This window comes from Prosopis cineraria, unplaced genomic scaffold, assembly GCF_029017545.1.
Source record: "Prosopis cineraria cultivar Desert tree isolate PC_DT_omini unplaced genomic scaffold, ASM2901754v1 PC4, whole genome shotgun sequence".
In the NCBI taxonomy this organism is placed as follows: domain Eukaryota; kingdom Viridiplantae; phylum Streptophyta; class Magnoliopsida; order Fabales; family Fabaceae; genus Prosopis; species Prosopis cineraria.
Genome location: NW_026555335.1, coordinates 393,086 through 465,174, shown reverse-complemented (window position 1 = coordinate 465,174; position 72,089 = coordinate 393,086). Strand labels below are relative to the sequence as shown.

The following is a 72,089-nucleotide window of genomic DNA, read 5'->3' as shown; positions in this document are numbered from 1 at the left end:
GCGGAGGGTTTGATGAATCCCTCTTCAACTCCTTTGTCGAACAATCCAAGCAGGCAATCGTAGTAGCCATCCACGTTTAAAATCCCAACCTATCGTCGCCACATTATCATGTTTCATTCGGCAGCAGCAGCTGCACTCTTATTCTTGTTTATTTTATATTCTTTCCATTTTAAAATATAAGCATTTTCTCTTAGTTAATATTGATTTAAAGTATGAGCAATGTAGTACACGTAAAAAGGTTTTTTTTTTTTTTTGCATTTTATCCCTTATATTTATTAATTTAAATCTTCATATAAATGTACCTTTCATTTTTCATAGAATGTAGTGGTATTTAGGATTAGAGTTAAAAGAGAAAAATAATATAATTTTTATGGAAGTGAGGATTTTATTGGAATGTAGATTAAAAAAAAAAACTCTTCACATTTTGAATTGGAGGGAGTATTTGTTTGTTTGTTTGTTTGTTTTTTCTTTTTTCCTTTTTTGTACCGGTGAGTGTTACTTAATTTCAAATCAGTTTTGTAGTCTGCGCTCCCAAATCGGATACTTGAACCTCAAGATTAGCCTAAACAATGGTTGTTACGTCATAATCATGACTGTTCCCATCACACTTTAGAATGGATAGCCACTTGCAGCCTTGGAGATGGGAGAGAACCAATTTGGGTGGTGTGATTTGATCTTTGAAACACAAGCACTAAATCAAATGCATTTTTACTCACCACAAGAAAGCTCGATATGATGGATATTAAAGCATTAAGAAAAAAATTTTGAATAAATTTGATGTACCATATTATTTATGTTTTATTCAATAAAAATACGTCATGTTATAGCAGTTTAATCAAATAAAAATTTATATGTTATTATTTTTAATGACTTTACTTTTAGAATAGAAAAGTAGAGTGTCTTTTTAATTTTTTGTCTTATCCCTTTCTATTATCATCAATGATAGAATTAATTTATTTTTACAACTATTTGATATGACATATTTTTGTTAGATAGAGTATCAATGATATGGTGCATTAGATCCATGCAATTCCAAATCTAAACCAAAAATACACACATTGAAGTCATTGTGCATAAACGCGTGAATGAATGCTTCTCTCAAAAATTCAAGTTCTGTGCAATTGAAGGGCGAATGAATGGCTTTATGCGCTCTTCTATCTTGTGACTTTAAACGACTGTTGAACTCAGCCTATTCTTTCGAACATTGTTCACGTGCATGGTACATTATTTTCTAGTTAATAACAATAATAATATAAAGACAGCCAACAGTAACACTACTCTCTCCCTCTCTCTCTCTGTTTTTTTTTTTTGGTAGAGAGTAATGCTACTCTTTGTTTTCAAACAATTCACGGTAGGAGGTGAGAAATCTGATGTGTGAAGTTGATAAATCTATTATTTGCGTAGCAGATACTTTACATAGGGATGGAACTCTGACTGTTAGTATGTTCCTGTGAACCCTCATCCCTATTTTTCGATGCAACTTCTGGGTTTTTGGAGTTTTCATGGCAATAATAAATTTTCTTACTGGTTCTATTTTAGGAATTGGGATGGTCCTTGTTGGTGTCATTTTTTTTTTCTTTCTTTGTATCATTTTGTTTTGGGTTTAGGGTTTTTTGCTGTGTTTTTTTTTTTTCTTGTTCGTGATTTGTTCGTTGTGCTTGGTTTGCTTTTGTGAACCCTTCAATTTTTAATGATATTTTATGTTTATAGCCAGAAAAAAAAAATTCAACGTAGGTTAATAAAGAAGAAGATTTGGATACTTAAACTCATAATTAATATACTTTTATCAAATCAAATCAGAATAAATTATAAAACAGTTATAAAATAAATAATGTATGGAAAAATTTACTTGCTTTGATTTGATTGGAATTTGAGTATATAAATTTAACTATCTAATTTTTTCCGCTAAAAAATAGTTATGCACACTTTTTTACAGAAATAAAAAGTCGTCAAATAAAAATCTCAACAAATATATGGTATTTAATTAAAGCAAATAATCATGTGTCACGAGGGCGTGGAGCTAACCAAGAGTAACAATTTTATAGTCCTAAAAAAATATAATATCTCTCAACTTGGTTGTTGTTTTATTTTTGGTCAGCTCGTGGCTGTATATTATAATAATAACGCGGTCTCTTTTACTAATCTTCATACTATAACATTCCGATGCAGCGTGGATAAAATTTAGAAAAATTTGGAGTAGTGGCTGTAAAATATATTGGCTTTAAAAATTCTGGACAGAGTTTAAAAAAATCTGGAGCAGGGCCCTTCACAAATTTAGTTAGAATGTGATATTCATCCTTTGCCCAACAAAAACTCCCCTCAACAAATATAAAATTTTTGGCACCATACATCTAAAATAGAGAAAAAAAAAATACCTACATAACTTGTCCATGATTCAAAATTTCATATTATATTCACCTAACAATTTAAAATATAATATTTTTTTAGATAACAATAACAAATCAGAGAAAATTTTTAGAATTCCACATTGCTGAAAATTGTTGTTTATTATTTGGTTAAAACTGGCTTGGCTTCTCATTTTTAAAAGTAGAAGACTAGGCTGGGATCTATTATTCCTCATTAGATTTTCATCATCTTTACATCTCTCGGTAATATCAAATTTTTTGCCAATTATGTTTGATCCATTTTGGGCAAGTGATTATGTGTTTTTTGTATTATTGATTTGCGATACTACATCAACGATAAATAAGTTGGTAAATTTTCAATAATATGGCTTATATATTAGTGATATATAATAGTACATTATTGATATACTATCATAGATCAAAATAACTAGGCAATCAGACATAAACTTATTTATTATTGATATATTATTGTATATCAATGATCTAGTATTGCAGATTAGTAACATAAAAAATACATAATCATTTACCAAAAATGGACCAAACATAGTTCACAAAAAAATTTGAACTCTTAACTTATCATAAAAAATGAAATACCTAAACTAATAAAATAAAAAATTATGAATTTGTACCTCCACTTCCCCACCAACGTGCTCCTTTGTCGAGTACCATTGATGTCTCTCGCATCACATTTGTCTTTCGTCATCATGATTGTAGCTCGCTCACACTGTTCTGCTTTCTTTCCTCTTCGAGTTGTTTCTTCCATTGTGACTATAGATCACGTTTGTCTATCTCATTTGCTTGATTTCTTGCGTTTTGAGTTTCTTTTGGTATTTGCAAAAAGCAAAGTGTGTTATAATTTTGAAAGGGCAATTTCATAATTTAAGAAATGATAGGCTATTTCTTTTATTTGGTCTTATGATATGAGCTATGTGTGCAAAAGCCTCTAAAATTTATTCTAGATGTATATTGATATATAATACTAGTTCATTTATTTGAGGCATTGATTGAAATATGCACACATTACCACAAAATCATCTTAATAAGACATCCTATATTTAATGATTATTTAAAAAGAGGGACAAGTAAAAAGGGTATAACAAACTTGATAGTTGTTTTAAAACAACTGTCAAGTCTATAAACATATTTGATGGTTATTTACAAACAACCATCAAGCAAATAATATATACATATTTGACGCTTGTTCTAGAATCACCATCAAGTATATATTTTTCATACTTGACAGTTATTTCTAAACAAGTGTCAACTATATAATATTAAAATAATTTTTTAAAAAATATATCTATATGACACTTGTTCTGTAATAACCGTCAAGTATGTCAGGCATATACTTGACGATTATTTTAACACAAGAGTCAAATAAGTAATACTTGACCCTGATTATGTAATAACCATTAAGTATTGTATTTTAAAATCACTTTCATACTCTATTTCTGTTATGCATTTTGCAACATCCAAATTGCCTGAAAACTCTCTCAGCCCCTCTAATTTTTTTTGGCAATCCAATGGCCAAAAACCATCATTTCTCACTCCAATTTTCTTGGGCTTTGGATTCTCAATGTTATTGTACTCATGGGTTGATCTGCCATTGTCATTTGCCAGTGGGTGCTCGTGGTCATACTTATGTTTTCTTTTTTGAAGTTGGTTACTTCATTAAACCTTTTTTTGAATTCGTGGAGTTGAAGATTTTAATTTAGGGATGAAAATGGGTGGTTTGGATGATTTTTGTTGGCTTGGAGTTGGCTATTTGTGCTTTGATTGAAAATGGATGCTTTCGCTGGATGTTTTTTTTTTGTGGCTCATGATCTTATTCTAGATTGAAAATGGTTGCTCATTCTCTAATTCTATGTTAATGAATTGTGAATATGAGATTGGATTGGGTGTGTCGGTAGATATATTTCAGTTGAATTAAGCTTGAACTTAATTATGTTGTTGATGCCCATGAGGTGTTTGTTAAAATGTATAAAGAACTTGAATGCTTGATTCATGGGAATTATATGTGCATCTTTCTTTTTTATTAAAATTTGTACAATTCATACTTGAATGCTTGATTACTTGAATGTTGTGATAAGTATACTATAATTTAATTTGCAAAATTTGATTGATTGAATGCTTGATTACTTGACTGTTGTGTTGAGAGGGCATTAAGCCCAAGTAACTTTTGTTTTTAAGCCGTTATGGTGCCAATTTTTTTTCAATGGTTAGCATTTAAAATAATAGCAATGAAAAGAACTTTCTAGATTAATTTAGTTATTAGTTTAATTAGTATGTGCATCTTTCTTTTTAATTAAAATTTGCACAATTCACACTTGAATGCTTGATTACTTGAATGTTGTGTTAAGTATACTATAATTTGCAAAAATTGATTGATTGAGTGTTTGATTACTTGAATGTTATGTTGAGAGGGCATTAAGCATAGGTAACTCTTGTTTTTAAGTTGTTATGCTACCAAATTTGTTTTTCAATGGCTAGCATTTAAAGTAATAGCAATGAAAAGAACTTTCTAGATTAATTTAGTTATTAGTTTAATTAGTTACAAGTTCTTAACAAGATTAAAGAGGGAAAATATGTGCATCTTTATGCATGTGATCTAGTGACTCATTAATTGATTCCCTATCTTTCTTTGACTCTCCCAATCAATTTATGTAAGTCACTAATCACATTTTCTTTTTAATCTTTCATAGTATATTAGAATTATGGATAAGGAATGAATGTCTGCCAATCGCCTATCCAAAGAATATTGAGATGGGGTGGCAAACTTTGTTAAGTTTGCAGTTAGGCATGCGAATGATCCTAATTAGAATTGTTTGTATGTGTTTAAAGTGTGGGTTTATGAAGTGGGTTAGTCTAAATACTTGTAAAGAACACTTAGTAATTAATGAGATAGATCACAGTTACAAGTATTGGACAATGTATAGTGAGACAAAGGATGATATTGGTTGTAGTTAGAAGCATAGTGAAAGTTGTGCATAATTTCCTGAAGATTTCAACACATGTACACCTGAGGAAGATTGTCTCGAATAAATGTATAAAGAAATTGAAGAGGACCTTGATGATTGTTTAGGAATGTTTGAGAAGTTAAAAAGTGATGCAAGGATGTTGGTGCACACTGGTTGTAGTGCATTAAAGTTGTCAACAGTGTTAAAATTATACAACATAAAAGCATAACATGTATAGAGTAATGCAAGCTTCACTAAGTTGCTTGGGTATTTGAAAGCAGAATTGATTCCTAAAGAAAATGAGCTTCCTTATCACACATATGACACAAAAATAAGTGCTGCGATCAATTGGCATGAGTTGGAAAAGATACATGCATGCCATAAGATTTCCTTCTATTTTAGAATGAATATGTATCATTAACTAAGTATCTAAAGTGTAATGCCTAAATTTAGATGAGTATAGCAATATAGAATGGATTGAGTCCAGCAAGGGCACTATAGTTTTTCAATTGTACCTAAATTTATATGCATGTATAGTAGTGCGGAAGTTACGAAAAACTTAACATAGCATGTGGATAAAAAGATTAAAGATGGCATGCTTCATCATCTTGCTGATTCTCTACAATGGAAGAAGATTGATTATGAGTACCTTAAATTTAGGGAAGAAAGTAAGAACCTACAGCTTGCCTTATCTATTAACGGGATGAATCTATATGGGCTTCAAAGCAGTAGTCATAGCACATGGCCAGTCATTTTGATTATTTATGACCTTCTTCCATGTCTTTGTATAAAGCACAAGTATATGATATTGTCTATACTAATTACGAGACCCAAGCAACTTGGGAATAATATAGACATATATTTAACTCCTCTAATTAATGACTTGAAGATCATATGGGATTTAATTGTAGGGGTGTATGATAGGTATATGGAAGAAAGATTCAAATTGAGAGTTATAATCTTCAGTACAATCAATAACTTCTTACTTATCATAATTTGTTAGGGTATAATATTAAAGGATAACTTGGATGTCATTTTTCTCAAAGAAGGCACACATTCCATGACACTGCAACAAGGGATAAAGAATGTTTACCTCGGATGTCGTAGGTTTTTACACAAAGAAAATTATTATCAACAGTTAAGAAAGACCTTTAATGGAAATTTAAAAGAAGGCAAGCCACCTTCATCGTTAACAAGCAATGAGCTGTTTGAGAAGATAAAGGATTTGGATATTAAATTTGGTAAAACTTTTTACGAGGTACCTTAGGATAAGTGGATGAAAGAAAAAATCTATTTTCTTTGAACTCTCTTATTAGACTACTTTAGATGTTAGGCATTTTTTTGATGATATGCATATTAAGAAAAATGTCTACGAGAGTTTTATTATACTTTACTCCAAGTATCAGGAAAAATAAAAGATAGTATAAAGGCAAGGTTGGACATGTTTTTTTTAAGAATAAGAAAAGAATTAGACCTCAAGATAAAGGGAGCTGTACCTTTCTCTCTCCAGCAACTCATACGTTATCTAAGAAAAAAAATTAAATTTTATAAGTTCTTTGATGCAGTTAAAATTCTTGAAGGTTACTTTTTAAACATAAGAAATCTTGTATCAATAAAAGATGTGAAGTTGAAGGGCTTAAGGTCTTATGATTGTCATGTTTTAAAAGAAGATTTCATTCCAGTGGCTATATATGCAATTTTACCCTTAAGGTAAGAGGGATGATTGCCAAGTTATATTTATTTTTTAAGTCCATCTATAGTAAAGTGATTAACCCCCATAAATTATTGAGGTTGCAAGTCTAAATTATATTAACACTGTGTGAGTGTAAAATATATTTTTCGTCTCTGATATTATGAACTACCTAACCCACTAATGCAAAATGGTATAGTTAACCCCCTATATCTACACCAATTATGGCATATACGGTGTAGAAATAAGAGGTGATGACATTTTTATAAATAAGATTGTAGTTGTGATAATATCTATACCAGTTATTCTAGTAATTGGTGTAGATATATTTTATAATATTTATTTTAACATATCTACACCAGTTAGTAACTATATCTAGTGTAGATATGTCTTCTAATTTTTTTTTAATTTTTGACATATCTACATTAGTTATACTATATAACCTGTGTAGAAATATTTTATAATTTTATTTCTATTTTAACATATCTACACTGATTATACTATATAACTGAGGTAGCTATGAATTATTTTTTTTAGAAATTTTTTATTCTAAGATATCTACACTGGGTATTCCTCATAACTAGTGTAGATATTAGATTCATCAGTCTCTTTGCTTCGCCTTCATACTTGCTCACTAGTTCTTTGTTCTCAAACTCTCAATCTCAACCCCTCTAAGTTTCAAACTCATTGTTCTCATCTCAATCTTTGCCCCTCTAAGACTTAGCCTGCAGCATCAAATAAAAGAAAATTCAGTTAAAGTACTTACCGAAACTTATCGAAAAAACCCCCTCCATCCTTGAAACTTCAGTTGTGGGAACTTATCAAGGTCCTCTTCCTCTTCTCCTTCTAATAATTTTCCCAAAGAAGCCATGAAGGAGCTTCTATCCTTATCTTCTTCCACTTCTCCCAAAATTAATTCGAGCCCTTCTACTTCTTTTCTCAATTTGAAGATTCAATTTGAAGAAGAGTATCGCCTCTCATAAAGTCTAGCTAAAAATTGAATATACATTATATGTTTTTCTTGAATAAAATGCAACGTTTAGGTTTTTTTGTGGTTCTAAATGCAACCATAACAAATGAGTGAGAATGTAGAATGATGCCATGAGAATTTGGATTTTAGCTTATTTATAAAGGAGGCTTGCGGTAATGTAGTTTGATCATTGATGTATAAATGTTTTATTTTGTTTTTTCTTCAAATTAAAAAATGCTCATTTAGCTATAATTTTATATGAGAAACTTATATATTTAACTTTAAAATGCTTGTGGTGATATAGTTTGATGTATAAATTCAAGGATTAAGTTTTGCATTACTAAAAAAAATTATATAACTATGCTTTTTCAATCTAAGAGTTTGTAAATGAATTGTGTGCAATGTTTTAAATGCAAAAGTAGCCTTATATGCTTTTGTTTTAAATTGACTAATTTTTTGTGAATTAAATTTTTGTGACTGCAAGTTTAGTTTCCATATGTTGGTGGAGTCCTGATAGAGGTTTAAGGACATTAGATATTACATGCCACTTTGTTTTGTTGAAATAATATTATTTTGTCCTTGTATTTTCAATTGCAAATTTATTGAAAAGTCTAAATTTTAAGAGAGATTCTGTGAATTTTTTTTTAAAACTTATCATTTGGCCCATTCTTTTATATGAAAATGCAAAAGAATATAGAGTTGACTTCAAGTAGGAGAGATGCTTGGCCTTATTTCCATGCTAAATTTTTAATGTAGAACTTACTGTTGGAATTGTCAAATTCTATGTTTAGCCTAATTTTTAATATATAACTTGTTGTTTGGCCTTATCCTAATGAACTCTATTGCGTTTTAGGAAGTCAAATTAAACATGAATCATAGTTGGATATATGCCATATGAACAAGTACAGAGTATATTAATGGGGCTAAGGGGTTTTTATAATTAGCTCAATGTAATGGTAAAGATGATAGTAGGAGGTTTTATTATCCTTGTAAGAATTGTTTGAATGAGAGATGGTTAAGTACATATGTGATATATGAATACTTAATTTGTGAAGGGTTTCTCAAAAGTTATAGAGTATGGATATGACATAGTGAAAGATTGAACATATCAATACCGAGTACATCTTAATCGCGGGATGTTGATGATGGTATGGTTGATTGGTTACAGGACAAGATCTGTGATATAGGTAAAAAGGTTGTTGAGTAATCCCTGACATATAATAATATGTATAGTAATGTAAAGACACCCTTGTACTCATGGTGTGAGGAATATAGTTTTTAAAAGCAATATTGGAATTGGTGAGCTTGAAGGCTAGATCCAGGTAGAGTAATAAAAGTTTCATAGAAATACTTAAGCTGTTGAAAATGTGTTGCCGGTTTGTTACTATTATGTAAAGAGAATTCTATGCTTATTGAGCATGGAGATTAAGAAAATACATGTAACATCCTAGAAAACTAATAAGAATTAAGTCAAGTAAAAGAGAGTAATTAAGTGAATTAATGTGGTGTCTAGTTAGAGAGGTCTAAAAAGTATATTTGGGTGTGATTTTAGCCCTAAATACAGATTTATAGTCTTTTAGATATTTCATCACACATAAATATTTGAAAGATCCTGATGCTAAATTCATAGCTCGAGTTCCTCTCCTATTACAACCTTTGATAAAACAAGAAGATTATGATGCTTTTATTGCTTATAGTGTGAGAATGAATTCAAAGTATTAGCTTAAATTTCAATTTTAGTGCCTTTTATTGATTGTACATATATGTGCTAAATGAATTTTTTTTTATTTGTCAACCAACTAAGTGCTCAAAATAAAAAGAGAGTATCTAAGAATGAATGTTCTTAAAGAGCAGGGAGGTTAGGATATATAGGCATTGAGTAGAAACAAGTAGAGGAGGAGGGATCAAATGTTACCATATTCAGCCATAAGCTTTGAGCATTGGCACAAGCTAACAAAGAAGGAATTATTGACAACCTCCATGTGAAGGAGGTTACTAAAAAAATGCAAGTATTATGCTTATCTATCAATTACAATTAATTATGATAATGCAAACTAATTATATTTACTTTGCACGAGATTTCATCTCTCAGGAAGTCTCACAGGGCAAGCTTCTGGAGCATGAGAATATCTTGGCCAAAGCATTAAGGAATGTTGACCACCTTGGTCATGTCTAGGGTGTCAGCTTCAGCATCATGAAAAAGCATTATTATGGCAAGATAAAAAAGTGAACATTGGTTTCTTCATTTGAGATCCAAGAGCTAAGAGAAGAGAAAAAAGTTATGAAGTAGTGGCTGCATGCTCAAGCAGCTATAATTGACATGTTATTGAAGGACAAATCCTTAGGAGGATTTTAGGTGAGATTAGCCTTAGCGAAAAATATAGCAACATAGTCCCTTCAGAAAAATTACTCGAAGTAATATGTTTTATCTTCTAAATTTATTTATTTATTTTATCTTAGAAATTGGTTGTTATTCTTTGTTTAAGGTGAGAACAATTGCAATTATCTGGTAGACAATAATGAATGCAAAGTGGTTGTAATGAGGCATGTGTACAATATTCCTAGGGGTATGATTTATAACCATCCCCTCCCACTAGACTGCTTGTCTCTACTTGTTGCAATTGACCTTAAGTATCCAATGCCTATTCTTATCAATGAGGCACAAATAGTAGGAGACATAGTGGGGAGTTTTGTTGTATGACCTAGCCACCTTGTAATTATGGTAATGCCAAAGCTAGTATAAGGACCCATAATCACTAAAGAAAAAGATATGTTTTAAATAATTGTTTAGAATTTTGTAATATAATTATACATATCTAACTTTTTTATTGTACAGTCAAGGGAGAAGAGCAACTTGGAAGGCAAGGCATCAGGTCATATTAAAGAGTTAGCCACGGTTTCATAGCATCCAGAATTGGTGCTTGTTATAAAACACAAATACCGTAGCTTTCTTGAGACTAATGTAATTACTATAAGGATGGCTCGTCACGTAACAACTAGGAATATCATTAATTTTGATGATGAGTTATATGGCAGACCGGGCTTATTTGAAGTCATTCGAAATGAAATTTTAAATGAAATCCTCAAGCACTAAATGGTAAGCACTAGTTTGATGAGTTTCTACCTAAGGTAATTCTTCAATATTGCCCAATTAATTACTTGAATTATATATGCACACATGTGTGTATTAACTTGTTTTTTTTTTCACTCAAATCACCTTTATATCTCATTCGTTGTTCCTGATAGCCTTAAGTTGAAGTTCAATCTGGTTATTCCCCACACTGTTTCTCCCCATAATGATATTACTAAGGAAGCTTTTGAAGATCAAGCAAGGAAGCTTTTGGATCAATTCAAGGATAAGGGAGCAGATAATAATACTTTATTTCTTACTATTTATTGCTAGGGATTAGCTACTTTCTAGCTATTTTTAGTACGAGTAAATATTTTTCATATTTACTTATTTGATAATACTCATTATCTCTTATTAGGGGATATTAGATACTTATTAACCACAATAATGCTTACTGTGGTTAATTTTATTGCTCTAAAAATATTGTATCTCGATTCTCTTAATGGAGAATCAAGCAACAGGCCAAATATAGTAGAACTTTTTAATAAGTAAGTTAAATTTTTTTTTCACTTGTTATTTTTCTTATTAGTTTAATTTCCAAACACACACACACACACACAGAGAGAGAATTTCTCACATTTATTCTTTATTTCCTTTGTAGAGCTGTGATATTGTATCACACTGTGACCAATAAGACCTTATCCCCCAACTTGTGCAAAATTACTCTTATTACCTTGACACTTAGCCAAAACCTTAAAGGTAATCATGAGACTAATCTAAGTAGATTATCATATCTTATTTAGAAACAAGTTAACCACCACTATCACGAGCCCATAGGCTACCATGTATTATCACAACCATCACTAACACAATAATAATAACTATGTGACAAATCTCAATAATATGCAGAGTACACCTTTGCTACATTCTTATCAATCATGTGACAATTAATAACAATATATATGATTAACACCTCCCGTATATTCTCATGATATCTCCAATTGAAATCACGGGCTATTAAATCAGATAAGGCTCTATTCGTGTGAATGGACTACCTAAGTTCACTAATTGTAAGGAGTAAGTTGGCTAAAGGTCGCTATACTCGCACTTAGGCCATAGTGTTTTGCATTCTTGAATCCTTGGAGTGTCATTATCCTTAAGCTAGTCTCCTTGATGAATAAGTGGAGACTAACTAGGTTCAAGTTTCTTAATAAATAGTAGGACAATCTCTTAACAAACAATGAGATAAAGGCTTGCTTTGGTTACCGAAAGGCAAGCATACCATGTGGATTTATATCTACTCATTTTCTTTAGCAAACTCCCACAAAAAATGATCATGCAATGAATATGCTTACACATAAGGCATGTTAACCTTTATATTATCAAGCTTAAGGAATCTTTTCACATCATACCTCAATTATTTCCATCACAACCATATTATGCAATCATAGCCATATCATTCATCATTCTCACAATCACATATCTTGTATTTCTATAAATAACATAATTACACATATGATCTTCACATTATTATGGCCTATTTTTAATGTTAAAGCTCCTTATTTGCATTTTCCTCATCAAATCATGCTTTAATCTAAGTCACATTCACAATTAACTTCAATACCACATTTGTACTTACTCATTTCAAAACATGCGCCATATCATAACAATTAAACAATTAACTTCACAAGTTCAAAATACATTTTAAAAACTTTGCAATCAATTAACAAACAAATGCATAAACTAGATTTCTCCCAATTACCTCAAACTTTTGAGAGATTAAAAGTTTTTTCCTCAAACACAATTTGCTTTCAAGGCTAATCTCAAGCCCAAATAGTGCATAAGACGATTAATTTATAGTTAATCATATCAATGGTTATTAATATAAACATGATCACACTTCTAGCTCTAATATTTAACATTTTAAAAACCAAAAACTCCCAGCTCTTGAGTTTAGCCTAATTTATTAGCTCCCATTACGCTTAATTAACTTCATTAAATTCTTTAACCACCATTAATGGTGCTTAACAGCCTCAACCACTACCATTAATGGTACTTTAGGGTATAAATTCATCCATTAATGAGAAACCACTCTCATGGACTCACAAAATTACTAATACTAAGTTTAGATAGCTTAAATAACTTTCATTAACTTCATTTAAGTCAACGGGTTTAGACACGAAGCTCTCAAGGTTGAAAAAATCATTTTTCACACAAATTTTAACTTAAAAATAGTGTAGAGAGAAAGAAGAGAGGTTAACGGAGGCTTACTTTAGTGAAATCAAATGCAAACCACTCAAGAAACCTCAAAATCTTTAAGCCCTAGTAGAGAATAAAGCCTCTTGTCACCCTTCTTATGTTTCTCCAACCCTTCCTTATATTTTTCTACATTTTTTAGCTATTTAAAACACAACTCTGCAATTTCAACCATAGATGGTTGTCCCTATTGCAAAACATATACATCTACAATCAAAGCTACTTACCCCAGATTTTTCCTCACTGTCTTCAACTACAATCGATTATCTTCAATGTCAATCTCAATTATAGACTATTCTAATTAGAGAACATACTCCTCTTTTAAGGGTGCTCAACCATGACCAGTCATCTCTTATGAAGGACACAATTGTGGACGGTTGCAAACAGAGAGTATACTCCTCTCCCATAAGTATTCATCCACCCACAGTGATCTCTTTTTAGGTTACAATCATAAATAACTATGGACAAAAGCCCTACTTCTTCCTCTAGTTTGCTCTTAAACCACAAATCTTACTCCAAATTACTTCTAACTAAATCCTTCTTTGTTTAATACTTCTAATTGAAATTCTAGGATATTACAGCTTGAGCACATTGGATTCTTATGAGAAATGAGTCATAGCTAAGGTATTTGTTTAATTAGCTAACTTTTTAATCAAGAAGCCATGTCCTGTTATACCATTATATTTCATCGATATGTGATTTTTTTTATAGTGTCCACTATATTCAAATCAAAGCAATGATTATAGTTATTGCTTGATGAGGTTCATAAAGGACATTATTACCCATGCTCCTACCATATTACCTAACAAGGTATATAGGAAAAATTATGAATAGGTCCCGTACAGTATAGTTATTTACAAATAAGTTGGGTGAAATTACAAAACTATAGCCAAGTCCCTTAGGGCTTGAGTGTAATTTATGATTGGGGTATAAAGATAATATTGTCCCTGTTAATTTGGTTTTTACTTATGACCACAAATTCACAATTTACAAGTAAAATTTCATAATTTACAAGGCAAATTTTTTATTTCACACTTGATATAATATAAAGTCTTTATATAGTTATTTATGTTTTCTTAAGCTATAATTACATGGTAAATTATGAATTTTACATCTCAATTAAACCAATTATAGCCTTAAGTAGATATAATTAACTCCATATAGACTCCATATTATATGAAGTGTTAAATAAGAAATTTGATTTGTAAATGATGAAATTTTATTTGTAAATTGTGAAGTTGCAATTGTAAATAAAAGCAAAATTAACAAGGGTAGTATTATCCTTGTACCCCAACTACAAATTACAACTAAGTCCCATTAGACTTGGCAATAATTTTTTTATTTTACGAGACTTATTTATAAACAAGTATACTATACGAGACTCATTCATAATTTTTTTTTAAATTTAATTACACTTAAATTATAAATTTTAATCAACTTTAATTAACTAGTTTTTAACTTAAATTTGTTGTGATTCCACTTACAATACTTTAAGGACATCTATTGTGTTTAGTATGCAGTTTGCATATAAAAAAAGTACTTGAAGAGGTAGCCCAAGTGGTGTCCAACATCTCTTCCACGAGCAGTGCAATGAAAGCATCGGCTCGACCAGCCATCTCCACCTTCCTTTCGTGCATGCTTGAAACCATCAACACTTGTCCCACCTTCTGCCCTCGTATCTGCTGCCTCGCACCCCAATTCATTCCTCTCTTTTATATATATATATATATATATATCTCTCTCTCTAATTATATCATCACGTTTAAATATAGATAATTCTCATTCAATTCATACCTCAACAGGAACCGGTGCTGTTGGGATGATTCTGTTCTAAGAATGAATTAGAAATGGAATGACTTTATTAAGGTTAAGGTCATCGATCGGCGACAGTTAATCTTACCCTAGCACGGAACAGCCTCCTTCATGCGCTGTCCGGGAAACCACACCCATTAATCCACTACTCCCTCCTCCATACACCAGATCCATGTGTCCACAGCAATTATAAATTCATATGCACAGAGAGAGAGAGAGGGAGGGGGGGAAGGAGAAGATTATATTTATATATAGATATATGGCAGAGAGTACCGACCAGTTGGGTGGTGAGATCGAGGGCATCGCTGAATATCTTTCTGTTGCCAGACTTGCTTCCGGGGAAGACGCGCACCCTCTCGAATCTACCCCTCTCTCCATCACTGACAAGGAAAACGGCCGCGTCTTATATAATATTCAATCAGAGGGTGATATTGAAGGAATTACTAATGCGAGTCAAAGCAGATTCTCACTTGCCTTCGTCCTCATTGGTTTAATTTGGTAATCCTGTTACATTTCATTTCCAGAAAGGGGCAACATCCTTGTTTTCTCTCTTTCAATTTCCCTCCTCCACGTGCCTCCCCTTCTCTCTTATTATTTTGGCTTTTATCATGCTACTATTCTCAATTTCTTACACACCAGAATCGGACCTGCAAAGCCAACACTTCACTTGACTCTCTATAGGTATGGCGGCATGCATGCATGTATAATTTCATGATCGCTTTCGCATACAACGATGAATGGACCTGACGGGAGGGAAGTGGTTAATTTTAGCATGTTCATTCTTGAAATAGTAAACCTACGGAACTGCACATGATCGATGTGCATGGCCCGATATTGATACGGCTCCATTACCCAAGTGTTTGTCATTATCTCTCATCCTTTAATTCTGTGCTTTCCGCAGAATTTTTTTCCTCATCTCATTTGTTTATCTAATAAATATCTATGCCAGTGTGAATTTTTTTCTTCAAAAAAGTGAATCTCTTTATCTTAGTAATAAAAGGTCTTATAATAAATTCGCATTGTGTATGAGCGGCGAATTATTCCCCTAATCGCAAAATTGTAACAGACAACCTTGTAGATATACAAACAAATACAAATCATTAGAAATAATATTAACCCCCTTCAATTTCCCTTGCAAAAGTGTAACGTGCACAATGATCGGCCAGTTTTGAGTACGACATTGGGCTACTGGTGGCCTATCATTTTCGTGCTAGCTTATAGTTCGCTTCATATATATCCTGGAGTCATAATTGGCATCATTATGATTGTGAGAAAAGCAAGGACTTTTTTACATGAAGAAGAATTTACAGCGTAATCATTGCAACAAATGATGAGAAATCCTTGACAAGAAATGTGGCGAAACACTTTATAATTAATTTCTTGGGCATTATTACCAATAACATACTAAAGAAAGAATCAGCATGATGGTGACTTGCCTGCAACTGGGGATTCCCTTGAGCAGCTCATCTCTCTCTCTGTCTCTCTCTCTCTAACCTAATCAAGATGCCTCACTCTCACTCACTGAAGCGCACGGGAACACTTATTCGCAAGGCAAAAGTATACTTCTCATATTATTATACAGCCAGAACAGGAATTCACTTATTCCCTATTTTCATTCAACATCTCCTTGCTTGCAAACATGAATTATTCTTTCCTCCCACTTTGTGAATTCAAGAGAGGCACAGGGGGTTGGAAAGTTCCCAAGACACTTGGGCTCGCATTATGTGCCACATGAGCCAAAGCTCTTGAGTACCCTTGTGTTAGTTGGAGCTACACCGCCCATCACTTGGCAGGAACCCATATCCCTAACTCTCCCAATCAACTTCTTTGATGACTACAAAAGGGAACCATAAGAAGACACCAAGGATCCATATATTAAAGGCTAAAAGTCTCTAATGAGACATTCTCTAATATCTCTTGTAATGTCCTAACTTTTTAATTTCGTTTTTCTCTTTTCTTAGAATCATTGACTTTGTATGAAATAAAAGACATTTTGATATTTTGAAATTTCAAAACAGTGAAAATTTGTAATTTTTATAATCATTGGCATGGAGATAAATTTTTCACGTTTACCATGGATATGCCACGCAAATAAGTGTGTAATGCTTCAATATATACAAGAAAAATAATAAATAAACTAATTCTCGACAGCTGCAATTTCAATTTGAGAAACATTCACTCCTCCAGTGCATTAAGCAGCATCAACCAACTCACAGCAAAATCCAATCAACTAACTGTTGAGGGTTCAGCATGCTTTGCCACAAATGACTCGATAAGCGGGTTCACAAGATGAGGCGCTTCATCCTTCATGCCATCATTTAATAATCAATGACATCATGACCAAATACACAATAAAGTCAGAAAAACCGATTGTGATGGAACTCTACTGCTAAACAGATAAATATGCAGAGATAATAGAGATTAATGACCAACAAATCAGGAGAAATACTGGGGTTTGATAATAATAATCCCAAAAGGCTGAATCAATGTTACAAAAGACACTTCAGCGATTCAAACAAACCCTATTCCCAAGTTACAGTCGGAACTCACAACACTACTATGGAACCCAAACACATGCAATGCTATCTAAGCATGCCCTCTGGTTTTTGAGAGCCAGTCTCTCCCTTGAACAAAACCCAAAAGTAATGACTACTCCCCCCCAAATGAAACTAACGGCTACTATAACCCAAAAGCAAAGTGCACAGTCTCCCACACCAAGTTCTGCTAAAGCAGACCTAAAACCACTATGAGTCAATACTAGGTTTGACTAGCTTTCTCCTTAAGAGTAAGGAGAGCAAGGTCAACGTTCTGCCCCTTAGAAAGATGCTTTCCCTTTTCTTGTATTTTTTTGAATCTCCTCTTATAGGTTTTTCCAGCAAAACAGAGTCTATCATTACCCTCCCCTAAAAGCTTCACCTTGTCCTCAAGGGGAAAATGTGGAAATTGCCTAGCAAAAGCAGCCGCATCCTCCCATGAATTCTCAAAGTCTGGCAGATCTTTCCACTTGACTAAAACTTCCAGCTGGCCGTTCATGAGTTTGCGAGCTTTACAAATGTCTTGAGGCTGAACTTGCAACTCCCATTCAGCAGAAAGAGCAGGCGGAATAGTTGGGATCACAACAGTAGAGGAAATTGATTTTTTAAGTTGAGAAATGTGAAAGACAGGGTGGATTCTAGCTGTAGGAGGGAGTTCCAGCTTGTAGGCCACCTGACCAACCCTCTTGATAACTCTAAATGGGCCATAAAAGCGTGGGCTGAGCTTTTCATTGATCCTTTTAGCCAAGGACTTCAACCTGTAAGGTCTAATTCGCACATATACCATGTCACCCACCTCCAACTGTACATCACGCCTATGCTTATCAGCTTGCTCCTTCATTTTTTGTTGAGCCAAGTTCAGGTTTTCCTTCAAAACAGCAATTATGTGATTGCGGGCTTGAAGTTGGTCATTAACAGCCTCAATTGGTGAAGGTTCATCACTGAGCTTGCAGAAAACGGGTGGATCTCGTCCATATACAGCCCTAAAAGGTGTCATTCTGGATGCACTATGGTATGTGGTGTTGTACCAATATTCAGCCCAAGATAACCATTGAACCCATTAAGTGGGTTTTTCAGTTGTGAAGCAACGTAAATAAGTTTCCAGCCCCCTATTCAGTACCTCAGTTTGGCCGTCTGTTTCCGGGTGATAAGCGGAACTAAGGCGTAACTGAGTTCCAGCCCGGTTAAATATCTCTTGCCAAAATTGACTGATAAAAATTCGATCTCTATCAGACACAATGGTTTTTGGAAAACCATGCAATTTGACAATCTCATTCACAAATTTGACAGCAACATCTTGGGCAGTAAACGGGTGCGAAAGAGCGAGAAAATGAGCATATTTAGTGAGACGATCCACCACAACCATGATTGTATCGTACCTCTTGGCTCTAGGAAGCCCGGTAATGAAATCCATGCTAATATCTTCCCATACTTGTTGAGGAATGGGTAGAGGTTGTAACAGCCCAGCTGGGGATAAGGCTTGATATTTATTTTTTTGACACGTATCACATTGAGCTACATATTGCTGAATATCCTTCTTCATGCCCTCCCAATATACCACCTGAATCAGCCTTTTATAAGTGCGTAAGTAGCCCGAATGTCCTCCTACCGGTGAGTCATGAAATTCTTTGAGTAATAATGGAATTCTACAAGACCCTCTTGGTAGGACCAACCTCTCCTTATAGTGTAAGCACCCCTTTTTAATGCTATACCCCTCGACACTGTTGGGCTTTGTGATAAGTTGCTGCATCACAGCCTTGAATTTAGGGTCCGCCATCACCTCTTTTTCCCAATCTTCAATTTCATCATACTGCCATAAGGAAAACCCATTTATTTCTAGGTTCTCCTCTTGTCTTGAGAGCGCATCAGCAGCCCTATTTTCCTTGCCCGGCTTGTACACTATCTCAAATTTATACCCCATTAATTTGGATACCCAGTGTTGTTGATTTTCCTCAACAATTCTCTGTTCCAACAAGAATTTAAGCGCCTTTTGATCAGTTCGGATGATAAATTTGTGGCCCCATAGGTAGTGAAGCCACTTCTTAACCGCCATAACAATCGCCATCAACTCTCTTTCATAAATGGAACACTGTTGAGCCCTGTTAGATAGCTTTTGGCTATAATAAGCTATTGGCTTGCCCCCTTGCATCAACACTGCCCCCACACTCGTCCCAGAAGCATCAGTTTCGAGTTCAAAAGGAACAGAGAAATCGGGTAAAGTCAACACAGGAACAGTTGTCATGGCTGTTTTGAGCTTCTCAAATGCCTCTTCAGCCACGTTGGTCCATTTGAATGCATCCTTTTTGAGCATATCAGTGAGTGGACATGCTATCTTCCCATAATTTTTCACAAACCTTCTATAATAACCGGTCAGCCCTAAAAAACCTCTCAACGATTTCACATTCTGAGGTTTGGGCCATTTGATCATGCTCTCAATCTTAGCCGGATCAGCTTGTACCCCTTCTTGAGATATGATGTGCCCAAGATATTCAATCTTCGGTTGGGCAAACATGCACTTCTTCAAGTTAATCACCAGTTGGTTCCCTTTTAAAATAAAAAAGACATCCTCCAAGTGCTTGAGGTGAGTAGTTAAATCACTACTATAAACAAGTATATCATCAAAAAATACAAGCACAAATTTGCATAAGTATTCATGAAATACCTCATTCATTAGTGATTGAAAAGTTGAGGGAGCATTGGTAAGTCCAAAAGGCATTACCTTGAATTCATAGTGCCCCTCATGTGTTCTAAAAGCTATCTTTGGTTCATCTCCAGTTTGTATCCTAATTTGATGATATCCTGATTTGAGATCCAGCTTTGTAAAAACAGTTGCTCCTTTAAGCTCATCAAGCAACTCATCAATGGCTGGAATGGGAAACTTATCCGGGACTGTGATCTTGTTTAAAGCCCTGTAATCCATGCAAAATCTCCAACTCCCATCCTTCTTTTTAACCAACAGCACCGGGCTTGAGTAAAGGCTGTGACTTGGCTGTATAATTCCAGCCTTAAGCATATCCTTGACCATGTTTTCAATCTCATTTTTTTGGGCATGTGGATACCTGTAGGGCCGTATATTTAGGGGTTGTTCCCCGGGCTTGATGACAATCGCATGATCATGAGGACGGGGTGGTGGTAATCCCTCAACTGGTTGGCAGACCGCAATAAACTTATGGAGTAGTGATCGAATTTCTGGAAGCACCGACTGGGCCTCATGCATGTCTCCCCCTTGTGATAGACCATTATATTCAATCATGAAAACCTCCTCTCTTTTTTGCACTAATTGAATTAATGATTTGAGGGAGACTTGAGTCTTAGCCAAGGTAGGATCACCTTTTAAGCATACTCGGTTACCCCTCTTTCCTATTTCCATTGTTAACTGTCCCCAATTCATCTTCACATCTCCTAAGGACTTGAGCCATTCAACCCCTAGCACAGCATCTACTCCACTTAGAGGAAAAGGGTAGAATGTTTGAATAATATTGAGCCCCTGTACCTTCAGACTAAGGTCCCTACATCGTTGGTTCCTCTTAAGATTGTAGCCATCCCCGACTGTGATCGTATACGTAGGAATTTCTTCATAAGGCATCTGCTTCTTGGTCATGAAACCTTCTGATATGAAGTTATGGGTTGCTCCACTGTCAATCAACACTATAATTTCTTCACTCTCCATCACTCCTTTCACCTTCATCGTGTCATTTCCCCCCAAACCAGCAATGGAGTTCATTGACAGCTCCATTTTTGTTGCTGTCATATCCTCCTCTTCATTAATTCCTGTAAGTTCGTCCCCCTGCTCGTCATCTTCTGGCTGTTTTGGTGGTTCGGTTTCCATGATCAACACATGTAGCTGTTTGTTTCTGCAGGTGTGTCCTGGTCCGAACTTATCTCCACACTTAAAGCAGAGTCCGAGTTCCCTCCGTCGTGTGATTTCGGCCTCTGACAGTCTTCGCACAGTGTTTCCTCCTCTGGCCGAAGCATGCCCAGTCGAAGAGCTTGCTGTTTTTGACTCGTAACTCTTCGTTTCAGTCTTCCGCGTCGCATCTGTTGCTGTAGAAGGGACCACCGTGTTTTTCCAGGGATCCGCCACGTGCGTAACTCGTGTATAATAAGTCTGGGTTGAGTCGGTTGTTGGCCCACCTAAAAATTTCTGGATTCTGGGTACCCGAATTTCTCTGGCCCGTTCGACTTCCAGGTTCCTCTCTTCAACCCGAATGGCCATTTCCATCACCTCGCGTAACGTGAAAGCATTGGTGAGTTTCAACTCTGCTCTAATCTCGGTTCTTAATCCCCTTCTGAATGTTGCGACCAAACACGCTTCAGGTGCATCCTTCAAGGGCGCAGAGAGACGTTCGAACTCCTCTACATATTCTAGGACCGAGCCTTCTTGCTTCGCTGCCAACAACATCTCGTACTCATCTCCCAGCTGAGAAGGATGGAATCTGTGCAAGGCCTCGATCTTGAATTCAGACCAGCTTCGCAAGGGTGTTCTAGTGTCAACCCATTGGTACCAGTTCAGGGCTCTACCTTCCAGGCATACTACTGCAGCCTCCAGCTTCTCTTTCTCTTCCATGGAGTTAACCTAGAAATACCTCTCTACTCTGAAGAACCATCCCAAAGGGTCTTCTCCATTGAATACCGGTAACTCCAACTTTCTATACTTGCTAGGTTCTCTATCCGTTCCTGCACTTGTCTCTGCTGATTCTTCTTGGTGGCTCTTCCCACTCCCATGTAAGAGTGACTCGCTTCCCTTCCTATTTTTGTCTGATAATCGCCCCAAGGTTCCGCCTAAATCCTTCATCATGTCTCTAAGAGAAGTCACGTCTCTAGTTAGACTCCCCACTGTCTCCTTCAACTCTTGCAACTCAGGGTCAGCGTATTGCACCCTCTCCTCCATTTCTCTCCACACACAGGTCCTTAAATCGACCTGCTTTGATACCAAATGATGGAACTCTACTGCTAAACAGATAAATATGCAGAGATAATAGAGATTAATGACCAACAAATCAGGAGAAATACTGGGGTTTGATAATAATAATCCCAAAAGGCTGAATCAATGTTACAAAAGACACTTCAGCGATTCAAACAAACCCTATTCCCAAGTTACAGCCGGAACTCACAACACTACTATGGAACCCAAACACATGCAATGCTATCTAAGCATGCCCTCTGGTTTTTGAGAGCCAGTCTCTCCCTTGAACAAAACCCAAAAGTAATGACTACTCCCCCCCAAATGAAACTAACGGCTACTATAACCCAAAAGCAAAGTGCACAGTCTCCCACACCAAGTTCTGCTAAAGCAGACCTAAAACTACTATGAGTCAATACTAGGTTTGACTAGCTTTCTCCTTAAGAGTAAGGAGAGCAAGGTCAACGTTCTGCCCCTTAGAAAGATGCTTTCCCTTTTCTTGTATTTTTCTGAATCTCCTCTTATAGGTTTTTCCAGCAAAACAGAGTCTATCAGATTGAAAGAGAGACATTATACAATAAGAAAATTGAAGAGTGGGAAATTTCCAGGGCCTTGGCTTAAAATGACATCCAAAAATTAACAGGCTGTTTGGTACAAATGGAATAGATTATAAAGAAAAATAGAATTGAAAAGAAAAGGATTTTGTGGACAAAAAGGGTCTTTCGTACTCTAAATACAAGAAGCAATGAGAAAGGACAATTACTGTTAAGTAGTAATAATAATAATGATAGGAATATAATAGATATTGCATATATCATTTTAATGAAAAGGGATTCTCTTTCCAGTCCTAAGCCAAACAGTGTAAGGGATCGCTCAAGATTTGAACAATTTAAATCTATACTAACAGAATAATATAATTATGGAATTTAGGGGTATAAATTGATCCCAAGCAAATAAATTCAACATACAGTAAAAATGCCAAGCTCATAAAACAGAATTAGGAAATTCAAAATATCGCAACAATCCTAGGTGCATTGAGAAGGCTTTCCTAGATAAATAAATCTCCATCAATTATTACTGGAAGGTAGGGCACATGCGTCTAGCAGATAGTAAAAAGTCTTCTTTCACCCATAGCATGTATATAATAACTGTCTGCATTCTAACATGCCTCAATGTTCATTGAATCTGTTAGATGATGGTAAAAGCTAAAAACTTTGAAGGGTGTGATTTGCAGGTCAAATAAAGGTGAACCATACCACCTTTTAAGAAACAATGGAGGAGGAAAAGGAAAAAAAAAAAAAATCAGGAGTTCAACAAAGAAGCAAAATCAGAACTCCTCACAGGCATGTATGTAGAGACTAGAGAGAGTACAAGCATGACACTCTTGAAACACAAAGAGAGAAAGAACCTGGGGGCAGTGGCCAACATTTGGAAGGACAATGAAATCTTCCACAGAATCAAAATACTTAAAGTTTCTTCCAATCTCAATTGGTTCCCACGGATCCTTGTCACCCCATGCTATCAAAACTGGGCACTGAGAAAAAGGAGAGAGAAGTTCAAATAAAATATTTCATTTTAGCCTTCTAACATATATTCACTTGTTTAATTCCTCATGACACACGTCTAAGATTTTTTTTTTTTTTTAAATTTGCATGCGTTGTGGGGAAAGGAGGCTTACTTTCACTTGGGGTAGTAATTCCTCAGGAAGAGGGCCACCTGAATAACAAATAAACTCAAGAAAAACTTCTGCTGCTCCAGGTTGCAGCCCTGGATTAAGGATGATTTGTACAAGCTCATTTGTCACCTTCGAGGTATCGTGGTAGCACTAGGGGAAAAAAAAAGAATTGGAGGCAACAATTACGATTGCAGTAGAGACAATTTACTATAGCCTCTGCATTCAGATGTAAATCATTCAATAATGACAGAGTACCTGGCAAAGAATGCTCCTAACGGATTCTTTAGTTGCAACAGCATTGAAAAACAACTTGCCAACAGCAGTGTCCCTGTAAAGTCAGGAAGGTGATAGTAAAATTTCCCAGGAAAATTTGTACCCGAAAGTCAACATAAAGAATCTTGCATTTCATTTGTACCTGAGCAATCTCTGGAATGTTCTAATGAAAGGTCTTCCATACCAAGGCTGCTTCTTTATATGAAGCATGCGCAGAGAGATATTAAGAAGGATAATGCCCTTGCAGATTTGCGGCTCCATTACTGCTGCTTGAAGACCAACCACACCTGCAGAAAAATAAGGAACAACTCTGTGATAATAGCGTAGAAACTGAAATCTCAAGTAAAATAAATTTAGGAAGGACAATACAATTGACTGCACATCAGAATATCTCGTCAATCAACTCATAATCACTCTATGTTTTACAGGTCATCAATCAATATTCTTCTTTCACATGTAAGCAACAAGACTTGTCCTCAAAATGGTGCAAAGAATCTCACACCCAGCTTGAAGACATTAGAGGGAAAAGTTATTCTACAAAGATTCTTAGTAAGGACATCAGTAATGAGTCCTTCAAAATGCTTATTTCAAAAGTATATTGAGTAATATTCTATCAAACTCCTCCTCAGTTGTTTTTCTTGATTTAGCTGGACTGGATTGAGATCTTGAAGGATGCTCTTGTAAACTTGAGGACATCAATCAAAAGTAATCTCCATACAAAGTCTCATTAATCATGCATATTGTGCTTTCAAGGGAAGATCCATGCAGCCACACTCACATGACATTCAGCGAGCTCAATGCAGATTACAGAGCATAGTTGACTAAATGTTTGGAATCCAGAATAACATAGTAATAGTCACACTAATCAGTGGATTCTTTTTTATTTAAGTTCTGTATAGAAGATAAATCAATTGTAGCTATTGATAATTAATAAAATTTTAAGTGACAGGTGCAAACAGAGAAGTAAAATGAACATTTGAAACAAAGAACAAACGAAAAAGAGTAGCTGCCAAATCCTGCTGGGAAACATCCTGAAAAATAAACCAGAGTTTCAAAAGAATTCACCTCCGATGGAATTGCATACGAAGAATGCGTCATCCTTAACAATGTCAACACAAAACTCATTTAATTGGGAAGCCCATGTCTCAAAACTATAAAAGGAGTCATCTCTAATTTGACGAGGATTTGGTTTATCTGAATATCCATAACCAATAAGATCAATAGAGTAAACCCGATGAGATTTTGCAAGAACTGGAATATTTTTCCTCCAGTGGTCACTGCAATGATGCGTATTCTTAGTCACTCCAAGGAACAAAATAAGAATGGAACCAAACAGATCAAACAATAAAACTTACATACAGGCAATTTGTGATGTGACAAGCGATGATTATAAGCTCATTAAAATGTCAAAGCATATATGCATTAATTGAAGAAAAAATCTCAAGTTAACTTGACAGAAAGCCAAATCCTTTTCTCTATTCTTCACAGAGGTCATGGGAAAAAGAAAGGGCAGCAAGGAGCTTTTAGTGTTGTGCTCCTTTTGCTGGAGCTTGGCGGTATTTGGCTGGAGCGTAATTGCTACACCCATGGACATACTCACGGAGAGTATTATCATATTCATATCATATGCATGTTTAGCTGTACGAAGGAAGGATGCTTGTACTACAGAACTATGCCAACTATTTACTAATTCGTAGAAAAAGTGTATTATTAACTTAACATGTGCGACTGTATCTAGCAGAAATTGATAAAAACTATCATATCTCTAAACAATTTATCACATTGACTGACTTGGTTCCCTATCCTAGTTACAAACTTCGCATAGCAAATAAACCATTGAGACCTTACCATTAATAAGTAAAAAAGGAAGCTACTTCGAATTTCCAGCAAAAGATGGTCAACTTTGTTTTTGGGAAAATTAATTTTAGATTGAAACTAAAAAAAGATAACTATTCCTATCTGATAACATGGAGCAGTAAAATAATAAAAGTGGAATAGAACCTTTTCATTGCGTGGAATAGTTTGACTGATAGTTTCACAATTCTAACTTCCATAAACTTCATAAACAACTTTTACAGGAATTTAACTAGCTTTCTTCTGAAGCTTCGATATCAACAATCCCAATCGAGACCCTAATTTGATTTCAAAGCATAACCAACATGAGCACCAAACATTTCTAAATAGAAATTCTTTCAAGCAATTATTCCATTGATACCAATGGCATTTAGTTGTCTGCTAATAAGAAGCAAAGTATGAACAATGTGGACCTGTTTGCTCCAAAACCATGCACTAGAACCAATGCGGGGCCATTGTTTCCGGAATACTGATAGCGAACAGAGTAACCCCTCCAGTTCCAAATGCTTGAAACCCAAAAATGGAGCATAAGAGTATATTGAGAAAAACAAAGTAATCAAGCTCACTCCACTGACTGGCGCAAAAGAAGGAAGACGGCGGAATGGATAAAAATAGGGAAGGGCTAACATGTCATAACGAATATAATGTTAAAGCAGGAAGCACACACCTATTTTCCATTGGCCTAGCAACAAAGAATTTTTTATTTTATTTTTTTGGGCGGGGTTTTTTTTTTGGGGGGGGGGGGTTATAATTAGGTGCTGCAAAAAATTCTGAATAGAAACAGAAAAGGGACAAAAAATACCACACTTTAAACAACATGGCTGAAACAGCTATGATGAAACAAAATGAAGTGAAATATGGAAGCTGGAAAAGAGAAATAACACCTCGAATGCTTCTTCGAGACTCAAGTAAATTAATCTGACAAATAAACTACACCTTACCTTGAGGCAACAAAAAGGCAAAAGCCCTGGTTTTCTAAGCCAAAAGTTACTTCCAAACCAAAAAAAGAAAGCATGATACGCAAAAACTTGGGTTAATTCATTGAAGCCTGGTTAAAACAACTACCGGGTTTGAACCTCGAGCTCTGCGTCATTGAAGTCCAGCGGTATTTCAGGAGCGAGAATGGTCTTCTGCTCTATTTGACCATGCAAACCAGAAAATCCGACAATTCCAATTGATTTGAAGCGTTTAATTTTCATAAGTGGACGTTGAGTAATTAATTTGGGTAAATGGGCTTTGAGATTAATGCAGATTGACGAAGCAGTCATGTCGTATCGCTGAAATGAGGAGCAGTAAGGGAAATCAATCTGTGAAACGGGCGTTACTTGGAGAGCCGGGCGCGCCATAGTTCCACAAGAGAGACTGAGAACGCGTTCAAAGTGCAAAATAATGTTTCTGAATTAAGCGAAGTTCCTCTGCTCTGCTGACGCTTGAGCTCAGCAGCAGAGTCAAATAATGGAAGTGGGAGCCGAATTCTAAAGCTAGAGGTTTCTAGCAAGCCACGTAGCTTACTCAAAAAAATGTGATTCTATGAAGACGTTCCATATTAACCCCAAAAAAAAAAAAAAAAAAGACGATCTGAGGCAGTTATTCATATGGCTCTACTGCCTCTAAAATCTTCAGGAAAAAAAAAACTTCTAAATTCTAAAATTTCAATTGATAGGAAGTAAAAATTCATGGAAAAAATTATAAGAAGCCGTATTCACAAATAAAATAAATTTAATTTGATCATATATTTTTTAATATATATTTTTATAAGTATAATGTAGGATTTACCAATAACAAATATCAGCCATGTCAATTTTAGTAGGTTATTTTTATATATAAATTCAATACTTTTATTTGATTTTTATGATTTATAAATATTTACACCCAATAAATATAACGATCATAGCTATTCATGAACATAGCTCGTAGCATGGGCATCAAGTTAACCTATAGATATCTTTTCTTTTATTAAGTCCAAATGTTCCATCTTAGATGCAGCAGGAAAATTTCAAATGAACTAGGAATCTAGCTTTCTAAATCCTTCCGGTAAGTACCTTGGTACTTGAACTGATGCAAAAAAAGATAAATCCAAAATTTATGAACACATTCTAAATTCTATTGATAGTAGAATTTCCTCTTAAAACAATAAATTACTTTCTCAAGTCTCTAGGCCCATTCTAATAAAATATGTACTTTCTACTTCTACTATGTCAATTCTTTCTTGTGTAAGATTATCGCATCACATTTACAATATTATTGATGCCAAACAAGTGGTTTCCTTTTGGGGCTTAGACAAAGGAAAGAAAACGCTTACATCTTGCCAAAAAAGATTTATTGTTTACCTAAAAAGGATTTATTGTTTACCTCAACTGAAGTTGGAAGATTGGGTTTGAGAAATGCTAAAAATATGAATGTGGCTCTTTTGATCTAATCATTGGCAGTTTGCAAACGAAGAATCCATCTCTATCTCTTGTGAGTTGTGGTGAAAAATGTCTAACTTAACTAATTGCAACGGGTAATCTCTATAGTTTTTGATCTAATCATCCCAAGTCCAAACCCTTTGATAGTAGCTAAATAGAACATGCCCGTAATTAAGTCTTTGTATGGTGTTAATTCTGCTAAAACAATCTTAAAGACTCCAATTTCTTTCCCTGAGACCTCTGACAGAATTATGTGGAGTAAATGTTCTTATTCTATTCATTTGGGCTACTCTTATATTACTCAAGATATGAAGGTTAGCCCACATACTAATGAAGAGATATGGAGTTTTATTTGGAAACTCAATGTACTATATAAAACTCTTCTATTTATTTGGAAGCTAATCCATAAGGCATTCCCTACTGGTGACATTCTTCAAAATCACCATTTATTGACTTCTATTCTATGTTTTTGGTTGTGATTGTCTTGAAACCTTAAGCCATGTTTTTTGTGACTATCCATTTTCCAAGGCTATTTGGTTTAGAGCTTTATCCATTCGCTTAACAAATATATCAAAATATGGCTTGATAAACTGGATTCTAATTGCATAAGCATGATTTAATTACCTTAGAGAGAATCTTCACTCTGTTTCATCTTATTTAGCTCAAGAGTGTCCAGTTTAACAAGTCATCAAGGAGTTTAATGAACATTTCAATTTCAACAAGACTACATGCAATTAGAAATCTAATCATTCAAGTAGAGCTTCCTTCAAATTTAGTGAGAAAATCTCTAATTTTAACAGGTCCTCAATTGACTCAAGGTTTTTAAACTCAATGCTAGCATGATAGATTGAAATATGGAAATTCAAAAAGAAAATAGTAACTCATTGTCAAGGTCATAGCATTTTCAATGAAGAGGAAATTTAGAGTATGATGTTTCAAAAATTTGCTTTTTTGCTACTAGATCCATTTTATGGAGTCATGTATTAGAAAAATAAGAAGTTATGAGTCTGCATACACTTCTAAAACCAGAACTCGATCACACTTAAAGATATGCATGCAATGCCTATTATAGATAGGTTGATAGATGCTAAGGTCTATTATCATTTATAGACTATTTTTCAAGGTATGATCAAATCTTTATGGCTAAGGAAGACATTTATAAGATCGCTTTCAGGTGTTTGGACTCTATTAGGTCATTTGAATGGGTAGTCATGCCATTTCGTCTTAATAATGCTAGGGCCTCCTATCAACAGGCCATGAATGTTATTTTTCATGATATGATAAGAAAACACCTAAAAATATACATAGATGATATTATAGTAAAATCAAAAAGGGCAAAAGATTATATCGATCACTTGAGGAAAAGTTTTCTTCATATGAGAAAGGTAGGCCTTAAATTAAATCCATTGAAATGTGCATTTGGTGTACTTGCAGGCAATTTTCTTGGGTTCCTGGTCCACAAGCATAGGGTTGAAGTAGACCAAAATAAGGCATGGGTTATCTTAAAGGCAAAGGTGCCCAAAGTCAAAAAAAGAGCCATGAAGGTTTATGGGGCAAGCCAATTATATCTTCTAAAGGTTACTCGTTTATCTTAGTAGCCACAGATTATTTTACAAAATAGGTAACGGTGACCTCTATGAAAAAGGTCAAGTAAGATTATATGATTAACTTCATATGTGGGAAGATCATTTTCCAATATAGGATTCCTTAAACAATCATGACAAAAATCAAGGAACCATGTTTACTAGGAGTACCTTTAGGGCCTTTGTCAAGGAAAGAGGTATTAAATTACTAACATCTAGCTCACATTATCCTTAGGCAAATGGACAAGCTAAAGCTTCTAATAAAATAATTTAGGGCTTTTAAACAAGATGATAGAAGAAAACTCTAGGGAATGGCATGAGCTACTTCTAAAAGCATTATGAGCAAATGAAACTTCAAAAAGGGAGGCTACTAGCATGGGCCCGTATATATTAACATACAAGCAGAAGGCCATGTTGCTTTTAGAAATGGCTATTCCTTCACTACGAATTTCTAAGAGTTTAGGAGAGCATATAGAACTTTGAAAAGGGAGGCTACTAGCATGAGCCCGTATATATTAACTTACAAGCAGAAGGCCATGTTGCCTTTAGAAATGGCTATTCCTTCACTATGAATTTCCAAGAGTTTAGGAATAAGCACTGAAGGATACAATAAAGCAATTCTAAACGAGTTGATTTAATTAAATGAGATACGCTTACAAGCATTAAATGACATAATTGTCCAAAAGAAAGAAGTTTCTAGAATTTACAATAAAAGAATAAAAAAGAAACAATTTCAGCTAGGTGAGCTTGTGTGGAAGCTTATCTTATCACTTGAAACTAAAGACTAGGCAATTGGTAAATTTTCATCTAACTAGGAGGGACCTTTCAAAATATCTCAAATACTTAAAGGTAACATATATTAGTTATCCAGTCTCAACAAATGCATGAACCATAAATGAAAAATACTTAAAGAAATATTATTCATCATCGGAATAAAGCAGTATAGACCTAAGGACTAGGGCAGCCTTAGGATAGGAATTCAACAAAATGCAATAAAGAGACTTATATAAATTGATCCAAAAATTTGCATACGTACATAAGTGAAAAGAAAATTTACAAATGAAAAAAAATGGGGGGAGGCCTTTCAAGTCTCAATAGCTTTGTCTAAACTAGCCTTTGCTTCCCTATGAAGAGACTTAGGTTCCTCCAAATTAGATGCTTGCGACAGATGGGCAGCCTGTAACATCTTCTCTCTTTGGGAAGTCCTTTAGAATTATTTTCTAGACTTAAAGGTAAGATAAGATTGCATTTAAGATAGTTTAAGATTTAGGGAAATTCATAATATCTTAGTTTTTAGAAATTTATTAATATTAGGAAGAAATTATGCCATGGTAATTTGAATTTATCACCTGATTACTTGAGTAAGGAAGATTTACATAAAATGAAATAAAATTTAAGGATTTCATTTCAAGACATATTCTCGAGGAAGGATAAATTAATAAGGTTAGTTAGATTTAATAAAGAGGATCTTAACTTTTTTTTATTCAAGAAATTATGTTTATTTAAATTATAATGAAACCAAATACAATTAAGATTTAATTTCTTTTATTTTTTTTAAAGAACCTTGGTTAATAGTAAATAAATTATACTAGAGGATTTAAAGCATTAAAAATAACATGGAGAGAAAATATAACAAAATCTAATATATATATATATATATATATATAATATGTATATAATGTGAAAATAAAATAAGGGAAAACATGATAAAGAAAGAAAAGATAAAAGACAAGTAAATCAAGAGGAAAAAAATAAAATTTAAAATAGTATTAAGAAGTAGAAAAAAAGTTAAAAAGAAAAAAAGAAAGAAGAAAGTTAAAATAATTAATACACACACACACAAACATATTAAAACTGATGGTGGACGGCCCACCCTTGGTTAATTGATTTAGGGTGAGGGTGCTATAAATACCCTTGTCCCAATCATTCAACAGGTGATTTATTCCTTATATTCTGCAGTAGCGTATGGTGAGGAATTGAGAGAGTGAATAGCATGCGATGCAAAAATTTATAGAAAATCTATCAAGTATTTTAAGAATGGGACGAGGCTTTCTAAGGCTAGAGGTGTTTGGAGTTTTTTAAGGAACTCTTTAATTTTGCTTTCACATTTGAGTTAATTGGAGGATCTCTCACATGAAGACATCACATTCTTTGACTGAACTCAATTGCAGGGAAATTCTTTCATGTTGTTTTGTATACACATATTGGTACGTATTTATAAATTTTATAATACTTATACTACCTTGAATCTAATAAAGCATATCTATTATAATGTTTTGTGAAAATTTGGTTTAATGAAGAGTAAATAGAGATTGGAAATTTATGTCACATAGTGAAACACTTAAGAATGCTATGTTTCTTGTATGAAAATTTAGAATTGGATAGACGCTAATTGATCTTGATTGATTATATAGTTTAACTATGACAATGGTGTAAATACAATATATGGTGTAAAATTTAATTGTGATGTGAGGATTCAAATGTAACTGCTTTGTATGATAGTTCAAAGTCATCAAACATTATTGAATAATTATGTGATAAATGAAATTGTGATTAACTTTAAAATATATTGAAATTGTTCTATTCATGATGTGGCTACAGGTTGTGAGATAAAATAGAGGAAATAAGCTATGATCATGATCACGCATTTGCCCCTATGTGGTGCGCATGGAGTGGCTTTATTATGTGCTCAAGCTACTTAGTTCCTTTGACTAGGGTTGGGATAGGCTCAATACTTTTTTGGGCACCCCTTTTGGTTGAAGGGGAAGTTAAGGCTTGATATGGAGTAACGGAGCCTTTGGCTAAGCATAAGCTCCTTTCACCTAAGGCTTTAGCATGAGGAAATAAAGAGGAGATAAGGAAGAACTTAATATGAAATAAAATGAACATCTAATCTATTAATATTGTCCTTTTAATGGTTTAAAATTTTTGACTATAATATTGGTTTGCCATTTATTTGGATGGTATATATTTGAAGTATTAGATAAGTTTAATGGATTCTCACATCTTTTATCTAAATTCTTATGTCATATGACTTAAACATTTCTAGCATGCTTGTGTTACTTATGAGATAGTTATATATGAGATAAAATGTTTTTCAAGCATGCTAGCTAATGAGGATTATTGCATTGAATTTAGATATATTTTGAATTTCTTTATGATGATTATTAGTGTAAAGTAAAATATTTATGAAAACCCACTGGATCAAGTCATCTACCAGCTGTGGATACATCATAACCTTCAAGAGGTTACTGAGATATTGTCTCACCCCTTTCTTAATTACTGCAAGAACCAATAATAGAGCTCAAGGAAGGAAGACTCAAGGACTACCAACTTCATGATAAGTATGGCCTTGGAGGAAGAAGCCTGCTGCCGTACCTAGGGCCACCTAACTTAGACATTTTATTTATTTAATTGATATTTTTTTTATATTGGACTGTATTACTTTTAGTCTTCGAGCCCCAAGTTAAGGTAATTTGACTAAAGGCATGAGTATATATTTTATTTATTTTATTTCTATTTATCTTTTATCTGAGTTATAATTGAGCAAGTTTATTCCTTTCCTACTATATAGTAGGCTACATAAAGGAGTTTGCTCCTTTCCTACTATAATAGATATGAATAGTTGATTGATTGTAGATTTATTATGGGATTAATATTTTTAATCTTTTTTTGCTATGGTAGCCTTGAATCTTATGTGAAAACCTTTTTTATCATAGTAAGGGCTCATGTTAGTTGACTAGGCTTGCTTTAAATGTCATGGTAGAAGTAAGGGTAATTCTTTTTCTACCATAATAGTTAGGTTGTTCTTTTTCTACCATGGTAAGTGTAAATTTTGGGTTAGGGTTGTTTCACAACCTCCTTAGACTGAAGGGTGCCTAGTCTTCCTTGAACCTTGACTAGCTTTACCTCTAAGGCCCTTTTCTTAGCTTCTTCCAACTCCTTATATACTCTCCAATTATTGTTCCAACTCTGCCTTCTTCGCTCTTAACACTTGAATATGCTCGGCCTCAATGGCTAAGTCATTAGCCTAGCTATCTAGGGTTTTCATTTTCGTAAGCATCTTAGGAGGGGTTGGTTGAACTCCCTATTTAGCCTTGATATTGGCCATTAGGTCAGGCAACACCTTAAGATGAGTGTAAATTTAGGGAAAGGTGTATAGAAGTTAGGTATAAAGCATCTCGACTATTAGCAACAGTCTTTTTAAACAAACGTATTTAAGCCCTTGAGGACCTCCTCAAAATGAGGTTCTCAGAGCTACATTGGGTCCTTTTTTATGAAGAACTTAATAATGTCCTAGGCTTCCTTAATAAAGAAGTCCTTACAGAACTCAGGCCTTACAAAGTACCCGCTCGAGGATTGTCGAAAAGGAGGTGGAGCCAATAAAAAACAAGATGAACAATCAAACAGAGCAAAATGAAGAAGGAGTCAAGTACCAAATTAAAGAGCTTACCTCTATAGTTATAGGAGCCTTGCCTATATCTATAGATCCCTCGAGCCTCAGTGCAGGAATTGTACTAGCCCCAACTTACAGTAAAGGATATTGTAAGACTATAACATCTTGTGAAGGGACTGAGGCGATAAGCTCTAATTCTTGAGTGGTTAGAGCTATTTGAGGACCTATTAATGAAGTGGTCCCTATAGCCCTAGATGGAGTAGGCGTGGCTACCTCATAGAGCATCAGGTTCCCCTAAAGTTTCTAAGCTATCGCCACCAAGAAGAGGGGTTAAGACAAGGATGGAGATATCTTGCTCTTGCTCCTCCTCCTTGTCAATATCACCCATCAGAATATGACGACAGTGGCTATTGTTAGGTTGGCTTCTTGGGGTAGCCCCAGCAGCATTCAAGCTAGAGACAACACCAATTAAGGGATTTTTTTTTTCTTCTTCTTCCTCTCAACTTTAAGCATGGAATCATCTTTAAGTTTCCTCTTGGACCACACCTTCTTTAGCACATTACCTCTCACAACCTGAGAGGTAACTTGTTCACTAGCCTTTTGAGCTACCAAGGTGAAAGAAGTAGCCATAGAAGTAGAAGAAAGGGCTAAAGCATCCAAGTTATCTTTCAAGAAGGTTAGTAGTTGAGGTACCTGCACCTAATTCCACTATGCAAAATAAAGTACTAATCAGCACCAATTATAAACTTAAAATAGCAAAGTAGAAATCAAAGAAGCTCACTAATATAGGTCCTTAAAAAAGGCCTGAAGCATTTAAGCCACCATTTGTTGAATCAAAGGCAAGCCTCCCTAGCGACCAACTCTACCTTGCAATGTACTTTAACATCACAAGGCAAGGCCAAGTTAAGGATAGTGCCTCTATCCAATATCTCCAACCTAAACCTCTAGGTGAGACCGTAAAGAATACATTGATTGAGCTTGAATTGACCAGCCACTACTTGGGGGTGATAATACTCTAAGAATGCCTTGGTGGATTTCATGGAGGAAGTAGTCAATGGCAGCCACATCTTCTTCGAAGTGGTGGTCGAGATAAAAATTTCATCTCACAACTTGATATAAGAATTGCAACCTATATGGAACTTGAATCATTAAGGGAAATGGCAATTTGAGACAAGAAGTACCCTCAGTTGATGACCTAGAGACTACTTTTACTAGCAAAAGAATTCAAAATAATCACTTGTTGTATAGGGTAAGTAGCAAGGAGCAAAGTATAGAGGGGTCTCTATAATGGTGTCTTTAGGGGAGGGGCCTGACAAAGATTTAGGAAGTAAGCCATAACCTATAACCTCATAAACCACAAGAGTCTATATAAGTTGTCAAAAGGCTTCCTCTATACAAACTCCATTATCCTGTCATATAGATAACATAAGAATATGGTACTCAAGGAGACATGTGGCCTACAATATAGGTGCTTCACTATGGGCTAATGTTGCGACATGGGCTTCCCTCCGCTTAGGATGAAGATCTATTGGTTTAATATCACCCACAAGAAGACTAGGTTCTCTTCAGCTATAATGAGCTCACCAGCAAGTTCACTCACATTCTTTATAATAATAGAATTATACGAACTAACAACCTTCACCTCAGCCTTGATTTTAGTATCCATGGAGGCATAGGCATGATAGGTGGCAGAAATGTGGAAGAAATCCTCTTTTGCCATGATGGATAAGCCCTAAGGACATAAAAACATCTAAGACAGTGATGGTTATGGGTTGAGCTCAAACAAAAACGCATTGCACCTAAGGGACCAAAAACAGAGCAGGGCCTCAAGGAGGATAATGGGGATGTTCACGTTGACAAGGGACAGTTGAATCAGGTCAAAAAAACCTACTTCCTCTAGAGATCTTAATAGGCAAGTTATAAACACTTCATCCACTTAGCCTAAATAGATGGAGGTAAGGGCCAATTGCATAACTTTCTGTGAAAGGACTCCTTAAAAGGGGAGGTCTCTCAAGCCAATAGCAATTCCCAAAATGTAGACAATGGCTATAGTTTTAAGGATCATAGGGCCTTCTGAATCGATGATCTCTAAGGCTATTGACAAATAGCCAACATCAGTCATAATGGCCGAAGTGAAACTATAAAGGGGAGTACTATATTTAGAAAATCAAAAGATGGGGCTAGAATTTGAAGGAACTAAAAGGAAAAGGAAAGGAATACTATGAGGAAAGACTCACTAGAAGTAGAGACAAGCGATAAGCCTTGCTAAAGACGATGATTCTAGAACAAAATAGGAAAAAAGAAGATAACTTATAAGAAAAATACAGTAGGGAGTAGTTACTAGAGTATCATCTTGTAGAGACTTAAGAGGCTGTGAATAGTAACAAATCATTAGGAAAAGCAGCAGGGGCTACAACCTGAGAGATCTATGCAGCATCAGATTAAGATGCCATTGTCAAAGAACAGAGAAGATGAATAAAGAAGAGCACAAATAAAATAACAGAAACTTGAAGGGCAAAAAAGAGTAAAGAGAATGGAGTGGTAGAAGGAATGACAATAGTAAAAGGAAAGGTTTATAGTCCTAAGGATGTAAAGAAATGAAATGTTAGAATGCTTTTCCATTCAAATGTGCCACATGGCTTACGACCATTAGCTACTTACACACGGGAGGTATTGTTTAGGCCTAAAACGAAGCGTCAAGCCTAAAAGCACAAAGAAAAAGAAAAACTAAAATGACAAGCCTAATACTCAAATGAAAACAAGGCTCGATTCATTCCTAGATGGAGTCGTACCAAGTACATACTTAGTATGACCCTTAAGACTCGAAATGACAAAATGTTAAAGACTATTGAGTGGACATGGGATCATTATCTGACATGCCACGAATCTTGCAGGGCCATACTTGGTGATCACAAATCTTTTGCATATGGGCTTTGGATTCTTCTGGCGTAACGGTCTCAGGCGTGCAATTATAAAGGATGATCAACTGACATTCAAAAACACAGAATCTATACCAAAAACATATTCATGCTTATTTTTTGAATTCAATTTACATTGTATTTTGCACTTAGACTTAGGTTTTTCATAGTTTTCACAATTGTAAACACTCATACTTCATTGTTATTAATCTAATCACCTTTACACCAATTTCTTTGCATCTTTGCATTCAGGTGAATTGAGATAAGAGAACTTAGAACCTTTTATTCATCTTTGAGATTCCACATCTTTGGCATACTTGGTAGTTTATTTTTCAAACACAATCAATTTGTGACGAACATCTCCAAAAAAAAAAATCTAATCACCCTCAATGCAGGTAGGTTTTGGTGGTTTGGTTGCATATATATATGGACGTGGTGGCATTCTGGAGGCATTCTAGTGTTTTTATCCCGCGTTATCGCCAAAACATATGCTAAAATCACGTGCTCCCAGTCGGTTTCACATTAATTGTGCAAATTGAACCGCGAAGTTAATGTGAGATCAGGGAGGAGAAAACGTTGAACAGGATGCATCGTCAGTACTTAGCTACATAGTTATTTGAAGCGCTCTTTCCAAGGTCACTTAATTACTTTCATTTGACGATATTCATATCATACGTATGTCAATGTCATGCTTCATTGCGGGCATTCCAGTCACATCAGTGTATGATGAGCCAGTTCGCATCTTGGTTTATATATATTTCATCTTCTACTGAGCCAACTTTTTTGTTTTAACAAAGTGAGAAGCCAGTGAGTCTGGTTTAGAACCTCAGTACACGGTCACTCGGTCAGTGATCTGCAAGTACAAAAGGATGACATGACAAGCTACGCTTCTTACATCGCAATGATATTAATTCAGATAGCGTATGGTGGATCAAACATCCTCATCAAAGTTGCCATCGACAAGGGCCTCGATCAACTCCTCGTCGTCGTGTACCGCCATGTTATAGCCATGTTCGTGCTATTCCCCTTCGCATTTGTGCTCCGAAGGTATATACATATATGCATGGTTAGCGTCCAGAGATCATGAGTTCAAATTCGATCGCATGTTTGTGAAATATTATGATATTGAAAGCAGGAGACAGCGGCCTGCACTCATTCTCGGTGAAGGTCAAGATCTTTGTGATGCCTTCACTGGGAGCTACAGTTCACCTAAACGTTTATTCTGCAGGCCTTCACTACGTCTCCCCAACAGCAGCCAGTGCCTTGAGCAACGTTGCTCCTGGTTTAACTTTCATCACGGCAGTTATTCTGCGGTAATATAATTCTACTGGCTAGATCTCCTGATTTAAAGTGTAATCATTTCAAAACTGATGATAACGAACTAATGCAAGATGGAGTCGGTGGAGATTAGACAAGCGAGAGGGCAGGCCAAGGTGGTGGGCGCACTGATTTGCGTGGGTGGGGCCCTTATTTTTACGTTTTGGAAAGGAGGGGTTCTGTTGAGGGCATTTGTGGAGAGGCCTCTGATTCTCGTTCACGCGACAAGGCATCACAGGGTGAATGAGATCAAAGGATCGTTTCTTATTCTCCTCAGTCATGTTGCTTGGAGTGCATGGCTCGTTCTGCTGGTGCGATATAGTTAGGCAAACAATGTTACCGTGTTAAGGATGGAGTTCTATTTTATATAAGACCCGGTCGACCCTTTAATTCGTAATACGTTCCATATTATTGTTAGGCTGCAGTGCTCGGTTGTCTCTCAACGTTCTGATACATGCTTCTTCGTATCATTACAGTCCCCTGTGCTTGCCCTGTTTTTTGCCAGAGACTTGAGCTTCTGGAGGCTGGGCTGGGATGACAGCTTTTCACTGTTGTCTATTGCGTGAGCTGTACATATATTAATCCTTTTGTTTCTGCATGGTTGTGTAGAACTAATTGATGGTATTGCAGGGGGTAGTGCCGCTATCGGGCGGGATGTTCTGCTTACAAATATGGTGTATCAGCGTGAAAGGCCCTGTTTTTGTGGCCATGTTTATTCCGCAGTTGCTAGTTTTTGTGGGAATCTTCTCTTCCGTTGCTTTTGCAGGGAGATTTCATCTGAGCAGGTGGTTTTTCATTCATATGAAATGTTGAATTAGATTCAAGTAGGTTGACTTGTTTCATTATTGCAAGTGTATCTTGCTGGGTGCATTTCTGATCACTGGAGGGCTTTACTGTGTTCTCTGGGGCAAGAGTTTAGATGCGGCCCGTGTCACGAAAAAGGGAAAGAACGAGCACAAGAATGGGAACGAGGTGATCCATGTTTGTGTCCAGCAGCAGGAGTCCTGAGCCACAATAGTATTGAAGGAAGAGAGGGCCTGGAAGACAAGAGTACTTGACCCATATATTATGTCAACGGTACGATGCAATGTTGTGCATGTTAATTATAATGCTGAGCAACTGAATTAGACGGTACCCAAATATATATATATATTGGCGCTTTCCTTGTATAACCATCAAGACTCGGAGAGGGCCGGCCCTCACCCATCTCTCCCCCACCATCATCGTCATTAATTCTGTATACGTGTACTCATTTGATTTATATTAACCATTCAATTTGTGAAGCTACAAAGATATGTAAATTAAGTTTCACCATCACCTAGTCGAGTGTTGGGCGTCACGGACCATTTGTCGCGGAGGTAAATAATTAAGTAAAAGAGGGAAGAGGGAAAGGCAGGTAGGAATTAATAAAGAAAATGAACATAGCGATGACAATAGTTAGTTGAGGAAGCGTGACGGGAAAGGGAAGGCAACCTAGGACACGGCTCCTTCTGGGCTGATCAGCCGCTACGTACGTACGTACGTACGTACATCTGCATCAAATGAATCACAGCGTGCTTGAGGTCAAAATGGCCCCATGTAATAGATGCAAGTATAAGTTCAACCATCCGGAGCAGCTGCACTAATGAATAAGGACAAGGAGATGCGTGCGTGTTGACTACAAGAGAAAGGTTGGTATGTCATGGGCGCGTGGATTATGGACTTTGAGAACGTTTGGTTGGTTCTTGGATCTAACGGTCAAATCCCTCCCGCCCCTTAAAATGCCCCCGCGATCTCTTCTGAACTAGTTAGACACACACACACACATATATAATTCTCCCCTTTCCATCCATGCACATTGCCATTGCCTTCTCTTGTATTCATTCAACTCATGCCGCCGCAAAGAAGATGAAGAAGCCTAGAGGATCCCGATCGAGTGCGTGTGAAGATACGGATGTGTTCTTCCTTTCAACCTTTCCGATCCGTCAGGTGTGTATCAACGCATTTTACCGCACAACATCGATCCATATCTCTGGTGTGACCAGGGTTGTTTGTATATATGCCTGTTTCGTGCCAGCCGGGTGCTTGCATTTAATTGAATGACTCGTTTCCGATTGTTTGACTAATTAGTATGTAGGATGGGGGATCCATGCATGATGAAATTGCCTGCGGGAGGAATAATAATGTAGATTCGGAATCCCAGAATATAGTAATTAGGAAGATATATGAATTTAATTAATGAACTAATTAATTAGATGAATGAATGAATGAATGAATGAGTGGAATTTGCAATTTGATCTGAGGGGCATTAGATTAGGTTGAAGGTGCGGGAATGATGATGGTGGAGTGAGAAATGAAAGAGGAGGAGAGGAAATGGAGATGCATGGGAAACTACCAATCAGAGAGAGGAGACTGGTAGTTTTGGGGAGGAGAGGGTGGAGCCATTCATTAATTGGTTGATGGATGGGGATATTATAATTATAAATAAGTCACGCTTATCTCTCTGACTGTTAGCTTTGTTGACCATTGGGTGGCCCACATCCCTTCTGGACCTCCAAACGTCCATGCCCATTCCCTCAATCACATCTCTCTCTCTCTCTCTGGGGGCAATATCCGAATCATCCTCCATGATCTTTTCCGTATAAGGCCTCAAAGCCCAGTAGCTTGGGCTTGGAATAATCTTGATAGTCCGCTGTTTCGCGAATCATGGTTCTGCCCATGCACCGACACCGACACTTTGCAGGACTGCTCCTCTTTTATGAATTTTCCCTGTTAATCCTCTTCTCCGCTCTTCAATATACAAGTTCGCTCCAACGGTTTTTTTTTTTTTTAGTTCTCGACTTTTGTATTTCTCATTTATTTTTTTTGTTTTACAAACTACTTTTCTTGATTGTATGTATAAATAGTGCAGTGAATATGAATAGTTTTCAATATATAAATTAATAAAAGGATGGATATTTTAGAAAAACCAGCACATCTTTAACTATTCCTTGTGAATTAGTTCTTATATTTACAACTGGAGGAAATATTTCAGCTGCTAACCTTCCAGTCCTTTTCATAAAGCCCTCTTAACTAATTTTTTTATAACTTTTCCAAACCATATATCTTTTGATCGGTATAGTTTATTGGGGTAGAAAAAATGGGAGGATGGAAGAGCCGTTTATTAATAATTTAACATAAGAGTGAAAGAGGCAAGGTTAATTTTTGAAAATTCCTCATGAATGTGTCATTAACTTTTTATAAAAAATCTTGCATTGAACTAATTGGTAGGATCTTTATAAGCAAGAGCAAGGGATGAGTGTGTCAATATAATCTAATATATATATATATATATATATATATAGCAAGTTCCATGCAATATATCAAGATTACTATTCTGAGCTCACTTTACCTAAACTTACTTAAACTTATATCATCTCGCGAGTCTTTACATTCTTAAGAGTCTGAAATTCAAGTTTGTTCCACTATTTTTCTCCTCATCAAATGTATTTTTTATTTCTCCCTGGCTTGTTTTTGGGATGGAATGCTTTAACTGAAAGGGGTTTAGTGTTTCTGGTCTCAACATAAATGGAGGCCTATATTATTGGTTTCACTTTGACTGAAAGGAAAGTCATCAGGAGCATCTATTGCAAGATTTGAAGGATTACTTTAAGAAACCAAGATTTACAATAACATCAATGACTTCTTTCACAAACTTAAGAGACCTTAAGTTTCACTAAACCTTCGAATTATATACTATATATACATGTAATTATATGTGAATAGTTACATAGTTGTATATGCATGTGCTATATACAACTAATGTTATTAGGAGATTAATGGAAGGGAGATATCCAAACCCCGATTTCTTTCGTCAATACATGGTTTGTTTTACATACATTAATAATTAATGCTGTTAAATTTGTTTTTGTGTGTGACCACGTGTGATATTATAAATTTCTTATATTTCCATGGTTAGCTTTCCTTTGATCGATCATCGCCACGTGTTAGCTGGTAATACTTGTCATATATTTATTGATGCTTGATCACTCATAAACAAGGGAGACATGATGGTTAAATTTAACATTATGGCATGGTGCATGCAGAATTTTACGAGTGACTGTGCAATGTACGCACGTAGGAGATCGAAAGCTCATGCAATTTCATTTATGCATGCCTCCAGCAAAGGTATGTTCCCAAATATCTTCCTGTCTAACCTGCATATTTTGTTCGTTACTTACTAATAACAATTAGCGATTACAGTGACCATATGTCCATGACCCCTCGATGCTAACTTCGTGGAATATATATATATATATATATATAATTGGTTCGCTGTGTAAGGCTTATAATTAACTTTATTACATATATACGTAGGGGGTTCTATTCCAAAATCATGAAGCTATTCAAAACGACCAGATTCGCATGTCATTTTCACATTGGAAAGTAATTATAATTAACAATATACGAGAGAGTCTGAATCATATACAGTGAGTCAATTCAATACTTTCACACTAGAAATATCCCTTTCTCTGTAATTAATGTGGCCTTGTGTATTATAATTTGTTTGTGATCTTTCTTAGGTTAAAATTATAATCACTTTGCCGCATAATGTTGCCGATCGAAGTGTATTGAAAAGGTTGCCAGAGTATCCGAGCCTTTTCACTCACTTAGCTTGGATCTACGTTAATAATAGTACTACGTACCACAATTTAATGATAAATATATATCATGTACATTCAAATCAGCATTACTCATAATTCCATGCATGCTATAAATTCTGAAATTGTTTCTTTTCAAGAAATATTTTTCCGGATGTATTCTTTGCATCGTTAATTGTCTTCTCTGCTTTAACCAAGTCGATCAATGCTTAGCTGTTATCAAGACTTTTTTTCGCATCTTTTTTTTTATTCATTAACTGCGCATCTTCAACTTTGCTTAGTGAAAAGAGAATTCCATTCCACAGAGCTAACCTTGAAGAAGGGATCAAACCTTATTAATCATACACGTATCCACATCTTTTTTATTTTCTGGTTTGGTTGTAAAGACACCTTGGAAAGCCTTTTAATTTGACACTCATGCTATATATTGAGTATTGAGATGACAATGATTTATATTATGTACCACGAAGTTGAGTGAAATAGTAGATGATACTTCCTGACTAGACTTGAATCTAGAAATATTCACTACCGTTTTATAATAGCTATTTAAGGTGATCTGGCCTAATAATCTATACAAACTATTTTACATTATTCTTGCTGGATTAATCACACATTAATACTCTAATATTCCAACAATTCTTGCATGCATGTTGGTGTGTTTATATGTATTTTATCGAAAGCATATAGATAGAGTATACTGACTTAATTAAGCTTGCAAATATGCATACGGACCAAATTAATGCTAGGTATTAAAAAAATACAATTTAGAAGTCAAATTTGTTGCACTAATTAACCAAATGTAGTTATATACATGTAGAACATGAACATTGACTGTTTATAAGTGCAACATCTGGCTAGAAAACAACATGATGAATTTCATTTTATTGATTATCTACGCTTGTTAATAAGTAGACTGTAACAAATGTATAGGCGTCGAAATTGATTGATGGATAGATTTGATTACAACGTGTTTCAAGTTTTCTTAGTAAAACATTTGTAAGAACACTGGGCCGGGAAAATAATTTGGAGGAAGTAAATACACACACCCATGAACTTTATCCAGTCTTCATTTCAAAATTAAGGGCATGGCATCGATCTGGTTAGAGTTGATGAATCTTAACAGCATATAGAGACTCGGGATGAATGAGCTAGCTAATAAAGACATCATTTTGCTATTTTCATTTCTTCATATAATTAGTATCTAACACTACAAGAAGGTAAACTTAAATCTAATTGATTAGCCAGGTTACTATATATATATGTGTGTGTGTGTGCGTAATTTCTTGAGTGTTTTGATATAATCCGGATGGTGCTTTCAGCAGTATTGCTTTAAAACGTGTCCTCCATGCTCTGACTATCCCGTGTGATGATTTACACTGTCTTTCACTTGGATTTGTCTGAAATGAATTGTTTGAGTGGATTGTATGGGTAATATATTTCTCCCGCTGGAGCGGTGCTAGATCAGGGAGTCATATGTATCAATATGATGATCTCTGTTTGAGAAAGAGATGCAAGTATGTATAAATAGTAGAATTAACATGCGCATTTCCATCTTGCATATATATGAATTGAATATGTTATACATAAACGAGGCAAATCTATTACAAACAGACTGTTTTGTTGTACAACAAAGCTCAAGAAGATAATACATATATGTGAATACATGCAAGATACAAGACCCCATTCAATAAAAAACCGTAGGTGAGATACTAACACGGACATTGAGATAGACACGGCATGCCCAGTGTGTAATGCATGTATTGCACAATAATGTACTAGTTTCTCTTGGTTTCTTGATGGTTGAGCTGCACATATATATATATATATATATATGAATACATGGAACGACCAAAATATAGAATACACGATAGACACAAAACATAATACATAAATGCACTCCGGTAGCAATAGGGCTCGTAGAAGTAACGAAGTGGAAGGTGATGGTGCAGGATGGAGGATCATGAGTGGCTAGCGGACACGATCTGCATCGGGCATGTTGTTGGCGGGATCGTTGTAGGCGACACCGCCAGTGGAATTATATGGAGGGGGCGGAGGGTGCTGTTGAGCAGAAAAGGCATCGTCGTTGATGAGGGAGTTGATGAAAGAGGAGAAAACGTCGTCGGTACAGTAGTTGATATCGTCCTCGACAACGTCGTCGTCGTCGTCGTCGTCGTCCACGGGGTCATCGGGATTGGTGGGGGTATTGGACAAGGGGAGCGGTGGGGGTAGATCCCCGGGGGCCAAGGGGTGATCATATGGATCCGAGAGAGGGGGAGGAGTGGCGTGACAGAAGGGACGGGGGTCCTGCTCGGCAACTGGAGGTTTACTGGGATTAGGTTTAGCGGAAGCAGGGAGGCTGGGCGATGAATTGTGATGATGGAGCGAACACGGAGCAGCAGCAGTGGTGGTTGAAGGGTGGGTATTATTAGGGCTGAGGGGCTTGTGGGTGCGGGGATCGATGCCTTGGCTGATGAGCTTCTTGCTGAGATGGGTGTTCCAGTAGTTCTTAATCTCGTTGTCGGTCCTCCCGGGGATCCTGCCCGCGATCAGAGACCACCTGACACCGCACGCAAACCCTAATTTTATGAAATGAATAGAAATAGAGGAGAAGAGAAGCGGGAGAGGGGTACCGATTGCCGAGGAGGCGGTGGAGGCGGAGGATGAGGTCCTCCTCGTCGGGGGCGATGTGGCCGCGCTTGACGGAGGGGCGGAGATAGTTCATCCAGCGGAGGCGGCAGCTTTTGCCGCAGCGGAGGAGACCGGCTCGCTTGGGGAGGGTGCGCCATCTGCCTTCTCCCTCTTTCTGGATGCACTTGGAGAGGAGCTCGTCTTCTTCGGGAGTCCAGGGCCCTCTCTTGAGCCCTACTTTGGCGCAGCAGGGGGTGGTCTTGGCAGCTGCCCTGGACGACGCCTGCGACGGCTTTCTCATACCTCAACGCTGGATCTGCGGTACAAGAGATTGGGTGTGAGTGCATATGTTACAAAATGGTGTGCCCATATATGTAAGTTGCCCGAATCACAATTATCATCACCTTATGACATGCATCTGCCAATCCCACCAATTCCCCCCTCCCACGCGCTCTCCCAACCCTATTCCCTTTACTTTCTTCTCCGTTAAGGAACTCCCTCCCTCACTCCCTCACTCACTCCCTCACTCCCTCACTTCCACTCTTTTTGTTTTTTTTTTTTAAATTTTACTTTTAGTTATTAATCGAATTTTAAAATTTCCCACCTATTTTTTAAAACTCTTTCTTGTTTTTTTTTTTACGTTTCTTTTCCGACAAAATAATAAAATTGTATGTCTGTTTTTGGAATAAAAAATTATGTTCGTTCTATATTTATTTGCAAATATGTGTGATTCCATGATAAGGGAAGAAAGTTCAATTTTTTTCCTCCCAATTGAAGTGGCAAGTTACAAGTTGAAAAAGTCTAATTAGTGGTCACAGACCCCAAATCATCTACGTAGTAGAAAAACAAAAACAAAAACAGAAAAAAAGAACATCCTTAAGTAAGCTGAAGTCTTTCTCCATGAATTGGGCATCTTTGAGAAAGTTCAATTAATGTTACTTCACGACAGGATGATAGCCAGAATTAGCCCGTTGATTCCAAGCTTCTCCATGGCGCGTAGAATCTATCGTCGTCCGGGGCCCATGGACATAAATATGAGGGCCCAGGCACTTTATCTGAAGTGATTGGGTTGGGCTATTTGGCCCTCGGACATGGACCCGTCCCATTTTTGTTTACTTTTATGACTTTTAACTTTCTCTGTACGACTGTACCCGTCGCTCATTTCTTTTTCATGTTGGCTAATGACGCTAATATAGGAAAAAATTCTTTTGTTTAGGTTTTATATTTTTGTTATTATCTTTTTATAGTTAATTACATCATAATTATTGGTGAAGTTATAAATTTCATAACTTAATATTTCGTGATTAAATATTTATAATCTTATAGAAAATTCTAACACCCTTGCAATATATATCATGGTCCTCATTTTGTGCTCCTCACGCATAAATGATTTGGACCATTCACTTTTTCTTTAAATGATCTTTGTTATTGATTTAAATTTTTTAAAAATCCTTTTAGTATTATATTTATCAAAATAAAAATATATAAAAATTATAAAAAAATTTAATATTAAATTTAAACTGTTTGTTATGCTTATTAAAGAATGGATACCATGATAGTCATCACCCTTGATAAAATTTGAACAATTTAAATTTAAATTTTTTATATTTATTTAAATAAAATATGTAAAAAAATATAGAAACATTTACTAAAAATTCTTATCACTAATCCAATAAGTACAGATTTAATTTAAATAACCTAATTTAATGCTATTTTTTAATAATTTTTACAAATTAACTATTTAAACATATTTTATACGGTATAGATATAATTTAAAAGATTTAATTTAATATTAAATTTTTTATAATTTTTATATATTTTTATTTCGATAAATATAATATCTAAAAATAATTTAAAATCAACATCAAAGAACATTTGAAGATGAAAATGCAGGGCTCAGATAACCTTTTAGGTCTGAGCATACAGTCGTTTGAGGAAGAAAATGAAAGGCTAGGTGATCTGAGCACAGGGTGCTCATCATTTGAATGCGAATCCTATGTATCACCAAACAATAGCCAAGAAAATGCCACTGCAATCAACTGCTGGGATTCGTTCCGCCCCAATATCGGCTAAAAAGTAAATAGAACCTTAGTGCCAACTTACAGGAGACCATAAAAACTACAACCCATGAAAGTTTACCATGGGGGAAAAGGTTGATGCCGCTCTACTAGCTTGGCTCAAGATGAAACATGAGCCGCTATGAACAAATTCAAAATGTGAAACTAATCTTTCCATTGAGACGGCATCCAAATGAAAACAAATGAAGACGCACAAATATGACCTCACTAAAAAACCAAATAGAAGTCCAAATCTCAGGATAGTTTAACAGAATCAATCCAGCCGGCTTTCGAGGCATCAGTTCTGCAAATCAACACATCGATAAATACCATACGTAGCTCAGAAAAACAGCCTTGGTAGCAAGGAATCCTATCATACAGGTAAAGTCTGCACTCTTATGTGCTTGTACTTTTGCTCTTTATTAAACCTTCTTGCACTCTCTGTCAGACCTCTTGATAAAAGGAGCTTCAATACCTCAACTCCCTCATCCAAAGCACCGTCAATCTGTCCAACAAGCAAACAGCAGTTCACTTGCCTAAGAAAGTTAAATGCATCACAATTATTCCTTGCACTTAATTGTCTCAAACTGAAACAAAGTGAATTCTTCTAGTGGAATTCAATCCAAAAGAACTTACTCGCTGCCTGGCGGCTACATTGAATTTTTGAAGCAAGAATGCTTTAGGATCCATTTGCCCTGGAGGCCTTCCGATCCCTTGCACCAACCAAATTGAAAATAATAATGATAATTATTCTTTAAAATGTAGGGGGGACAAAAATTATTTGACCCAAGAGTACCAACCAATTCTTAACCGAGGAAATTCTCTATTTCCTCGAAAGTGATATATGACACTCTTCAACCTGGTTCAGTGAAAAGAACTGAGTCTAAGAAGACACATGACTGGGACGAATGAGAGCAGAAACTAGTTACATTTCATGATCTCAATTCCAGGCACAAGCCAGCAAGTAACGGCGGAGGCATTACAACTTTTGGCCCTCAAAAAACAACCATCAAATGAAAAACGGTAAAATTTGAAGCAATATTAGCAAAACTGGATGTTTCCACCATATGAATGGATGAAAAAAAGTCGGACAGATAGACCACTTGATTTGGTCGCCATACAAAATACTGAAAGACCATCTATCTACCAAAGATTTCTCATCCACAATTTTGAGCAATTTCATATAGTTCTGTATTTTCAAAATAAAATTTTGTTCTCAATATGAATTTTTTTAGCATTTAGACTCTAGACGGTACATGTCAAGGATAATAACTCCATAATGTACAGAAAATTAGAATCAGTATTGGTATAATTTGACATGGCTGACTGTTTGTCCTTAAGCCACTACCACTAAGCATTCAAAGAACAAGCAAGTCTTTTTCAAGAATTCATCACTCAAGGTAGAGCCACGAGGATGTGAGAAGAGCTCAGAAGTATTCAAGAGATCAACTACATAAATGAGCATAATCCAACTCAAGCGGAGAAGGACTTATAGCATATGGGGGCCTAATAACAAGAAGAACACAGTAGAGGCTATAAAGCGCTATTGGACTTCATCTTAACCCCAAGACACTAATATACACATGTAGGGGGCAAATGAGGTCTTAATTGTGTTTATCCAAGTCTTATTGGGCGCTTAAAATGGCCCAAGGAAATTGGAGGACAAGACAAATGAACTGATTACAATTTTGGACAACCAAAGGCAGTGTTAGATACTTGTTTCCCAAGTTACGCCCATTCTTGCTCTCGAAGGCAAATGAACGGTTTATCATAGTGATCTTATAATAGGAAAGATTTTATCTAGTTACGTTGGTTTCCCATTTTTCATCGGATTCCTGTTTTAGGTTTGAGATGTTAGTTTCCTAAATTATACATGTAGGACAATATTCTCATTGTTCCCCTTTTTCATAGGGAGTCTGATTAGTATTGCCAGTCGCCTATAAATTCTACAATAATACTATAATGTAAGACATCGGAATTGGAAGTTTTATAATGCATAGCATCAAGTACCAACTTCGGGTGACATGACCAAAAGGTTTTTCATCAATTGTTATTCCAACGTTTTATTAATTGAGGGCACGTCTTACAGTTGGGCAGCCTTTTTTCATGTGTCCTCATTTTTATCTTCAGCATAAGAGAGTTAACACAAGCATATTTATTGGATTAACGGATCACAAAGTCATGATATATGTCGAACAGAAACAGAGACATGAGACATTAATTTGTCAAAAGTTGAAATATAAGTTGTCATGATCAAACGACTTAAGGACACAATAATCATATGGTATTATACCCGTTGTGGCTTCCATGACCTCCTTTGTCATGAAGACGAAGCACCCCGCATGGCAAATTCATGTCATCATGGATCTGCAACCCAAAAGAGTTGACTGAAATGAGGAACAACAAATTTATTATCAATTGGATGCATATAAGAATGGGGGTGAATGCAATGAATTACCACAAGCACGCGATCAAGAGGTAGCTTGTAATAAGCAGCCATGGGTCCTGCCTGCAATTACAGGGCAAAATATGTTATCTCATAAATTAAAACCTAGAACAAAATGCATATTGAAGTAAAGCATCAACAATCCAAACAAATAATAACCACAGAATGGCAATAAACCTACAGATTGAATCAACAAGGATCTTGGACCCCAAAAAAAAAAAAAATCTACAAGGATCATACAAACAAGCACACAGAACAAGGAAACGAAACAAGATACAGTGGATTATGCAGATAACTATTAAAGTTTAATAGTTCCATAGTCAATTCCAAGATATTACCAGCGGCGCAAATTAATCTGATATTAATGTCAATCAAGAAATAGATTTTCAGGATTCCAAATAGAGCCAGAACAGTTATCACTCAAAATAGTATAAATTAACGGGAAAATAATAGGCCATATTTGCAAGTGAGAGTTGACAAGAGCTTTGACTAGGTAAACCTCAGGAACTAAGTTGAATATCTTGAATCCTTACTGATTCACCACTAAGATTCATGTAAGTTTGAGGCTTTGCAAGGAAAACAGGAATTTCACCAACAATACCTGCAATGGATTGTCGCACAAATTACTCAGAAATGCAACACATAATGGAAAAAATAAATAAATGAGGTTGAAGAAGGAAGATTGAATGCCATGGACCAACCTTGGCCAAAAATGGCTTTGCAATGGACTGTGTTCATAGCAATCCCTTGAGATTGAGCAAATGCATCAATCATCTCAAAGCCAATCTGCTTTCAATAACATTGTATTATCTTTTGAGGAAACTAAAAAGTAAACCTGTAGGATGCATTACATTTTAGATTACAGTATACATTGTGTCTAGTTCCCTTGTACTTTTCACCAGGATTGCCCAACCCAACAAAGAGCCATGGCCGAGGAGTAGCAGCACACAAGCAGCGCCTATACAAGTGATTAAGCATATTGTCCAGGAACTCAGGCAGTCTTCACCAAATTGCAACACATTTTCTATGCACTGAATTTGGTTCACCTGCAATTCTGCAACTAAACCGATAAGTTTTTATCTATGAAGTTGTTTCCTTAGATTAGAGGGGCCATAGTGCATAAAGAACAAACTTAATAAAACAAATTGATTATAATTTCAACCTTGTGGCTAATAACCAGGCTTTCCTGATTTCAGATGTAACTGTACAAGTTAAGGCAAAGAAACAATCTAAAAACAACAAATTTGAGGATACCATCAACCATTACAACACCATTTTTAAGCTACTAAAGAAATTTCTAAAAAACTCCTACGTTATATTCAATTCCATCAAACCATTATCAACACATCCATTTACGGCTTAAATAAACGAGCTTTTAATTGAACCATGAAATGATCCATAATCAAATCAATCCATAGTAGGTGAGTAAATTCACGGCTTTTCATAAACCTACAAGTGACAAGGTCCACGACGACTTAAAAGTTAGGAGAAGAAGAATAGCAAGGGTTAGATCACAAAACTATGTAAAGCAGCAAAAAAGGTAATGACAATATATGACCAAGTCAACAAAGTAGAGATGGGTTTGCCATAGGATGATGAGGCATGGCACAAATTTATATGTAACAACAAGGGGAAAGTTCAAGTTCCCTCATTTGGTATGACAATAAGAGAACAACCCAAAGAAATTCTCATTTCCTTGTTATTATCAAAAATATTTGCATCAGATTAAGTGGCCGAGGTCTTAGGTTTGGTGCGGACAACTGCAGCTCACTATCTTTCTGGCAGTGATATCTGAGGTTCAACAAGTGCATGCTTGCTGTTGAGATAAACCAAGAAGGTGGCAATGAATGCAAAGAAAGGGAAAGTGTTTTCTGAAGAGCAATAACTTTCCTAATGTAATTACATATTCTAATGATATGATATATCAAAATCAACGTTCAATGTATATAACCTAGAGAACGCTGCACTATTTCCCTAGGGAAGAATCACCTCCAGCCAATCATCAAAGAAGTATCACAAAGTTCAATGGTGATTTCTCACGGTTGGCCTTAAAGGAATATGGAAGGCTACAATATTTAAGCCAAGTTCAACAGTTGTAGATTCTCAGAGATAATCTCTAAAGGTAAGCATTGAATTATTGCTGGTGGAAAGCTTTAGAACAAGCCTCGGTCACCAAAAATTGCCACAAGAGCAAGTCCCCCCAGTGAAGTGGTGGAATCTCATGTTATCTCTGACAATAATCTTTCTTTTTGTAATTTTTGATGCACCACACATAACAATATGGCAATCCTCACATATTCTAAGGTTTTTCATAATCTTTATAGTGGAATCAGCATCTGTATTCAACAATCCGTATGCCAGAGCCAGCTTTTCACTATGAGTCATTAGTAAACGCTTCTTCTCTTCATCACTAACATCATATGGCACAGAACCCAGATTTGGCTGGTATCCAGTAGCCTCCAGTCGCTCCACAAGATCCTCTAGTGCTTTCCTTATCTCTCTGGTTTGTGGATGTGTTGCATCACCTGCAAAGAATTCTTGAATTATGCCCTTCTTCGCTTCAACCCAGCTGCATCCAGGGTTTTTCTTTAATTTTTTCCCTCTCATCAGTTTCCTCACCCTTGACACATCATCCCACCTACCAACTGATGCGTATGTGTTAGAAAGCAGAATATAGTTTCCTATGCTATCAGGTTCAAGTTCAAATAAATGACTTGCAGCAATTTCAGCAACATCGGGGTTCTCGTGTGTGTGTGATGCTCCAAGAAGTGCTCCCCACACTCCACCATTGGGCTTCATAGGCATTGTTTCAACAAGTTTAAGTGCTTTTTCTAAGTGTCCAGCTCGACCAAGAAGATCTGCCATGCAAGCATAATGATCTGCTGTTGGAGTTATACCATAACATTTTTCCATAATATCAAAGAGCTGCCTCCCTTGGTCTACCATGCCTACATGACTGCAAGCAGAGAGCACTCCTAGAAAAGTGACATGGTTTGGTTTTATCTCTGTCTTTAACATGTCAAAAAATAATTTTATGGCTGCATGAGCTAGGCCATGCATTGCAAATCCTACAATCATAGAACTGTAGGAAAATACATTTCTTTCCTTCATTACCAAAAAAAGCTTGTATGCCTCCTCCACATTACCACACTTTGAGTACATGTCAATTAATGCTGATCCCACAACTACATTATCGGCTGGCCTAAATCTCGAACTCTCGGCAATGTCCCTGATCCAATTAGCATGTTTTGATGCACCTAATTGAGAACAAGCAGATATAACACCAACCAAGGTAACTTCATCAATCGCAATGCCAGCATCTTGCATTCGCTCAAAAACCTCCAATGCCTTCCTTGGCATGGCATTCTGGGAATAGCCATTAACCATAGCTGTCCAGGCTACCATGTCTTTAGTTGGCAATCCATCAAACAAATCCCCAGCAGATTTCATATCACCCCTTCTTGCATATGCAACAATCAACTCGGTCCAAGAAATCACATCCCTTTCAATCGTTTCATCAAATACTTTATGCCCACAATCCAAAAGCCCACATTTAACATACATATCAATCATAGTGTTGCCAACATACAAATCAGACGCAAAACCACCTATCAGTATTGTCTGAGCATGAACCTGTGACCCCAGACTCGCATTAAGAACAGCACTGCAAGCCTTAAAGAGAGCTGAGAACGTGAATGATACAGGACCAATGCCTTTCTCCCTCATACAGCTATACAAACGAATTGACTCCGACAAGGGTCCTTGAACGCCATAGCCCCGAATCAGAGCAGTCCAAAGAAATGGGTTGGGGTCCTTAACCTGTCTGAAAACAAGGCGGGGGTAAGAGTGCACAGGAACATTCATTTTAATGAGCATACGAATAAGCTTGGTGACAATATAGCAACATTGATCAAGGCCTTTGCGGTAGAGATGGGCATGGACTTGTTTGAGTTGGTTCAAGGTGGTGCATCCATGCAAAGTAGAAACAATATGCGTCTCCAAAATCTTTTGCTCTTTAAGCCCTGAATAGGGAGCAAAAATCCGAGCTGATAGCGGCAGCTGCCGTAAACCATCAAGTCTCAAAACAGGAATAGTGGATATTCTGCGACAGAGAAATATAGCGACTGAATCGGCTAAAAACGTATCTTTGGGAGCATTCAGAACTGCAAGCATTTTCTTCATCTTTCATACCCTCACACGTGGCATAGTATAAGCAGTTCCCGTGTCAAACAAAAAATTGCCAGTGAGCAACTAAACGACCTTTCAGTTTAGGCATGAAACCATGCTCCGTAATCAAGTCAATCTATAGCTGGTGAGAAAACAAAATTCTAAGATTTTTCAGGCTCCGACGAATGGCAACAAAAGATTGTTGGCATCGATCCTAAAAATATGCCATGAAGTGTAACAATTTTGAAGTTGGGAGAAGAAGAACGAAGAAGGTAATATTACCAAACGACGTAAGGCGCAGAAAAAAAAAACAATGACTGACAAAGAAGCAGGTCGACGAAGCCGGGACGGGTTTGCCGTAGGATGATGAAGTTGATAGACAACAAACATGAGGAATTAGCCACTTCAAAAAAAATTTGTGGGTGATAACAAAGGGAATGTTCTGGTGCCCTCGTCTGCTATGAGAACAAGTGAGCAACCCGAAGTAATTATTGTTTCCGTACCTGTTATTGTGGACAAAATTTGTAATGAGATAAGGTAACCGAGACCGGGGGCTCAGTGCTGGCAGCTGCAACTCACGGACGGTCCATCAGTGATCTCCGAGATCCCGGCTAGCGTATGATTGACGTCGATATCAACCAAGGCGGCGGCGAGTGCAGAGGAGGAGGGGAATAAGGATCACCTGAACTGAGCTCGTCTAAACAAAGACTGAGGCAAGTGATTTGTAACCGTCCGATTCAGCAAGGAGAGAAAATTTTGCAACTCAGCGTATAATTGAGAGGAAACATAAAAACCTTGTGATCAATGAAAACTCGTTGATCTAGTTGAGGAATTGATTCCATATCTAGGGGAGCTAGTGGGACATGGCGGAATTGGATACTCCTGTCCCAAAATTTGCCTCAAAAAAATAATTGAAATTAAATTTTTTTCTCTCATCTCATCTTATTTCAAAAATTATTCCATTTCATTAAAAATTAGGATGAAATTAAAAGGAAGTCGAGGCATCTTGATAAAGTAGATAATGTGTAAAAAAACTTAAATAATAATATTCATTAATTTAAATTTTAAATTACATAACATATTAACTTTAAAATCAAAACAACATGAGTATATAAATCACAATAATTTAAAATTAATTATTAAATTATATCAATCACAATTATAAATGTAAACTTTAAATCAAGTATGTATGAGACATAAAATACTATGATAACAATTACAAGTAATTTTTAAGCTATAAAAGCAACAATAACAGACCAGTTAGGCATGATATTAAGTCATTATTCTTCTTTTTTAATTGAGATATATTAAACTAATGACTCTTTTAAAAATAGAGTAAGAAATGTGTATAAACAAAAGTTATTAAATATATAGATATAATAATAATAATAAATTGTATCAATGTAATTAATACATCGTAAAGAAAGATATTATCCTATACTGCTTATTCTATATTATTAAAATTATTAATATAAAAAATTTTAGTTTTAAATAAGAATTGCACATATTAAAATTATAATTAATATAAGTATAAATTATATTAATATAATTAATATATTTAATGTATATTTTTAAAATAAAAATATAATTTATATATATATAAAATATTTAGGACTAGACAAGATGTCCAAAGGGCAATCCCATATCCCGTCCTGAACCTCTTTCTCATCTTATCCAACAAAAGTTCATCCCGATTATTTTTAAGTCGAGACAAAATCCATCCTAATATGACTAGAATGAAATCAGACCGATCGGGATTAGGTACAAGTTGAACCCCTTAACTATGCCTACATCTACTAAAAATATGGATCACTGTAATGAAACCTTGCTGTGGGAACTCTAAACATTTTGGGGTTGCCATTTATATTAGTTAGGGTATATATCATAAATAAAAAAAAACTTATATATTTAATGTATTTGTTTTCAATTAAATCAGAACACATGTATCTTTTATAAATTATTTAATATTTTATAAAAAAATTTATTATTAATATTATTATCATATTAAAATGCACATATCTTGACTTAATTAGATAAAGATATATTAAAATTATAGCCTGTCGAGTTTAGCCCGAATTACCAACTCTATGTATAATTAAAAAATTGTTATTCACAGTAGTCATTTGCATATCAAGGTTGAACTTTACAGAACAAGAAGTAGTGCTATTCATATAGGTGATCCACTCTTATTGTAAAAGTTGATTCACAATTTAAGAAATGCGTATTGAATGCCTATTAAAATTAGTTAGATCAAGTTTTTGTTTATGGTAAGTGTGTAAGTTTGGGATCATCACCCAACTAGCCTGAATTAATTATTTAAAAGTGTTTAGTGAGTGTATAGTAAAATTACTCTAATTTTGGCCATTGATTGTGTTGAGATTATGAGTCAAATTTTTATAATCTTTCGTGATTATTTTTATATATTATTTTCGTGTAAATCTATCATATCTTTATTTAATATTTTAGGAAATATTTATTATTATCTAAGATAATATTTTCAACTGATAAGAAGCTCTATATATATTTTGTCTCTTCATCTCCCATAAAAGAGACAATTATTATAACTTTTATTTTCTATAATGAAATTAATCGCTCATTGCTCGTGAGTTTTCTGTCCCTCAAATTGAGAGTTTTTCCCATGTTAAATTTATTGATTCATTTTTTATTACTTTCTTTAACTTCTCTATAATTTTTAATTATTTTATTCTATTTACTTTCACTAATTATTTACGCACTCCCTAATAGATTGATTAACAGGGTGGTATACAATTCATACTCCCTTAAATTTTGCAAAAGAATCATGGGCTTTAATGTCTCCCCGATTTACTTGATGTCTATATATTCCCTTAAAATGTAATAAATTGGTCTTATCGTAATTCACAATTTGACTATATTTATGTTTAAATGGTGGGGGTTTAGGATGTTAGAGTGTCTTTTCCGTTTGTAATCTCCGTACATAGTTCTTAAATTCTTACAATATTATTTATCTTGATTCAAATTCCATTATTGATAAGGTGATTCTAGTTTTTTTGTATTCCTTGAAATTATCTTGGAATTTTGTTCTTTTAGTATTTCAACTATTCATCGATGACTAGATGATAATATAGATAAACCATTACATTTAGCCTTTTTCATGTAAAATATATAGTTCCATTGTGGCCTTCAGACATTGACATTGATATTTCAATAATTTTCATGGAAATATGTGAATGTGGGGCAGTTGATGGCGGTCTTCACTAATGTATATTATCGAATAAACATATTATAACATCCCAAATTTTATTTAAGGTGGACTTAATTAATTAATTAGGCTAATTAGAGATTAGTACTTTGGCTTAGAAAGACCAATTAGGCCTATTAGACCTCTGGAGGGGGTCAAAAATAGAGTTTAAAGAGTTAATGTGCTAGATTAAGCCCAGATTTTTAAGCTTAAGTGATGCTGCCTGTTTTCGAGTTGTTTGCCATAACGAATAATATTTCTCATCATGATGAGTGCACTAAAATTTTAAAATCAATTAGCTATTCAAAAAAAAAAAAAAAGAGGTTGAAGGGCTTTGTTTAGCAGGTAAAAAGCAACTCTACTGTGGTTTCAACCTAGAGGGTGGTTTTGGGAACATTTTAGGACTTCCATAGCATTGGGTAAGCTTCATTATCTCTTATTCTACCTCTTCTCTTATCGTTCTTTTGATTTAAAGTATGGGTAAGTTGAGATTCAAATTTATGGTGGTGTTACAGCCACTCTTAAGACTTAAATGAGGTTCATTGGTGGCATTTAAATGCTCCTATGTAATATTCACATTGACATTACCAAGACAACACTTACACATTATTGTGATAACTCGGATTAAATAGAATTCTCAGAAGAAGTTACCACAACTCAAGGATTTAAAGATAATTAGTTAAAACATTGGGATCCCAAGAAAACCCTTTTTAATATATTGTTTGAACTCAAACTATGGTTAAAAATCAATTTAGAGCAAATACGAAAGTACGGGAAACAAACTACAACAAAATCTGGCTTAAATGCCATTTTTCAACAAATACTGATCCGTCCACCGCGGCGCAGGCCATGCCTGCCGTAGCGGATGGCGCAGAGGGACAAGTCTCTCAATTGCCCAATGTGTCACGACGCAACAACCATGCACTACGGCGCACACCTGCTGTCATGGCATCTCTTTAAACTTCCGGAGCACACCGTTTCGCCATCCGACATCCGATTTGAGCGGTTTAAGTGTCCACATGAAGTTCTTTGAGCCCTCTAGCTAATGGCACCAGTCTTACACCTAAACAATCATCCATTTAAAAGATTGATACCCAAAACCAACATGGTTCATTTTCACAACAAAACACATACTATGGTGTTCAACTCACAATACACAACGCCAATAGCCCGGCAGATAACTTGACTACCTCAAATGGACCATACACCATATAACAATCCATTCACATTACACAATTAAGTAATCACGCTCAAAATGACTACCAAACCTCCATTGGATAAAAACAAAATAGGGTGGACAAAATTCAACACATCAATCAATTGGTCATTTTAACACTCAAAACACTTAATATATATATATATATATATATATCACTTGTAAGCAACTTGACCAAGCACACAATTAATCCATATCTTCACTCCTAGACCAAGATATACATGCTTATCACAATTTCATATAAGTGATGTCCAAATAATGTCATGTTCTTAAGTTGGTAATAATTATCAACAATATTTGTTATAACACATAAAAAGAGAAAAGGGAAGAGCTATACAATGATGCTCTTCACTCTTCAAATGCCCTTTCCTTCCCCTTGCCCCTACCTGAGCTTTCACCTGTAAAATATAACTATAGGGTGAAATAAATATTTTAATAACCAATACAACTCATTAAATGTTTATTACCACAAATAACCATGAAAAAGTATCAAAACCATAAAAATACCAAGCACACCATAATTATGAGATATATGGATCTCTTCTTAACAAAACGTGTAGTTTTACACTAGCATGATCATCTAACCACTAAACCTCTAATGCTCCCTGACATGAAACCATAGGCTCCCCTAGTTCAACTACTTATTGACCCGAGCACATTTTCGGTGGTAGAAATACCCGGCCAAAGGTAATCGAACCTGCCTATGGACTATGATTTTTTCCTCTTCACACATTTGTGATAGAGACATCGTTGACTCCTAACCGCACCCTAACAGGTATTAGAGAGTTGCCAGATTGCCCGAATGTCCTATGGTAACAATCCCATATAATGCTGCATCGGATGTCCCGTGGTGTCAGCTCGACCATATGAATTTGTCACTCACATATCTCTACATACACATATTCCTACATATCTCGGGTGAACTCCCACCCCCTATGATCATGCTCTTTCACAATTTCCACCACTTTTCATCACATTTTTCACATCACACTTATATATATAGTATATATATTTCAATTAGAAACAATAACCATTTACGAAATACTTTTTCATGCTAAAATCATTTACAATGTCAAATTATGCACAAACCTCTTCAAAAGCACAATTTTATCATTTAAAATTACTTCTACACAATTACAATAATTAATAAACACAATAAACTATATGGTTACCCCAACCTTTTTGTCACACAAAAAGAGTTACCATTGCTCAACGTTAGCTCCACACATTTCATACGCACAATAAAGCTCGAGCAACGCTCAATCTACACTAATAGGTGACAATCATCAATTATCATTTTGAATAACTCCAAATTTACTAGGTTTTAAGTGCTTAAAATACTCAAATTTCTTTTCTAACAATACTAACCACTCTCACACACTCTAACCATCCTATTGAATATTCTAACACACCAACTTCGCTAATCAATGTCCCACATCATCTTAAAATCCTTAAATTATACTTAAGATTCGTCCAAACCCTTACCAAAAATTTTCAATCACTACAAAACTCATAAACTCAAGGTTAGAAGCTTGATTTAACTCCCCAAGATCTTAAATAAACTAATGGGTTCGGTCTAAACCTAAGGGAACTAAAATCAAAGCCTCTATTACCCTAAATGTTCATATTTTCACATAAAAGAGAGAGAAGAGGGAATGTACAACTTATAAGGGTGAATTAAGCTCCAAATACCTTTAAAGCAGCCTAGGGATCGTGCCCTAGTAGACCACAAGCTCTCCTCTGTCACTCTCTCATTTTCTCTCTTTATCTCTTTTGTTTTCGGTCTGTTTTCGCGAATTGAAAAGTGTAAATTTTGCACGTGCGCCGCGGCACACTGACTTACCCGCCGTGGTGCATGGCATAGAAAAATATACAAAATTTTAAACTCTCTTCCGTGCCATGGCCTGCTTGAATCTCGACCTAGCTATCTTTTAAGGCTGTCCAAGGATCTGAAAATTAAATTAGTCTCCATAAACCTCGCTAGATTAATAATTTATCTAAATTGATCAAATTACCTTTGAAAACACTGATAATTACTAATGAGGAAATTTAAGATGTTACAGGAACCTTACCTAATAGTGATTCTTGCTTAAAATGCTCTTGAAATACTCCCAAGATAAATCCCTAGCAAACCCCAAGTCTTCCTCCTTCATCTCTCTTCTATTTCCTTCTTTTTTCCTCTTTAAAATTAGATATATTTCACGTTTGATTTAACCCAAAAAGTGGTCGTGCATCGTGGCATATGGCACAAGAAGTGCCTTGTGCCACTTTGACCTCACATTCGAGCCTAATTAATCCATACACCATATTAGCTCATTTTCAAGGCTGTTTAAAGGTTTAATAACTTTATTAGTGTCCCAAAAATACCATTAATTTATAAATTACTTATTTTAACCAATTTACCTTTCTTAAACGCTCAAAGTTTTAAGTTAAAAACTTAAGATGTTATAAGGGTCATATTGTATCAGTTTAATATAGATCATTTACATGCATGCTCTACTGGTTAACTTAAGCAATTTTAGGGTGGCCTTAAGTCTAGGTATCAAGGTCTATGGTGCAAGTTTTTGAAGTGATGTTTTGCTACTTATTCCTTCACTCCTTAAATTAATGGCATGATTTAAGCATTACTGCATGAATGAATTTGCAAGTCTTGGGTTAATATACATATATGTGAGGGGAGGGGAGACATTTGTGTTTATGTAAAGAGTCTAAAGACTTAATAATACACATAGTGTTCCACGGTCCTTGTTTAATACTAGATTAAGATGTTCATGTTGTCATGGCTAGTTATTTAATTACATACATGTGGATACTTAGATCACTCTATTTGGAGGTCTAGGTAATTAATTATATGAGTTTAAGGTTAGATCTGTGGTTGTTGTCATTTTTTGTTTTGTCAATACGGTGTTTGCCGCGACTAGCATGTTACTATTAGGTGGTCATGGCAAGTGGCCTCTATGCTTTTCATGCGGTCAATATTGTTATTTGTAGTTGGCCGTGGTGAAGGAATGCTTAGCCACAACAAACAAGCACAGTGAGACCCATAATGTCTATTTTACCCTTCAAACTCCTGCTTTTAATGTGATGTCTTCTTTTATTTGTTTTCGCAAGATTCATCTACCTTGAGTTGTATATTTAAGTTTGGGATCCCATGTCCTATCTATCTCTTAACAAAGGTTTAGCTGGCTTTTCAATTAAGAACGTTAATTGTGAGTTATTTGTGAGATAATGATAGAGGTCATTACACATATGGTTATGAGACCATATTAATATGCATATATGTGTCATATAGGTTGTACTTGTTGCATCCCTTATGAACAAATTTGGGAAAGGTTATCTCTTTTAGTCCTTTTTAAAACTATGGTTCGAAAGGAAATTTAAGATGAAACTGATAGAATGAGAGGGAAGACAAAATCCTCATTGTTCTTATTAGTCTCAGTATCTACTCCCTAGATGGTATGCAAACAATTAAATTTTACTTTTCATGTAACTACTTTGCATTTTTTTATTTTTAAAAGAAATCATTGAAATTGTTGTGTATATTGATATAATATTCTTTGTCCTTGTTTTTCATTAGTCACTAAGATATCTATTTAATTTGTGTTCTTTGTTTGTTTATATATTTAACATGTCTTGTTTAGCCTTACAAAGTATATGAATGATGATGTTATTTTACCTTTTGTTTTATTTTGTGCAAATGGAAAATTGTGATGTGCCTGTTTGAAAAAGCCATTATCTAGGCACTCAGTTACATTTTTCATTTTAGAATTGGAATGATTCATTTTTCTAGATCTATTCATTATTAGTATGATATTTTATATTTAATTAAATTGTTTTTTATTATTTTTTATGGGCATAAATGTAAAATCTTCAATTCTTAAACATATAATTAACACATACTTAACTTTAACATAGAACTACCATGATATTTATAATTAATTTAATAATAAAAGATGTTATGGAAAGAAAAGGATTAATATTGGCTACATAAAAACTCAAAAAGGTTAAGTAAGAAAATCCCGTAGAGATGGGATCCCATTAATCATTAAATTTCAAAATTGAGTTTAAAAGGTCATTTAGCCATTATAAATTAGAGTAAAAAGTGTTTGAGAAGTATGAAAAATAATTAAAGTTGAAAACAAGTTAAAATGAGGTAAAAAAGGTTATTTTTGCTTAACAATGGTACTTGACTGGAGTTAAAGAACGTTAAGCCATAACCAACACTTCCAATGAAGTTTTTGGCTGTAGCTAAATGGTCTCGAGAAGTCCTTTGACTACAACCAAAAATATATTGGCTGTAGCCAAAGATATGATAGCAACTGCCATGATAGCTCCTCAATCATGAACTTTCGATGTACATAACTTTTGACTTGGACCTTTGATTGAGGTGATTCAAGTGTCCACATGTCAAAAATTTTATAATCTAGCTAATGGTTTTGGTTTATCTCAATCTAATATCAGATGAAGAATTTAGACACTTGAAGCCATAATTTTACATTTTTACATCTAAATAATCAACCAAGTGTCCAAATCTCAAACCATAAGCCATTAGCTCATACAGGAGCTTGAACCATACTCAATAAGTTTTAATACACTTGTCTAAATAGTTATAATCATCAAACAACTCTTAGTACAAGAGTTGACCACCCAAGTACCATAAGGCACATAATAAAAGGGTGAAAATGCAATTATTTGCATTTAAGCTAAATAATCACTCAAAACATGTTAAACTTATCTAACTTGTTAATATATACTTGTTCAAACTATCTTGGCACACTACCATGGTTAGATTAGGGGTTTAGACCCTTCTATGGCTAAGAAAATCCAAAAATGACTAAATTCAATATTTAAGACTACAAATGCAGGTAGACTTCAAATAAACATAAGTCAATATGAAAGATCCTTCGTTGAAAAGTATTATATTCAAATTACACATAAAAGATAAAACTAGAGATATTATAATTGATTACTCAATCTCTAGCTTCATAGGCCTCCCCCTTTGCCCTTAGCTTAATCCTCGCCTGTAAATATTAAACTACGAGAGTGAGATAAATATCTTAGTAACCAAGTAATTTAATCAAGCATATTAAAGTGTGGCAATCACAATAATTAAGCATTTAACATCACATAAGGCAAACCAATATTATTCATAATGCATCTTTATAATGTGGTTTACATGATCAAATGCAACCGTCTTATACTACTCCTTATATCATCTGACCAAATCTATAAACTATTATATCATGTAGGTCTAACCCATATGACTGGACCAATCTCGCTCTCTAATTATGAAGGGTCACCTGGCTAAAGGCTCCTCTTAGACCATGAATTCCCCCTACTTAAATTTCAAGGTGTCATAAGTACTCGACCCATACTGTCTAATTCAGGATCAATGATACTGAATGTAACACACCAATTTTTTTTAAATAATTTAACTCAATCATAGTTGGGTTACAGCCACCCAACACATTTTTATATCAATAATTTCAATATAAAATATTTTATAATTGGCTTCAACTCACACAATATAACATTTCAGATAAATTTTTACCTCCCACATGCCATTAGGCTAAATCACATTTGTCCATCCTTATACTCTCAACAAGTAAAATAAGCAATTTAGTCAATTTTCAACACAAGCCAGTTATTTGGCCTTATAATCATGCCATTTTAACCAATTTAAAGTAAACCAAATATTAAAATTACAGTCATTCAAATTGTACCAAAAATAGAAATAGTTTGAAAGGCATGATTACATTTATATATTCATATAATTGTTAATAAACAAAAAGCCCTAATATTAGCAATATAACATATTATAAATCATAAATCAAATACCCAAAAGAGACAGTGGATCTATGCCACTAAGCCTCTAGGACTCCTTCACGTGTCACTCGTGGCTCTTCTCCTAAAAATTGTTAACCACATAATGAGACTCAAAAGTCCCAGTAACCAAAGCCAATTTATGATAGTGTATACAAACAGTTAAGTGTGTGCTTATTAAGTGAAAATAAAAAAAATAATATAATTCCAACAAATATAAAAAATATTACAATACACACAAACAACCATCCTTATATCCCTCCATTAACCTCGAGCCGTAGCCCTTACTCAGTGCTAAATTACTCGGCCAAAGGTAGATTAGCCCGAGCCCTTACAAGCCACCTATTGAGCTCCAATAGGGGCGTACCACGTGGCATATAAATACAACAATAATAGCAAGTCTCCCAACACCTCCCACAATAATCAAACAAATTCATAATAATATTGCACAATTATACAATAGTACAAATTCATAATTTTCTCAATAATCACCCAATTAACATGAAGTAACACTAATCACAAATTAAAAGCATGGTTACCTCGTGGCTTTTTTAATAAATTATTCCTTACAATTTCTCTCTCACCACAAACTTCACCAATAATACAATCTACAAATAACATATTATTTATAAATATTAGTTTCAACTTTTGAAACTAATAAAATAATTCTAATAATAGAATTAAAAATATAACATAATTCCTAATTTTAAATCTTAATACAAATCTAGAGTTAATACTATTAAGTAAAATTTTTAACTCCTCTTTTACTTATCAATAAACATTAATAATCTAAAAATCAACTTCTAAACTAATTTCTATTATCAAAATTTTCTTTTTATTTCATAAATTCGCACCTAAAATACCCAAAAATTAAAAATTAAGTCTCTAGCTTAGAATCATAATCCTATAGCCATAATAATTCATTTCTCATCCCAAATAATCATCTAAACCTCAATAAATCAATATATATTTTTAGATCTAGTTTAAAATTTGATCCATAAGCCACAAATTCAAAGATCATCAACAAATTTATACTCTAGAACATTTATTATACTACTAACAACCTCATAAACCATATTTATTCAACATAAATTCATCCTTCTTTTAGATCCTAAATTTTCTACCACCACAAAATCAAAAACCAAAGAGGAAGGATGACTAAGAAAATTTTTTAGAACACTTACTTAGTCTTGAAAAGCTTAAAATCACACCTTAAATATCCTATTAAAAATTCTTACCTTAAAAACTCAGCACCGGTGAACTTGGCTCACAGACGCTCTCTCTACCTCAGCTCACACACGAAGGAAAGAATGAAGCAATGAAGAAAACATGTGAGTTTTTATAAAAAATTTAGTGGGTCCCACATTTTTTTTTATTTCTTCTTTCCTCTCTCTTCTTTCTTTTTTTTATTATTATTATATAAAATCATTGCACCGGGAGAGCACCGAAAGTTCACTTCTTCTTCCCCTTTTTTTTTATTCATACCTTTCTCTTTTTTTTATAATAATAATAATAATTTAATAATATATTTTTTTAATTAATTAATTAATTTAATTTTTTTAAAAAAATTTAATTTTTAATTTAGAATTATATCCTAAGTTAGATTTAATAATCATTTTCTACTAATTTGCTTACCTCTAAATATTTTTTAAAATTTTTATTAACCCAAATTAACTATTAAAATTTAAATTGGGATGTTACACTGAACATTGTGCTTGACCCATGCTGCACCCATAGGCGGTCGACAATACTAAGCACATATAGTAATAAAGTATGCCAACCACTATGCGCAAACTCAATGGAGACTACACCACGTGGATTTTCTATCATAATCCCTCTATTATGCTAAGGTGAACTCCCACCTATTATAATCATGCAAGTTCAATCAACATAAGCAAATCTAAATTTATGCATATCATAGTAACTTATCATCATCATAATTTCTAAAACTTGTATGCTTATTATAGTTTACACCACATTATAGTTTACAATGACTTGTTATATAATCAACTCATAGCCAATCAAAACCCAAAATTTATATTTCAAATACCAAATAACATTTATATAAATATAATCACCAAATACTTCATCACAATGAGTCATATTTCATATTTGGATAATAGTTTAAAATTAACATATTTATCTATAAGCTCATTTCAAACCATCCATAATAATACTTAAAGTGTAAATGTAAACACAATTATGTACTATACTTAAATTCTTAATTACCTTAACTTTTGTTTTACCAACCAAGAGTACCTGTGAATATTAAATGGAGCCTTCAAAAAGCTCAATAGCACCAATAATAGTCAATATACAATTAAACATATCAACAGTTATTAATGACTAATTATCTTTAATTAACTCTAATCAAGGCCTAAACTAAAAAATTTTATTATGGTCATCTACCCATAACTAAATCCATTTTTAGGTTTCATTAGTTCACTTAGACTCCTATTAATCTAATCAACACTATTAATAACTCATAACTTTTTTAGCTCAACTAATTAGCTCTAGGATTTACTTTAAACCTCACTTTGAAATCCTAAAACTTCATTAGCACCATAACCCAAAGGCTAAACACTTAAATAAACAACCATTAATCCCTTTAAAGTCAGAATTTTGGGTAAAATCACAACTCATTTTTGGATTCTCAAAGAACTATCCAAAAACAATGATGAAAATGCACAAGAGAGGAAGAGAAGAGATTGTAGGCACTTACCCAAGTGATTAAAAGCTCTAAATAGACTCAATTGAATGTCCACAATAAACCCTAGCAGAGCCTTCTTCTTTCACTTTTGGACTCCTACTCAACTCTCTAATTTTTTGAGCTAAAATGCGATTTTAGAGGCTTAAAAATCGAGTTTTGGTTGCGGCCAAAGACCAAAAATTTAAGTTCTAAACATAGTCCATCTAATTAGGTCCAATACCACCTAGGGTCCAATTCTAAGCACTAATTAGGATTTGATAGACCCATTAGTTATCCGTACATTATCTTTTGATTCAAGTTAACTCTTAATTGTTTAATTTGTCCTTAACAACCCAATTAATCTTAAGTTAAATTTTTCAAGATGTTACAATAAAAGTTCCAATTTTCAAGTCTTGACATTGCCTCATTCAAATTTATTGATCCAATAATACTCATGTACTTTACCATTGTTATATTCATGTCTTAGTTAATCCAAATAGCTTGCATGTTCTAAAACTTGTGATTACTATGTTTGTAATTTATTTGACAAGTTATTTTTGTTATGGAATTTTTTTCATATATTGATGAGGCCATCAAAATATATGGGTTATGTAAAACTAATTATTTGTAGATTTTAGAGAATTATGCAATGAGAAAAGGAAAATTTTTATTTTTCAAAAAATTATACATATGGGAGCGCTTATGTGAGAAGCGCTTCGGTAGACCTAGCCTACTAGAGTGCTTTCTCACAAAAGCACTTTGCCTCCCTAAAACTCATTTTTTAATATGCCCATGGGAGAGCTATCTTGGAAAAGCACTCCTGTGGACTACCACTATGATAGCTTTTTTATAGGTAAAAAATAAGCTCTTCAAAAAGTGTTTTTTTTAGTAGTGTTGATAAGTTTGTATTGAAATTACCCTTAAGATTTTGTTTTTGTATTTTTTTTCACTCACAAGAGTTATTATGGCCACCAATAGCCCAAACTTTTCCTAGTTTCAATGAGAAATACTTCTTCTTATTCTTATTATACTGCATCTGAGCATATTCCATATAAGAAATTATGATGGTACTTATTATAAGTCATCAAGTGGTTGGAAAAAAAAAGTCATCATGTGAGGTGTGAACTACTTTTTTTAAATTGTCCTTATTTAAAGTTTGATACAAGATTATTTAGGATGCAATTCGTAGTTTTAAATATGAATAGATTTGATTTTTTTCATGTTTAAATGAAGTTAATAACTTAATTACTTCTCATTAATTATGGTAAGGTAGTTATAGATTTTTATGGTAAAGATTAAAGCAATTGTTTGTTAGGATGATTACAATAGTTGCAATCAAATTTTAGAGCATGGACTTAACATTATAGCAAAATAGAATTATGGGTTAAAAGTCATTTTTGCCCTTTCAATTTACTTGAAAAGTCACTAGACACCCTAAACTTAACTGTGAGTCAATTTTATCTTTCAACTTTATAAATTTAGTCATATGTGCCCCTAACATTATTTTCCCATTATGAGAGTTGCAAATTTAAATTTTTTTAATTTTTTATTGTAAAATATTTAATAGTAGGTCCTACTAATATTTTTTACAATAATATTACTTCTCTCCCTCCCTCCCTTGTCCTTATCCTCAACCACGAAGGGTGTAGCAACTTTGCTTCCATAATGGAGGTAACGGTATTTGACAAAGAAGTAAATGGTTTGGAGGATTTCAAGGGTCTAAGATTGGTGCACTCTTACTCTTAACGGTGTCAATAATAGTTACAATCTCACCAGTCTCAAGCTTGTATTATAGGCCTCCTGTAAAGTAGAACCCATCGACTTATTTAGCATCATCATATCATATGCCTCCTTCAACCTAGAATAATTCAAATGAGAATCTCATCTTCATTTTCTCTAAGTGACTTAATTATTGCCTTCCACTCTCTATTTATGTATATGCTAATATAAATCTTTTCATGAGAACACTATGTTTTTCCTTAAATAATAGGGTTAAGCATGTAGGTTTCATAGAACTTGATGTTAGAGGCTAGAATTGTCGGAGTGATAATTCTCAAGTGGCCTATGAAGGTTGACCAGTTCATGAATACAAAGCTATTGGTGGATGATAAGTGTAATTAAGTAAGTTAAAGTAGTGTATAGCCCGAGTCTAATAATTATATTTGATAGTATTTCAGCCCTAGTTGTGGATCTAGTATCGAGACGGGCCACCCAGGGATCAAAAAAGAGAAGAAAAGGAAGAGTTGATGCTGTTGTACCACGCATCACGGTATAGAGATTGTTCGCCACAGTGCACAAACATTTCTAAGCAAAGGAAGGACCTCTCTGTACCATGTGTCATTTTTTTTACAGTTTATCAAATGTAAAATGAGACAGAAATAGAAAGAAGAGAAAAGAGAGAATGAAGAGACACACTAATGCTCTGTTAGGGTTTACTTGGAGATAACTTTGGGAGTATTTTGAAGGTTACAAACACCTAAGATAAGTATCACACTCATTAATCTCCCCATTTCTTCCATATTTATGAGTCCATGGTTAGGGTTTGATAGTGAAAGTAGAATTTCGATCCATATAGGCTATAGGTCCAAATTTGTTGACTCAAATAAAGTTAATGGGAGTAGATTAGAGTATCTAAACTTAGGTATAATGAGTTTTAGTGTCTTGGGTTTTTGAACACCATTAATATCTAAAAATCTCATTTATTATGGGTGGTTGGAAGTTTCTGATGCCATTAATGGGGATTTACTGACTCATTAATGCTATTGGGGACTAAAGATAATTATTAAACTAAATGGATAGACTCCAACTCTTGCAGAGTGAATGTTGGGCAATTTAGAAGTAGAGATTGAGGGTTCAAATGTTTGAGCTGGTTATGTTGATGGAATTCAACTTGGTTGATTGTAATTTTAGCTCTTGGTCACCTATTGGAGTGGAAATTCAAGCTTGGAAGCTAGTTGATTGAGGGATAAACCTTGAGCCTCTCAAAAGTTTGAGGTAACTAGGAGAAAACTTTACTTTGGATAGTTATATGTTAACTGATTATTAATTGGTTGTTGAATGTGAATTATGAATGTTACATGCATGGGATTGATTGTTAAGGTAAAAACTATATATTAGTTTCATTGAGTACATGAAAAAGCTATTTTAGACTTGAAAATGCAAAATGTGAAGTCAAGAGGATTTTAACTATGAACATGCTTTTGTTTTTGAAAAATGAATGTGATGACGTGTAGAGGTATTTGTTTATTAATGAGAAATGAATTTTGAGGAAATGATGAGAATATACACTTAGGTAGTGCAAAGTTGTGAGCCCAACATGGTTGTTGTAATAATGAGTATATAAAAGCAAAAAAGTGAAAATAAGTGAGTAATGATTATGGCATGATCAGTGGCAGGAGTTCGCTTAAGGATTTGGAGAAGAAAAAAATCCATATAGATTTAGGCTGCCCTTTGGTACACAAGGGTATAACCTTATCCTACTGTTTGTCAAGGGATTGTCCCATAGTTTGTCGAGGGATTAAAATCTAGCTATCTCTATCGGTTCAATGAGGAGAATAGCCTAGGGTATGAGACACCCCAAGGATTAGAGAATGGGGGGAGTCGTGGTCCGAGAATGAGTCTTGTGATCTTTAGCTAGGTCACATTTCATGATTGGTGAGCTTGGGCAGTCCAGTCACACAGATAGAGCCCTAGTTAGTGTTATAGTCCATGATTTTAGTCTGAAAAAATAAGGAGAATATAAGGTTAGTTGATCATTGCCGAAGTAAATATATGATGTGTCACACGTGTTAAGTGGTGGCAAGTCACATTAGTATAGGTCATGCCACATATATGAGAATATGGTGATAATGTACCTAGTTATGAGAGTTAAAGAAGTTACAAAATGATAAATTGTAATATATATGGGCTTGTTTTGCATACTTGATTTCCTTGTGCATATATTTAGTTTATAATTGACATATGACTGCATATGGTATGTTTAACCTTAGTTATTGAGTGGTTAGACTCACCCCTTTCATTTAACATTTTTCAAGCTCTAGCTCTGGTGTTGAGAAGGAGAAGACTAAAGAGGCAAGGAATTATTATATTTCTACTATATGCCTCTAGTTTAAATTTAATTGTGTAATGGTATATGATTTACCAATTTTAAGATGCATGCCTTCACACTTGCACTATTTTTTTGTTGGAAATGTTATATTGGTATTTTAGGCCCTTAGTCTTTATGTATATTGATATATATAT

At 34.9% G+C, this 72,089-nt stretch overlaps 5 protein-coding genes across 9 annotated transcripts; 1 reads left to right on the top strand and 4 right to left on the bottom strand.

The window, feature by feature from the left end:
- Positions 1-17,128: 17,128 nt before the first annotated feature.
- LOC129310087 (pheophytinase, chloroplastic) lies at positions 17,129-27,813 on the bottom strand. 2 transcript variants are annotated; one of them, XM_054951925.1, is made up of 8 exons: positions 27,426-27,813; positions 26,774-26,866; positions 25,572-25,783; positions 24,649-24,793; positions 24,489-24,561; positions 24,237-24,383; positions 23,967-24,092; positions 17,129-17,425 (listed from the first exon to the last, which is right to left on the bottom strand). In XM_054951925.1, the coding sequence occupies exons 1-8, from the start codon at positions 27,704-27,706 to the stop codon at positions 17,348-17,350; spliced, it is 1,155 nt and encodes a 384-aa protein (XP_054807900.1). In that variant the 5' UTR covers positions 27,707-27,813; the 3' UTR covers positions 17,129-17,347. The 2 variants fall into 2 exon arrangements, with proteins under 2 accessions (XP_054807900.1, XP_054807901.1); XM_054951926.1 differs by lacking the exon at positions 26,774-26,866 and having other exon boundaries at positions 27,426-27,811.
- A 10,726-nt stretch (positions 27,814-38,539) lies between these two features.
- LOC129308286 (auxin-induced protein 5NG4-like) lies at positions 38,540-39,990 on the top strand. Its single transcript, XM_054949357.1, has 6 exons — positions 38,540-38,712; positions 38,801-38,978; positions 39,057-39,293; positions 39,408-39,510; positions 39,592-39,767; positions 39,811-39,990. The coding sequence occupies exons 1-6, from the start codon at positions 38,540-38,542 to the stop codon at positions 39,988-39,990; spliced, it is 1,047 nt and encodes a 348-aa protein (XP_054805332.1).
- A 5,136-nt stretch (positions 39,991-45,126) lies between these two features.
- LOC129308533 (transcription repressor MYB5) lies at positions 45,127-46,697 on the bottom strand. Its single transcript, XM_054949694.1, has 2 exons — positions 46,232-46,697; positions 45,127-46,158 (listed from the first exon to the last, which is right to left on the bottom strand). The coding sequence occupies exons 1-2, from the start codon at positions 46,528-46,530 to the stop codon at positions 45,570-45,572; spliced, it is 888 nt and encodes a 295-aa protein (XP_054805669.1). The 5' UTR covers positions 46,531-46,697; the 3' UTR covers positions 45,127-45,569.
- A 1,406-nt stretch (positions 46,698-48,103) lies between these two features.
- Positions 48,104-55,708, bottom strand: LOC129308156 (peptidyl-tRNA hydrolase, mitochondrial). 4 transcript variants are annotated; one of them, XR_008592552.1, is made up of 10 exons: positions 55,403-55,708; positions 51,603-51,786; positions 51,434-51,518; positions 51,266-51,333; positions 50,745-50,795; positions 50,580-50,653; positions 49,087-49,145; positions 48,923-48,999; positions 48,666-48,822; positions 48,104-48,590 (listed from the first exon to the last, which is right to left on the bottom strand). XR_008592552.1 is itself a non-coding variant. In XM_054949194.1 (10 exons), exons 2-10 carry the CDS (start codon positions 51,708-51,710, stop codon positions 48,585-48,587), a joined length of 654 nt encoding a protein of 217 aa, XP_054805169.1. In that variant the 5' UTR covers positions 51,711-51,786; positions 55,403-55,708; the 3' UTR covers positions 48,104-48,584. The 4 variants fall into 4 exon arrangements, 3 of the variants coding, with proteins under 3 accessions (XP_054805169.1, XP_054805168.1, XP_054805170.1); XM_054949194.1 differs by having other exon boundaries at positions 48,666-48,791; XM_054949193.1 differs by having other exon boundaries at positions 48,104-48,791; positions 51,603-51,778.
- Positions 51,793-55,395, bottom strand: LOC129308155 (pentatricopeptide repeat-containing protein At5g44230). The gene has a single exon (XM_054949192.1). The coding sequence runs from the start codon at positions 54,912-54,914 to the stop codon at positions 52,902-52,904; it is 2,013 nt and encodes a 670-aa protein (XP_054805167.1). The 5' UTR covers positions 54,915-55,395; the 3' UTR covers positions 51,793-52,901.
- Positions 55,709-72,089: the final 16,381 nt, after the last annotated feature.

What these genes read in the sequence shown, in the direction of transcription:
- LOC129310087 (XM_054951925.1), bottom strand. Translation starts at nt 27,706, where the DNA reads ATGGCGCGCCCGGCTCTCCAAGTAACGCCCGTTTCACAGATTGATTTC. An exon ending in GAGCTCGAGGTTCAAACCCG is followed by an intron (nt 26,867 to 27,425) that starts GTAGTTGTTTTA and finishes TTGGGTTTCAAG; the next exon opens with CATTTGGAACTGGAGGGGTT. An exon ending in CGTATGCAATTCCATCGGAG is followed by an intron (nt 24,794 to 25,571) that starts GTGAATTCTTTT and finishes ATTTTTCTGCAG; the next exon opens with GTGTGGTTGGTCTTCAAGCA.
- LOC129308286 (XM_054949357.1), top strand. Translation starts at nt 38,540, where the DNA reads ATGACAAGCTACGCTTCTTACATCGCAATGATATTAATTCAGATAGCG. An exon ending in ATCACGGCAGTTATTCTGCG is followed by an intron (nt 38,979 to 39,056) that starts GTAATATAATTC and finishes AACTAATGCAAG; the next exon opens with ATGGAGTCGGTGGAGATTAG. An exon ending in GGGAGATTTCATCTGAGCAG is followed by an intron (nt 39,768 to 39,810) that starts GTGGTTTTTCAT and finishes AGATTCAAGTAG; the next exon opens with GTTGACTTGTTTCATTATTG.
- LOC129308533 (XM_054949694.1), bottom strand. Translation starts at nt 46,530, where the DNA reads ATGAGAAAGCCGTCGCAGGCGTCGTCCAGGGCAGCTGCCAAGACCACC. An exon ending in CACCGCCTCCTCGGCAATCG is followed by an intron (nt 46,159 to 46,231) that starts GTACCCCTCTCC and finishes GTGCGGTGTCAG; the next exon opens with GTGGTCTCTGATCGCGGGCA.
- LOC129308156 (XM_054949194.1), bottom strand. Translation starts at nt 51,710, where the DNA reads ATGCTTAATCACTTGTATAGGCGCTGCTTGTGTGCTGCTACTCCTCGG. An exon ending in GGTCATGGAAGCCACAACGG is followed by an intron (nt 49,146 to 50,579) that starts GTATAATACCAT and finishes TCACTGAACCAG; the next exon opens with GTTGAAGAGTGTCATATATC. An exon ending in ATGTAGCCGCCAGGCAGCGA is followed by an intron (nt 48,792 to 48,922) that starts GTAAGTTCTTTT and finishes CTTGTTGGACAG; the next exon opens with ATTGACGGTGCTTTGGATGA.
- LOC129308155 (XM_054949192.1), bottom strand. Translation starts at nt 54,914, where the DNA reads ATGAAGAAAATGCTTGCAGTTCTGAATGCTCCCAAAGATACGTTTTTA.